The sequence below is a fragment of the Pinus tabuliformis genome, chromosome J (assembly GCF_031772625.1).
Source record: "Pinus tabuliformis cultivar Carrire ecotype Pingquan chromosome J, CPIR1, whole genome shotgun sequence".
NCBI lineage: Eukaryota > Viridiplantae > Streptophyta > Pinopsida > Pinales > Pinaceae > Pinus > Pinus tabuliformis.
Genome location: NC_142295.1, coordinates 273,364,224 through 273,436,312, shown reverse-complemented (window position 1 = coordinate 273,436,312; position 72,089 = coordinate 273,364,224). Strand labels below are relative to the sequence as shown.

General features: G+C 37.2%; 1 pseudogene; it reads right to left on the bottom strand.

The window, feature by feature from the left end:
- Positions 1-27,011: 27,011 nt before the first annotated feature.
- On the bottom strand, positions 27,012-62,995 carry LOC149226836 (chaperonin 60 subunit beta 2, chloroplastic-like; annotated as a pseudogene).
- Positions 62,996-72,089: the final 9,094 nt, after the last annotated feature.

Below are 72,089 nucleotides of genomic sequence, written 5' to 3'. Positions count from 1 at the left end.
CAAATTAGAGTCTATGAAATCATGACTAACATTTATTTTATTCTCATCATCAGTTTCCTTTACTACCCTATCGCCATTAGTAAGCATTTCTTATAGAAACTTTGTTAAATACATCTTCAAATTTGTCTTCAAATCTTCCATGCCTTTCTTTAAATCATCCATATTAGCTTCCACGCCATCCATCTTAGCTTCCACATCATCCATCTTAGCTTCCATGTCATTCATCTTCTACACCTTTTTTTAAACCATCCATATTATTTTCTATGCCTTTATTTAAACCATCCATCTTAGCTTCCATGCCATAGATCTTAGCTTCTATGTCTTTCTTTAAACCATCCATCTTAGCTTATGTTTCTTTTTGTGCAAGTGAAATTTGTTGCACCTGGTCTCGTAATTTTGATATATCATGTTGCATTTTTTCCTCTTCTTCATGAGTCATGCTAGAGCTTTCAGGTTGCTTACTAGGTGTTTCCATTTTCTTTATTCGGGGAATCAATTACCGATAATAATGCTTCACTATGCCTTTGAATTCCTTCAAACTAATTTTTCAAACCAAACTTATGCAAAAATTTAAAAAAAACTACACACCTTTTTTCACTTTGTAGGAGCTCGATATTGAATCTGATGTATCTCTGTAATTTTGGATCTCCAAGGTCTGAAATTTCTTCTTGCAGTAACCCTTTGAGTAATATTTCTAACCCTGCAAGTCTGATCAAAATCGGATTCTCTAATGAATAGTTATGCCAAGTCTCCCATGATTACCTGATTATAGACTGGTTCAGTAGAGCGAACTTGTACGACGTGCCTTAGGTCGTTGTTTCAACCTTAGGTTCTGAAAATAATACTCAAAAAACTACAGTCCATCCTCTTTCTGTAACTTCTTATGAAAATTCATTTGATGCTCAGAGCGAAAGTGATGACTATTTCCCAAGGTCACCTATTTGGAATGTAATTTGAGGGTATGAAAAAACCCTAACTTCCTCATATTATATCTTTGAACATATAGAGAGATAAGATCTAAAATTTGGGCACGAGGTTCAGAATGATTCCTTCTCAAATGGGGTTTTTTTAAACTTCTGAAACTTTGTAGCGAAAACGTTATAGCCAAAATGCCACAATGACTTGTTTGGAGCAGCAAAACCCTAGAATCCAAAGCTTGCATACCAAATGTTATGAAACCATCTCACAAAAATATAGAAAAGACAGATTAATGCCTTAGAAATAAGCCTCTTCGAGGGGGTAACCTCCTTTACATTACACAAATGAATAATTATTAGATGATTCAAATGAAAAAACCTCCTTTCTATATATATGATTCTAAGGGGTCACAATATAACCAAAGCTGACCTATCAATAATAATATAAAGGCACAAAAATAACAATAGTGGGATTCTATGAGGCATAATAATAACAATATGGAGACAATAAGGGCACAACAATAACAATAAGGGATACAACGACAATATTAATGGGGGAATCACTAGTATTATAGGGACCTAATATATACATAATTAATTTCCATGTTTATTCTTTTATTTAAAAAGATTTTAGAACCACCTTAATGGAAACTTTTGATTGAAAATCTTGGTCTTCTATGATTTTTTTATGACTATGATTCTTTCAATTTTACGAGAAATTCATTGTCAATTATTTAGAGTTTCTTGAACCAAACTTTGATTCTTGGCACGCTATTTGTATTCTTAAAGCCTTATTTTATACACTGTATTGAGACTATAACTTTGACTATTTGTAATATCTTAAACCAGTCTTCGATTACTAGCACACCATTTGTAACTTAGAACTTTCTATGTTACAGTACATTGAAATGGATATATCCATCAAACTACACATCAACAAGAATTTTGTTCTTACACCCATGCACCAAGTATACTTGAAAGTTCATATATAAGAGGATTTGTAATCCTCAGGAACTGCTTCACCAAATATCAACAAAAGTTGAAATTAAAGGATCCTCTTTAGTGGAAAGAGTTCCAATTCCTTTTATGATTAAACTTATGCCTTATGTTGCTATAATTACTACATAATCTACTTGGCTTTGCTAATATTATGCAAAAAATATATCTCTTCCTTTGTTTCCCATTTAAGTGACCAACATTTCCACTCATTACTCTTGGTATTGTTATCTTGACAATTACATTGTTTATAATTATAGTTGAACCATTTCAAAATCTGCTTGTTTCTATTAATAGCCTACAAAAAATACATCTCATCCTTTGTTGGGCCTTTATAAATGCCAAACATTTCCACTGTTGTTATTCTCAGGATTATTAATCTGAAAATTTATTGCAATGAACAATCAGATTTGTCACTAGAATTCAACTTAGATTATAAAATGAATAGCCAAACATAAAGATGATATACAATTTACAAGGCCTTAAAAATATGCTACAAAAAAGAAGATCTTATTGTAGTTGAACATTGATACAAATCATATGAAACTTGGGTAATCAACCTTTTTTCCTCATAATGGTGATGTTTCCTTTGCCCTCTACTTAAATTTTTAGTGAGAGCAACTACTTCTTTGGCGGAGAGTCCAAATCCTAAGGATGTGGTCGAGGGAGATTTTGCATGACACCCACACAGTGTTGAATAGGCCTTGTTGGGGGCATCAAAATACTTTGGTCGATATCATTGAGATTCACACAGACTTCTACTATGTTAGGATTCATAATTGCAAATGGGTATTTCACTAGAGTAGCCAGCTTAGGCTTGCCTTCATGTGTAGATAATGGAATGAAACATATAATAGAAAGTACATCAGAACTTCTCATTTATTTATCACAAAAAATGAAAATAATTGAGTATTAACATAGGTGCTTGAATCGTAAAGTTTTACTGATGAAATGGTGGAGATGTTTTGGTAGATGTAAGAAAACCAGGTACAACAATTTCCTTTTCTGTATTAACCTATATCAACTATATCAAGCATGTTCATATGATTTTCTTAATGATGGGGAACTCTGAAAACATTAATCTCATTCGTTATATTTTGATTAAATTTCACATTTTTTTGGGGGAAAATAGGTTTTATAGACCCATTTAAGTCACAAGAACCCTTTAAAAGATAAGAACTAGAGAGAAGCATACCAATGGAGACTCAAACCTCTAATTATATTTTTGATTAAATTCAACTTTTTATTCTAGGAGCGTAGATTCTATGACCAAGTTCTATCACAAATGGCCTTAAAGGACGAGCATCAACAGAAGAATACCATATTTTGTAATGCTACAAATTCATAGAGCCACCATACCTGAAATTTGTGTCAGAGGTAGAAGCGCATTTCTAAATCAAGTTGAACATAAAAAAAATCAGGATTGAAGGAACCCATAATTCCATGGAAAAATGAGATCATTATATTAGGATATTCTAATTCAAGGCAGCTATTTCTTCCCTGTTGGGAACAGGTCCCCTGGGGGTCAATTTTGTGGTTAAAAACTTGAGTTTTGGGGTATAAGACCCAAAGTTTGCATAAAGAAATGTAAAGTCTCTGCATTTTGTGCTCGTGGATCACGAAGATATCTAAAGTCAAAAAGGGTTTTTTTGCTTAGTCTAGATAGGTTGTATCATATTTAGAGATCCGCCCTTGGTCTGTGGACCATGGGATTGTATAAAAAGGAGGTCTTAGAGGAGTCTAAAGAAGGAAGGAGAAGTACTTGATGAGTCTGTAAGAGCTAAGAGCAAGAGTCTTAGTGTAAGAAGAGGCTCTACAGCTAAGTGCGTAGAGGCCTAGGGTAGAATTCAGTAGCTGAGTGCACAGACCCCTGTAGCTATGTGCTCGGGGGAGATAGAGTCTGTATTGAGAATCTAAATCATCAATAAAGAGAAGTATTTTGAAATTACTGTGTAGTTTTCATCTGTGTGTGCATTACTTTACTTCTTCTATGGATGTTGTTATTATGCTATGTTGAATACCGGGGTTATGAATTAATACTATATTGATGCGCGAATCTATGTATTTTACTTTGTCATATGAACGCAAGTAAGAATATGTGTTTATGCGAAGATAACTGTAATGCATGTTAAAGTTAACCAATACTTGAGCTAATTTGGGTGGACACATTGGTAAGGATAATTATAGAGGCACGTAAGCACCTAACCTATCTATTTAGGGTCCGCGAAGGATGATCGAGGACTTTCATGGATGTTACAAGGAAAATAAAAGAAGTACATTGATAATCCCCAAAGGGCTTATCGATATGTATGAAGGTAGAATGAAGGACTAAAAATCGACATAAAAACCATCTCAGGGTGCAGAAACTTGGTTCTTGCATCCCCCCATACTGCTTCGAGTTAGACTTCAGTCTGCACTTTGCGGATTGATGTCAAAGGGGCCAGTACTGTAGGGTTTTGCTTGGGTTCTTAACGGTGAACCTGGGTTAGGGCCCATCAAGCAAACAAATGGTTTTGTTTCCAAGACTGGGATCTGCATAACGAGATGTGTGATGTCGCACCATTGGAATCGAACTAAGAAGTAGATTGAAGACTGGTTAGATTGAAAGATCCAGGAATTTGCGGTGCACGAGAACAAGAATTTGAAATTGATGAAAGAATAGTGGTTGGACAGATATCTATACACAGAAATACATCAAATCTTCTTTTGTTCCTTCCCAGTTGAGCTATACAAGTGGATAGTGAAGTTGGAAGATGACCAAGGGAGGTGGAGGCTTGATAATCTGATTGTCTGGACAGCAGAGTTAGTGCGAATATTGGAAGCCTCTGAAGATAATATTATGCACGCTATCGACCATTGGCTTGACCACATCATAGGAGGATTTGTGACAGAGTTCACAGTCGACACTTCTGTCAGTTACAGCGAAGGAGAGTTCCTCTTCTTCAAAGGATCACGAGGTAAGTATTTGAAGTCACTAAATAATTAGATTAATATGCTCTTGTGTGAAAATCAGGTCATTCAGTCACCTTGATGTTTGGGGCTATGCGAAGTGGAAGGTATTTCAGGGATGGAGGAAGAAAAGGTCCTAAGTACATCACACTGATTGAGCCTCCTTCGAGTGACAACGAAGGAGCAGTGCAATCTTCTCCACTGAGCGTTATTTAGCTGATAAGACAAGGGTTCTCGTGAATACCTACACTGCCTCCATCTTCATCCCATCCATCCACACCGCTTGCATCCTCACCTCCCCCACTCACCCCATCGCCCACACCACTGCGACCTCCACCACTATTCAATATAGAAAACTCTGTAAAGATACCTGTATTCAAGGGCATAGGAAATGAAGATCTGGACCAGTTTTGGTTTGTCGCAAAGGTTGTATGGGAAGCTAAGTGTATCACGAACAACCAAATGAAGAAAGCCATGCTAGTTAGTGCTTTGCAAGACCACACACTAACGTGGTATATTATTTACAGTACTGATAACCCAACGTCCACGTTGGTAGATATCCAGACAGTGTTGAATAGAGAATTCAGTAGACCTAAGTCTCAAGCACAATCAATTGTGGGATTCAAGGAGATCATGATGAAGCCTAGGGAGATGCCCTGGGATTTGGATCAAAGATTGAAGTGTATGATCCATCAAGCCAACATGAACCTAACTTATTGTCATCACCGCAAATGGTTCGTGGCCTCGCTCCTGTCCCACCTAAGGGTTACGCTATCACATAAAAGATTGGGACCCGAGGATAAGCTCTGGAAACTGCAATGAGACTGCATGAGACAACAACGCAGCATGCTAATTTGGGGGTTTGGCAGATTCACGCGTAGTTGTAGAACCTTTGCCTTGAAATGCAAAGTTTGAAGAAAGATAGAACAACTTGGCCGGAGGCATGCGAAGAAGTTTTGTGCCTAAAATGAAAAGGTGAGGGGAATGACAAGGATCACTGTCCAGTCTTTACAAACTATGTTGTAGTAGGGGGACCAATGCCTCTAAGGCTGGAAGCTGTGGTAGGACCAAGTGTAGGGCCCATGCTATGATGTGATATATGACAAGTAGCTAGGAAACATGCGACCAAAAATTTCCATTTGCTACAAAAATTCGTACAGGCATCACAACAGCTCTTCTGCAACTTTTTTCAATGAGTAGGTCATGACAATAGAAATTATCATAGTTATGAATTAATGATGGACATGACACTTGCATACAGGGTGTAGGCAGAAACATGACCTCTAGAACAAGGCGTTGGGGGAGTGTGAGGTGAGTATTAGGGGCGTGGCGGAGGCTGAGGTGGAGGGGGGCCTCATAGAGGCTGAGGGTAGCTGATTTGTTATAATTGTGGAGGACCAAGAAACTACACGAGAGACTGTCTAAATCTAACATGATTGTCATGTTGCTATTGTACTCATTTTGACCATGAAAATGAGGATTGCTTTATATTATTGGCTAAGATTCATGAAAAGGGGGCACACCCTCCGCAACCGATGCAAAACCTCCAAATGATGAGGGTTGAGCCTCGCGAGGAAGACCCTAAGGTAAACATTATGCTGCAGAGCGGAACGACGACTGGGGAGGATAAAGGGAAGCAGCCTGCAGAAGGTGAATGGGTCCGCAAATCACCTCAAAAGGAGATTGGATTTGATTTGGAGTGTGCAAAAGAAAAATTTATGGAAGTGAAGAAAAGATTCACTGAGGCCTCTACTCTAGGGAGTTAGGAGAAACTAGTTGAAAACATCGACACATCCATGATTACCACGTTCTTAGAGACTTGCATGAAATTGCTCCGCAATAGTAAGGTTGTGAAGGGACTGTAGGAATTGATCAATCTGCGCACCTACAAGGACAACTCTACTAGCGAACCATGCATAGTCAGAAAGCTTGGTAATCATAAGGAAAGGACTGGACGTGAGATGAGACTCACCACATAGATAGGGGAATATGAAATGGACCAACTTATCTTGGATCTAGGGTCCCATGTGAATGTTTTGCCAAAACAAACATGGAAATAATGGGGAGACCTGTGCTCCAGTGGTCTCTGATGCAGTTAAGGATGGCGAATCAATAGAAAATTATCCCTATGTGGAGGCTTTAGGGAGTAATGGTTGACATTGAAGGTGCGAGCACACTGGCAGATTTTTAAGTAATGGAGATTTTGGATGATAGCAATCCCTACCTTACGTTCCTTGGGGTTGATTGGGCCACTAACATGAATGCAGTAATCAACATGAAGAAGTGAAATATGATATTTGAAAAGAAATTGCTTCGCGCACTGGTGCCACTAGATCCTGCAGAAGGACCACGCTATATAGAACCGGTCCGTGATTATGAAAGTGTTGACTATTTGGACCAAATTTACAAGATAACAGCACAAGACCAGGATTGGGTAAATATGACAGCAGATGGACGTATTGCATGGGACTACGAGAGCTCCTAGACATCAGATTCGGACGAAGAACTAAAGTACTAGTATAACCTATTGCATGAAGTATCTACATTGCGTTGTAATATGATGACCAATTCATTACATTGTGTATCATCAGAGGTAAGGAATATTCCTCACTATGATGGCTAACTGATTTTGATCACTTTTTGGATGCATTTGAGAGAAGTACCAAAGAAGCATCATTTCCAGGCCTTGGATTGGGCAAGCATGATACGCTCGCAAGATGGTGGGGTACACACAAGGATAATTTCAGTGATTGGCATGAATATAGGAGGATGATGAGAATATGTTTTGGACAGCCGAAAGTATGGATGACAAACATGTATGATGGAAGAGATGATCCATGTGATCACTTCGCCAAATGGACTAAGGCTTATGGAGCAGAGCCCCAGCCTAAATGGGTGCATCTGTTTTTTCATACCCTGGATGTCATACCAATGAATTGGTACTTGGAAACAGAGCTCTGTCATGGCATTGAAGAATGGGAAGTCTTTCTCTAGGGGTTTATAATGACATTCAGCTTTGAGGATGGGTTTGACTTGTATTGATACGGTGCTACAAGAGGTTAAAGCAGCGATCTTTAGGATACCATAGGATCCTTTGGACCTGATTCAACCTGATTGGACTACCCAGCTGAGCCATGTGTCAGAATGGTATAATGTGACCGCTGAAGAAGAAGACAAGGATCTTAGAAAGATCAATATTCTTGAAACCGAGGGTCAGCATGAGAATGAAGGACCACAGATAGAGGATCCAGACATAACCACACCACTAAAAACTAGATAGGTCAACTTTGGCACAGAGGCAGAGCCTAAATTTGGGAATATTGAGGACTATTGGGATGATGCGGAAGTAGATAAGGTCACATATATCCTCCTTGAATATTAGGATTTGTTCCCCACAATTTTTTCTGATATGAAGGGAATAATAGGAGACTTGGGTGTCATGAAGATCACCCGAGAACCGGACACGAAACCTAAGAAACAAAGATCTTGCCACCTTAATCTAAAGTATAAGGAAAGAGTCAGCACTGAGTTAGATAACATGCTTGTAGAATGTATTATTGAGTCGGTCGAAGAATATGATTGGGTAAGCCTAATAGTGGTTCGGGAAAAGAAATAGAAAGAATAAATAAGGATATGCGTAGATCTCTGAAAATTGAGTGACTCTTGTGTGCATGATCCTTTCTCAACCCCATTCACTAATGAGCTCCTGGATAATGTAGGCGGCCAAGAAACATACTCTTTCACTGATGGGTTCTCTAGGTAGCATCAGATCAAAATTGTGCCTCAGGATAGAAGAAATATGACCTTCATGACTAAATGGGGATGTTTTCAGTACATCATGATACCTTTTGCGGTGAAGAATGCACCAACGATATTTTCCACGTAGTCATTGCAGCATTCAAAGACTTCATTCATAAGATTTTGGAGGTATACTTTGACGATTAGACATTGTTTGGATTGCTCAAGCGCCATGTGGTGAGTTTGTGATTAATACTAGACACATGTATGAGATACCAGATCATGCTCAATCTGAAGAGGTGTCTATTTTCTGTCCCTTTTGGGATCTTACTGGGTCATGCGGTATGCAGACAAGGATTGATGGTAGATCCTGTGAAGATCCTAGTGATAATCAACTTGGAGGCATCGAGGAATGTGAAACAACTGTGTGCAACTCTAGGGCATACAAGATACTATAGGAAATTTATCAAGAGCTATGCCTAGATCACCACACCTATGGCGAAATTGTTGAAAAAGGATGCTACGTTCTATTGGAATGATGACTGTTAAAAGAGCTTTGATGTGTTGAAAGAGAAAATGGTCACCACACCAATCCTAGTCTTCCCAATCTGGAAGAAGGAATTTCATGGGCATGTGGACCTATCATGTATTGCATTGGGGGCCATGCTGACACAGGCCGGTGTTACAGATCCATTTGGGCACATCACTCCCAACATTCAGATCAGTACTATTAGGGCTCATCAAACCCTAATCCAGTTGCTACATGCCCTAGACAGGTCATCACATTGAATGCCTCCTTCCCTAGAAGTTTCCTAGCCTGAAGCCCTCTAGAAATGCCTCCTTGAGGGACCAAGGAAACCTTAGTCAGGGGTAAATGCGCTTTAGTTCAGGTATGCCCATGTAAGGGTGTATTTTAGTGCATTTAGGCCCACTTTGACCTGCGTTGGGCGAGATTGAGTGAATTCTTCATAGGGTTCTGGGAATATTCTTATCTCCTGGAGCATTCTAGAATATTCTCACACTTATTGTCTCTTATGAGCTTGAAATTGGATAGGGAATGAGTTTAGTAACCTCCTATCCTCTCATCCCTGCCTCCATGGAAACTAACTCTAAGTTTAGAAGACCATTCAATACCCTCATTTATGACCAAACCACCTCCATTTTCTATAAATTGAGCACTCATCTAAGTGATCAGGGTCTAGACTTTGAGAACTTGTAAGGAGATACTCTTGGTGTGAGGATTGATATTGTAAGCAAGTATTTTTATGTATTGAAGTGTTGTGCTTTTGATGTGACGTTGGATGGAACTCAAGTTGGAGGAGTGACATTGGATCGGATGTCATAGTTGTAACTCTTCCTTCTACTTAATAAAGTTGTTTACACTTTTTCCCATATTCTTATCTCTATGTATGATGATTATATGTGTAAATTCTTTCGATTCCATTTTCTTATGGTAGATAGGTATCTTGCTTTGATTGGATTTTGTCCTATGTTTATGATTGCAGGTGCTCATCATGGATTAAGTTTGATATGGAGTGCCAGGAGCCATACAAAGGAGACAAAGGGAAAGAAAAAGATAACAAGTAGGTCCCTTATCTTATTTATCTTCTATAGAAAATGGTTAAATGCTTTAATTATGTTGTTCTAGGTGTAGCTACCCACCTAGGAAAATTGTGTTTATCCCGAGATGCAAAATTCCACATAACAAATTGGCGATTCCACTGGGGAATGATCATCATTCCAGGTATTTTACCTTCATCCTAGTAGACCCTAGTAGACTTTACTTACTTCCATTGATCTTGTTTCAGCCTTTTTGAAGTGTATTTTGGTAAGAATTGTGCTTGAAAGCCCCTAGAATGGCCTCTCTGGCACTAGCACAGGTTTGGTCAGGACACACAGCACTACAGAGAATGCTTGGCTTGAGGAAAGTGCTCTGAAGTGCACTATCTCCCATCCAGGGCTGCGCTGATCCTCTTTAGGTCAAAAATCCCACCTTTGACTTGATTTTTCCTAAATTTCCTTTTGTTCTTGTTTGCTGAAAGATCAATGATTTTTGTGTCTCTGAAATAAATTTGTATTTCTCTTCTTAACCATACTTTGGCCTTGATTGTTTAATGTTCCTTAAATGATTTCTTTATCATTATCAATTCATTGTCAAAGTTGGTTTATAGTAAATTAATCTTTGCTCAAAAGAAAGTGTCGTAAAAGTCTTCATTTCTTTCAAAAATGAACTGTTGTAAAGTATTCGTTCTTGCAAAAAGATTGATTGATTGTATGTGAATTTGTTTCCTTTTGTTCATCTCAACATTGAGGGAATTGAAAAGAAAAACTTGCATTATGCATTGAAAAAAAAATTGTGTGCTCATAGGAATAGCTAGGGAAATTTCATTAGGTGTGCTCTTTGGTCTTTATCAAAGATCTGAGTACTCTATCCCTTACTAGCTACAATTTTCATTGTTAATTTAATAAAATAATGTTTATGATAATATTTGCATTCTAGGAATTTCAAAGACATCATGTGGTGAACCTTCAAAGGAAATTTCTTCAGAAAATCAACTTAAAAGTTATCTCAATTAACCTAATGGAGCATTGTAACTTAATGCATAGCATTTAGAGGTCTAGGATAGAGACATGTTCCAACATCATTAAACATAGAATCTATCACTAACTTTTCTGCAATACATTCCAAGTGTGATACCTCATTCCATGTATGTAAGTATATCGTACCTCGTCCATGTACCCTTCTGTATATATGGTAGTGTTACAGTACGTAAAGTGTAAAGGAATTCTCTCAGTGTGCAGTTTCACATTAGACAACACTAACACAAATTCAGCCTCCACGTACTTTCGAGTATATATGGGAGGACTACATTGGGTTGCTATACATACTTAGGTAACAGAGTTGACCACCTTGTAAATTGTGATACACCGAACACAACATTCGTGGAAATTTCCTGCACGTATGTTAAGTCCTTGGTTTACTGAGGCAGTATATTGCAGTTCACAGTTGCTTGGTAATCCTTTTGCCTAGATTATCCCTCTTTTGTTTTGTTACATTATTTTGATTAAAATAAAATTAATTGACTATGTATAACGTCCTCCATGCTCACTCCTAAGTTGATATTAGGTTGACACATATGGACTCTGGAGTCCACCGATGAAGGAATTTATTTTGATGGGAATCTTAGTCCTTTTCCTCCTTTTGGAAATATTAGTGCTCCTTATATGGATGCATTGTCCCTTTTGGGATTTACCATTGGCTTTATAGTATGGTTGTTTTCAACCTCCTTGGTTCAAAATGTCATGATCTCTCTGCAATCGAGTACTTCTCCAACTGGACAAAATCAACCTCTAGTTGATCCTAAACTTGACCCTTTGCCTTCTTCCTCGGTTTTTTATTCCTACCCTTCTTCCTCTTTGCCTGGTGAAAGTATTGACACTAGTAACTAGGTGGCTAAGAAGAAGAAGAAAGGGAAGAATAAGAAGAAGAAGAAGAAAATTCAGCAGGGAGCAACCAAGCAACCTTTGCTTTGAATGCAACTTCTGATGAGAAACCATCAATAAGCCTCACAAAGTTTGATATCCTTGCAAAATTTGTATGGGAGACCATCTTCTTTGAAATTGTTCTGGTATTCCTCAGATCTTAAAAGAATGGTCTACTCGTTCGCATCATCCTGTGCCATCAGCTTCTGTAGATCATGCTCGTGACACACCATCAACTAGTGGTAGTAAAGTTCTTGGAAAGAAGGGTAAAGTTAAGTTTCCTTGTAGGTTATGTGAAGGGAATCAACCCATTCAACTTTGTCCCTATTTGGATGAAGCCAAAAAAGTGTTGGATAACCGTCTTGCTTCTCCGTAGTGAATTCCATCTGGTTATAAGAGACTCTCCCTTAATCCTTTGCGAGTTGAAGAAGTTGCTCACCCAAATCAAACGTCAGTCAAACCCACTCTCTCTGAATGTGAATCCCATGAGTTTAAACCTGACCAATCACAGGTCAAGGAAATAGTTGAGCTGATTTCACCTTCATTTAATTGTACCTTTCTCGTAGAGAGTGAATATGATAAGTTCTTTTCATTTCTTCAGGTTCCACTGAGCATGGGGACAGTCCTCCTGTTCCATCAAGACAGGAGGAAAATCATCCCACTCTCATAACTCAAGGGGGTAATTCTCCCATTCTTATGGTACCCCATCCAAGTAGTCTAGTCACTTCCTTTGATTGGAATGGACTGGAAGCATGTCGTCTTCCTTCTTATGTGCCTTACCAGATCATAGTACAGGTTTCTAATATGATTATACCTGGCACTATTATAGATGAAGGTGCATCTATGAGTATCCTTTCTTCCACTGCTTGGCAAGCACTTGGTTCACCGCCAATTGTGCCTATTACCTAGAATCTATTGGCTTTTAACAGAGGAACCAGTCAACCATTAGGGATCATTACTTAGTTGCATATTACTTTGGGCGGAAAAAATGTTTATCTCAATGTGATGGTAGTCCCAGGCCCTTTAGATTACAATTTACTTCTTGGGCGCGACTATGCTTATGACATGGGAGCTGTTGTTTCAACACTCTTTCATGTGATGTGTTTCCTGCATGAAGGCATAATTATCACCATTGACCAGCTTTCATTTCCCGGTCCAAGTATGGCTTCCAGTCAACCATATTCCCTAAATGGTCCTTTTGTTGAAATGGTATCTTCCTCACCACAGGTAAATTAAGTGGCAACTCGTTCCATGCCTACATCAACTGACAGTAAATTCTATGATGTTGTGCATTATGTATTGGGGGAATTGGAACCAGAACTCTGTAATGGATTCCTTGCTATGTATCCCTTCCAGAGCATTGTTATCCCATTTGATGACAACCTCTTGGAATCCATGACCTCTTATGGTTCATGAACAAGGAATATGAGGATAGTTCCTTGTCTTGTGTAAACCTCATTAAAAATGAAACAAGGAATGCGAGGATAGTTCCTTGTCTTGTGTCAGTATCGTTAAAAAATGAAACAAAGGGTATGATGTGAGTTCCTTGTCTTGTGTCAACCTCATTAAAAAATGAAACAAATGGTATGAGGATAGTTCCTGGCCTTGTGTCAACCTCGTTAAAAAATGGAACAAGGATATGGGGATAGTTCTTTTACTATGTCAACCTCATTAAAAAAATGAAACAGGTCCTAGAGCAGAGTTCCTTGTCTTGTGTAAAGCTCATTAAAAAAGAAACAAGGAATCTGAGCAGAGTTCCTTGTCTTGTGTCAATCTCATTTAAAAAAGGAAACAACGACCCCTGGAGAAAAGTTCCAAATCAAGTCTTTGATTAGATATCGTAAAATCCCAGTTGAGTCTTTCACTTGATCTCATAAATGAACCTTCATTCCATCCACTTGATAGCCACGAGTAGTCTACTTAGGTGAATGCAATGAAGCTTGGGGGACATGCACCTAGAATCGAGTCATCATGTTGGGGGCATGTAAACCAATCTCAAGCATAGTTTTTCATTTCAAGCTTGTGTAAAAATGAAACTAAATCCAAGCATAGTTTTTCCTTTCAAACTTGTGTAAAAATGAAACTAAATGCAAGCATAGTTTTTCATTTCAAGCTTTTGTAAAAAGGAAACTGAATCCAAGCATAGTTTTTCGTTTCAAGCTTGTGTAAACATGAACTGAATCCAAGCATAGTTCCTTATGGTTCAAGATTGTGTAAATATGAACCCATCTCCATTTTAACCCTCGTGATTGCCATTTTATCAACCTCTTCCATCGGATGAGCCTTGTTTTTTCTCCTTCCATCGTCACTATCTGCTTGGCCGATCATACATTTTTACTTTGTTGTTTTACCCTTTTTGAGGAAAAATTGCGATGAGTGGTCTTATTAGCCAGACTCTTCACATAAATAAACATGTTTTGAGAAGTTCCAACATCACCAAAACCAGTTGCTATCCTAGACACCACTCATTCCTAAAAATTGAGTCCTCTTTAAGATCTTTTCAGACTTTGTAAATATGAAAAGATTACCGAGTGCTTGTCCTTTTCAGCTCGTTAAGGGATTGGAAATGACATATACTCTGTATAAGTTTAACCATTTTCTGCACTGAGATAGATTATTTACAAAAAAATAATACATTGATTGAACATGGTCAATAGATTCTCTCTCGTATTATTTTATGCTTTTCCAGACTTGAGAGACAAACTTACGAAAAATAACTTGTCTAGTTTTCTTTTTGTCCCTTCTCAAACTCTATAAACATGAAAAGGATCGAGTTATCATTGTCGTTAAGCTCATTAAACCATCAAATAGCGACAAACTTGTCCATCATGACAAGACCAAGTTTCACCTTTGCTAGACTCATTAAAACATCACATAGCGATGGATTCACTCGAAGGGTGGAATTATACAACAATCATATGTTATCGTCCTCAAGCTTGATAAAAAATAAAGAGGTATTGGTCAGCAATGACTGGGGAAAATAATAAAAGGGGTAAACCACTTTATGGCAGTAGGTCGCCCTTGAACATGACACTTTCACTTCATCACTTTGACTACCTGGGTTGGGTTATCTACCTGATGGTTATCATACCTATGGTCTATCATATCATCCATTACTTTGATTTTGTGTCAGTGCTGCCAATTCATTCAGAGTCGCGGACATGCTCAAGAGAAGTCATTCAGTCAAATTAATCCTTTGCAATACTCATAAGCCTTCATTTTCATGACTGCCATTCTTAAACCTTATGTCATTAGTCACATTCTGTCTTGAAAAATCATTACACTTGTTTCGTGTCATTGATGTGGGATACATCAAGGCCCTCCTGCGATGAGTCACTTCTTGTTGAAATCAACACATTATCCAAGAACTTGACATAGAAACACCCTTTCAGTACCTTGGGGCTTGCATACATCAATGGCAAGTTTCTCGCTTCCAGTTGTTGGCAATAATACTAAGAGCAGGGTGAATTAGTATTATCCAATCACTAACTTTTTCATTTCCATAATTTGATTCATATACGCTACTTCAGTTAAGGGAAATAGCATGTACATGCAATTGTGTTTAATGCGAGTAGCGTATATCCAGTAAATTTGTGATTCAGTTAATTCATCATATGTTGATCTCTAATCAGTGCATGTGAACTTCATTAACCATATACATAGTAAAAAAGTGCAGTAAAACATAACATATCATCACACATAAGAAACACACATGAACACCATGATATAAGGTGGAAACCCAATGCGGGACAAAAACCACCTGTTGTTGTCTTCCTTTTAATATAAAAAAACATGTTTACAATGTTGTACTGGCGCATACTAATACCAGTATGCAGGCACCCACCTGTAGAAGGCTATAACCTTCTCTCGTTCTCCAACTTCTATTGGAAGGGTGCTACAACCCCCTGACTCTTGGACTAGTAGATATATTTACTAGTACATAGGCACTGGCCTACAGAAGGCTACAACCCTCTCTCGTTTTCCAGCTACTACTGGAAGGGAGCTCCAACACCCTGGCTCTTGTACTGGCTGATATGTTTACCAGTACATAGGTGTCGGCCTACTGAAGGATTCAACCTTCACTTTTCTTCCGAGGACCATGTTTCATAAAATTTTAGATTGGATACACCTAGATCACAACACCATAATATGAAGGCCACATTTCATCCAATTTTCATATTGGACCCATCAACAACATTGAAGCTCAAAATCAATCACCACTGCAACACAACCATTGCACTCAATCATCAATATTTGAATCACCCAACAACTGAATCACTGAAGCTCTGTCATCAAAACACAGTCACTAGAACATAGAGCAGAACCAAAAACTCTCCAACAACCACTAGAACCAACTGCAAATTTATATATCATATTTCATCATGTATACACTACTCTAACGAATCGAACCAGCGTGTATACGCACTTTTACCAAAGTGAACCCGCGTATAGATATTTCAAGCCTTATGAACCTGATCCATCATCCATCATCATCGACATAGTTGCATCCTTAGTTCAAATCAAGCAAAGCATCACTAACCCATAACCCACATACTGAATCTCACACTTCATCAGATATTCAATACTTGCACACCTGGCCTAACGATCTTCTCCTCCTTTTATAGTTTTAGGCCTTTCTCAATACCATAGTCCAAAACCACTTAGCACCAATACCTTGGACCAAATACCAAGGGTCAGTACCTCGGACCCGATACCTTGGACCAATACCATGGATCAAAATACCATGGACTAAATACCTTAGACCAAAACTTATTTTTCCAAGATATACATGCCTTTCCTTCTGTGAAAGTGCATGTGTATGTTATACTCTCCTTTTGGTCTATTAACCCGCATGTATACACAGCTTTGTCAAGGTGAACCTATGTATGCCTCTCTTTGATCATTAAATATTTGCTATTGACCTGTTGCACTATGATCTGTCATCTGAGTGAGTTTCCATCAAAGACAACACCTGTATCATAATGCCAACAATCTCCCCCTTTGGACTTGATGGCAACAACAACACCAAGTCACTCTCCCCCTTTGACATCAAGGGCAAAGGGTGGATTAAGATATTCTTTCCCTTGATGTACATTATGTTGTCCATACCCCCCTTGAGTACATGCTGAAATCTCTAATTGAGCTCCCCCGTTGTACATGCTGAGATGCACTAATCCATCCATGTTAACCCTGAGCACATGTTGAATTCTCTGATCGAACTCCCCCTGTGTACATGTTAAGATATACTAAACCATCCTTGCTCCCCCTAAGCACATTCAGAGTCTGCAAAAATATTTTTCAAAAGAATAACATGACTCTATAGCTCAACTAAGTGAACATGACCTTCCTATCACCAATGACTCTTACAAATGTCAATCTCACAACCAAGTGGGGATACACCACTTTTGACTCATCCATCCAACCATGTGGGGATATACCAAATGTTTAGACATGACTGAAATAGAAATTATTACATCATCCTTCCCATGCAAAGTGGGGTCACAAATTAGGTCTTTTCATGATCTTTACATCAAATGATATACATGACTTTTATAACAAAGACCAACAATCTAAACAAGACCATGATAGTCATCAGCAACTATCATACACCATATATGATCTGCACCATAATTATCTGTCAACGGCATCAAGACCTGTAACCTGCAATACCATTCTCTTGACCAACCAACAATAGCCAGATGTATCATTTAGCTACACAAGCATCATCACCAAGGACTTCTAACCATAATGCCAACAATGCATTATTCGAATCATATGCTCCCCTGAACCTATTCCATCTGTTCACTGTCAAATCTGATCATGCACATATCAGCAAGAAGTATCAAGGCATCATCATCAATTAGATATACATCAAGTTAACTTGTGAGGATCAAAAGCTCCTCTATATAGAATCTTATGAGTACCAACACATTTACACACATCATCAGTAGATTGTAACCATGTTCAAACAGAGCAGACACTTGACTGAACCATATCAGACCACTTTTCCTGAGTCCGTCCCACTGCTTTTCCTCAAACTAACATATACGTGACTGTGAAACTTCAAACTCATGTATATACACAACTTTTCTTCATGAAACTTGCATATGAGATTTAGGACACTGAAGTTTCACACTTTTAGCTCCCTCTAAGTCTGTCATGTCTATATACTCTACTATGCCACATATTTTTTACTGTACTTCCTTCTTCTTCCATATGTTTGACTGAGATGATGTTTCATCCTTTTGGTATGGTGCCCAAAATCTTCTTCTGCATTCCTTTGCTATATGTCCAAGCTTATTACATGCATAACATCTCATATGTTTCATATTCCTTCTATAGCAGTCAATGGCTTTGTGACCAAACATATTGCAAGCAAAACAATATCCCTTAAAGTACCTAGAGCTTGATGATCTTTCTGTGTGACGGTCTTGAATTATTCTACTTCTGCATCTAGCTGCAACATGTCCAATATTATGACATACATAACACTCAATATTATTCATCTGAGAAAATAACCGACTATCACTTCAATAGTTTGGAATAAAAGATTTTCTTTGAGGGATTTCTTTCCTTGGTTGTTGATGGGGTTGACCTCTTATCTCCTTGTTGAGCATTTCAGGTTTTACATTAGAGTTCCTTGCCTCACCCTGTGAGCTAGATTCACCTTCAACAGATTCATAAAAACCAATACCAGTTTTGATAGCAGGAGATCTTTGACTACTAAGAATATCATCCAGAATCTTAGTACTGTCTTGAAATCATAACAGTTTATCCTTTTCTTCTAATTTACCTCTTAATATATTTATCTCAATCTGATGTTTCTCTTCCTTTTCCAGATGTTGCTTCTTCAAGATTTCTACAACCTTTCTTCCTTCTTCCACTTGTTGCCTTAATTTGAGAATCTCATTTTTTTGTTCTTTATCTACTTTATTCTGCATATTTTTTAATGATATCACTTCATCCTGCAACATTTGACGTACTTTGAAGGCACACTCTAGCTGAGCTTTTAATCTGGCAAATTCTTCTTTGAGGGCACACTCCCTTTTGTTAAATATATCTTGTTGATCTATGATTTTACCTAATGCTTCATTTGCTTGTTCATCTTGAGGTGATTTGGAATCTAAATCCTTGCTTCCATCTTATGGTTGATTGTCTCTCCTGCTGTCACTGTTCCTTTGAGCTATGTTCTTCTTTTGAGGTGATTTCTTCTTTAGCTTCTTTCCCATTGCTTCTACGGATCTCCTTCATGTGATCAAGCTTCTACTAAAGGACCTGCTCTGATACCAATTGTTGGAAATAATACTGAGAGGGGGGGTGAATCATTATTAGCAAATCACTAACTTTTTCATTTCCATAATCTAATTCATATATGCTACTTCAGTTAAGGGAACTCGTATGTAAACACAACTATGTTTAATGCAACTAGCGTATATCCAATAAACTTATGATTCAGTTAAATCATCATATGTTGATATTTAATCAGTGCATCAGAACTTCATTAACCATATAAACAGTAAACAGGTGCAGTAAAACAAAATAGATCATCGCACATAAGAAACACACATGAACACCATGATATAAGGTGGAAACCCAATGTGGGACAAAAACCACATGCTACTGCCTTCCTTTTAATATAGAAAAATATGTTTACAATCTTGTACTGGCACAGACTCATACCAGTACATAGGCACCCACCTACAGAAGGCTACAACCTTCTCTCGTTTTCCATATTCTACTGGAAGGGAGCTACAACCCCCTAGCTCTTGTACTAGCCAATATATTTACTAGTATGTAGGCACTGGCCTATAGAAGGCTACAACCGTCTCTCGTTTTCCAGTTGCTACTGGAAGGGAGCTCCAACCCCCTGACTCTTGTACTGGCTCATATGTTTACCAATATGTAGGCGCCGACCTACTAAAGGCTCCAACCTTCACTTTTCTTCCAGGGACCACGTTTCATAAATTTTCAGACTGGATACACCTGGATCACAACACCATAATATGAAGGCCACGTTTCATCCAATTTTCATACTGGACCCATCAACAACATTGAAGCTCAAAATCAATCACCCTGCAACACAACCATTGCATTCAATCATCAATCTCTGAATCACCCAACAACTGAATCACTAAAGCCCTGTCATCAAAACAAAGTCACCAGAACACAAAGCAGAACCCAAAACTCTACAACAACCACTAGAACCAACTGCAAATTCAGATATCATATTTCATCATGTATACGCTACTCTGATGAACTGAACCAGCGTGTATACGCGCTTTTACCAAAGTGAACCTATGTATAGATATGTCAAGCCTTATGATCTTGATCCATCATCTGTCATCATCCACATAGGTGCATCCCTAGCTCAGATCAAGCAAAGCATCACTAACCCATAACCTACATACTAGATCTCACACTTCATTTGATATTCAATACTTGCACACCTAGCCTAATGATCTTGTCCTCCTTTTATAATTTTGGGCCTTTCTCAATACCATGGTCCAAAACCACTTAGGACCAATACCTTGTACCAAATACCTGGGGTCAATACCTCAAACCCGATTCCTTGGACCAATACCATGGATCAAAATACCATGGAACAAATACCTTGGACCAAAACTTAGTTTTCCAAGATATATGTGCCTTTCCTTCTGTGAAAGTGCATGTGTGCATTATACACTCCTTTTGGTCTATTAACTCGCATGTATACGCAACTTTGTCAAGGTGAACTTGCGTATACCTCTCTTTGATCATTAAATATTTGCTATTGACCTACTACACTATGATCTCTCATTTGAGTGAGTTTCCATCAAGGAGAACACCTGTATCATAATGCCAACATCGTTGATCGGTTGACATCACTAGCCTTCGACTGAAAAACCTTGTGTGGTGTTCGACATCAAAACATCCATTCACACCATGCAGAATGTACTGCAGGACCTTGAGAATCATTATCATTATTAGTGATTTCTTTTGTGTTTGTTAACAACTTACATCATTGGTTGGTAATCAGATGGTGTCTTCGCATGTTCGACTTTAGATCACATATTCACATGGTTAGACTCGTACTTGAGAGAATGATTGAACGATATAGAAGACCCCCGATCTAGTTTCATCCACCCAGGTTGCCATTTCATGAAAGTACTAAATCATTTGTACAATGGCTTTACACAGATGGTCATCCTGTCATGGGTCTATATCTATAGATGACTATCTATGTACATGTAATGAAACATTTATATGATGAGCATGGGTACACCTTCCCTCAAAAATTCATGAAAATTCCAAAATATCATGATATTATGTATTGTAATTGATGCATGTCACCATCCGCATTGGAACCTCCTCATCACATCGTAAATCATATCACTCGACATTATCATTTTTGACTTCATGCTTTAGGGGGAAGTTGTTACAGATCCATTTGGGCACATCACTCCCAACATTCAAATCGATACTATTAGGGCTCATCAATCCCTAATCTAGTTGCTACGTGCCCTAGACAAGTCATCACTTTGAATGCCTCCTTCCCTGAAATTTTCCTGGCTTGAATCCCTCCAGAAATTCCTCCTTGGGGCACTGTCGTAGCCTTAGTTAGGGGTAAATGCGCTTCAGTGTAGGTAGGCCTATGTAAGGGTTCATTTCAGTGCACTTAGGCCCACTTTGACCTGCACTGGGCGAGATTAAGTGAATTCTTCATAGGGTTCTGGGAATATTCTTATCTTCTGGAGCATTCTAGAATATTCCCACACTTATCATCTCCTATGAGCTTGAATTTAGATAGGAAATGAGTTAAGTAACCTCCTATCCTCTCATCCCTTCCTCCATGGAAACTAACTCTAAGTTTCGAAGGCCATTCAATACCCTTATTTATGACCAAACCATCTCCATTTTCCTATAAATTGAGCACTCATCCAAGTGATCAAGGGCTGTACTTTAAGAATTTGTAAGGAGATACTGTTGGTGTGAGGTTTCATATTGTAAGCAAGTATTGTTATGTTGTTGTAGTGTTGTGCTTCTGATGTGATTTTGGATGGAACTCAAGCTGGAGGAGTGACATTGGATCAGACTTCATGACTGTAACTCTTCCTTCTACTTAATAAAGTTGTTTACACCTTTTCCCATATTCTTGTCTTTATGTATGATGATTATAGTTATAAATTATTTCGATTCCATTTGCTTATAGTAGATAGATCTCTTGCTTTGATTGGTGTTTGTCCTCTATTTAGGATTGCATGTACTTATCGAGCAAATTAAGTTCGAGAAGGAGGTACGAGATCCATATAATGGAGACAAAGGGAAAGTGAAAGATAACAAGTAGGTCCCTTGTCTTATTTATCTTCTATACAAGAAGGTTAACACTTCAATTTTGTTGTTCTAGGTGTAGCTACCCACCTAGGGAAATTGTGTTTATCTATAGATGCAAAATTCCACATAACAGCCGACAAGGGAGAACTGGATCATCCTATAGCATTCTCAAGTAGGAAGTTTTCTAAAGTGGATAGAAACTATTCCACGATAGAGCACGAAGGATTAGCTATGGTGTACATGCTGTAGAAGTTCAGGCACTATTTGTTGGGCGGATAATTTAAGATGTATACGGATCCTTCCACATTGAAGTACCTGGTCAACAATCCTGTGATAGGGGGAAAAATATGTAGGTGGCTGTTGTTGTTCCATGAGTATGAATTTGAAGTTATTGTGAAGCTAGGATGACTAAATGTAGGACTTGATTATCTGTCACGCATTGAAACTGAAGAGGAACCTGCTAATTTGGAAGAAGGACTAATTGACTCACAACTCTTTAAGGTGCATGTCGTAGGCAGCCACTTTGAAGATATTATCCACTTCCTGATGATAGGATAAACTTCGGAAGGTTATACTAGTCAATAGAAGAAGGAACTAGTAGTGCACACAACAAACATTTCTATCATTGTTGGGCACTTGTACAAAATGGGGTCAGATGAAATATTGCAACAATATGTGCCTGACTTTAAATGAAGAAGCATCCTTGCTCAAGCTCATGGAGGAGTTGCATGAGGACATTATGCAGGGAAAGCAACAACGCAGAAGATTCTATGCAATGGGTTGTGTTGTCCAACCCTGCATAAGGATTCAAAAGAATATTGTAGGGCATGTGATGCATGTCAAAGGGCTGGTAGGCTGTTGTTGAGGGATGAACTACCTCTCATCTTGCAGGTGACATTACAACCATTCGAGAAATGGATGATTGACTTTGTGGGTCCAATTCAGCCTCAAGAAAATAAGACAGGTGGGCAGTACATCATCAAAGTGACTGAGTACTTGACTAGGTGGGCAGAGGCATAGCTTGTGAAGGACTGTACAGGTGCGACAAAAACAAAATTTATTTTGAATATGTGATGACAAGATTTGGTTGTCCAAAAATCTTGATGAGCGATCATGATACATACTTTCTTAACGAAATAATCAATGCATTGACAAAATAATTTCAGGTTTACCATTAGAAAAGTACACCTTATCATCTGGAGGCTAATGGGATAGTGGAAGCATAAGATACTAGAGAGCGTGCTGACGAAGGTCTACAATGCTCTGAGAAATGACTCGGATGTGCACATACCCATAGTGCTATGGGCATATAGAACAACTTGCAAGAACTTGTCTAGGCAAACGCCTTTCAGACCCGTGTACGACATAGAAGTTGTGATGCCCATGGAATAAATTGTACCTAGCCTATGCATAGCAGCACTCACAGGAATGGCGGATCGCAGAGCCCTAGAAGAGAGGCTCATGTAGCTAGCAAAGCTTGAGGAGGACCAATTTCTAGCTGGATTCCGTCAACAAGTTCAAAAGGAGTGCGAAAAGGCATGGCACGATCGGCACATCAAACTACACACCTTCAAGGTAAATGATCTAGTCTTGTTATAAGACAATAAATTTGATAAATTTCTAGTGAAATATAGGATGCACTGGCTAGGCCCATATGTCATGAAGGAGATTATTGATGGTGGATTAGTCCAGCTGGTCAAATTGAATGAAGAACCCTTCCCAGGGAAGGTGAATGGCATTTGATTAAAGCCATACATTGGTGATCCGGGTAGGTGACTATATGAGGGAAGCCTAGTCTTAGCACTCCAGGAGCTGAAAGGAAGCATGGGACTATAAACTACACTGCTGGGATCGAAGAGCTGCATGATTAGGGAACTGTGAGGAACAAAGAAATATCACAGAACCCACAGAAGCACGCAGGAAGCTACGCGACCAAAGGAAAAACCATGCAAGATAGCCGAAAACTGACCATTAAAGTCATTGTTCATGATTTGACAATACAGAAACAACCAAAGGGAGTGGGGGGTGGAATTTAAGTCGGAATTTATGGACCAGATCTTTGAAAATCTGCCGCCAATCTACCATTAATGTACCAATTTTGGGGGGAATGGTAGGATTTGAACTTGAAAGTGCTATAAATCACAGGTGGCTTCCTAGCAAAAAACACTTGGCATTTTGAGAATTGAGTTGTTGAGCTCTCAGGTGCACATGAACCGTGAAAACTTTGAAGTTTTGCTAGCAAGTTCAGTATTTGAGACATTGTCGTAGGAGACACAAGAGTTGTTCCATAGCATCATGTCGACATCCACAAAAGATATGAGCAATGAAGCAGTGAAAATTGAGGGAGTTGTTCTAGAGATGGCTATGGCAGTAGAGGGAGCTGCCCCAGAAGTTGTGCCTGCGGAGGTACCGAGAGAAGTGCCTAAATCCCCCAGGACACCCCAACTAAGGCCTACGCTGACCCAGGAGGGTCCAAAACCCAGGAAGGACAAGAATAAAATGCATCCACCAGTGTGTGGATCATCTAGGAAGCACCCACAGTCAGGAAAACACACCGCGCAAGAAAAGGCCAAAATTATTGACCTAGAGCCAGAAAATGAGGCCAAAGAAATCCCCATTAATGATGAGGATATTGTAGTGGAAATAGAGGTCATTGAAATTGAGGGTCAAACCCCATATCTAAGTTGCCTGAATACATTCCTCTTTGCAAGGATAAGACGAAGGTGCCCAAAGATATTGATGAGAGTAAGGTCACCCTACACACACCCCTCCTGCCATACCAAATTGTCTTTAAGGGACCATGCTTGGGTCGTGTCCCTATTTTGAAGTTGGAGGACTAGGACTTAGCTGACACGGAGTGCTTCCCTCATTTAGCGATAGACCAACTTATGCATCAGGTCTTCCACAAAAATACTGGACTAACTGTGTTGGAGCTGAGCAAGTTGGTGAAAGGCATGAACAAGGTAGGCCTGCTAAACCTGCTATGGGTGCGCATTACAACCATGCACCTATCATGCTGGTAGTGATCAAGCAGCTGATGTTCTTGGTGTATGATAGGTGTGTGTGGCTGGAGGATTTGATACCCATCATGGACATGCTACTCCAAAGGATCACGTAGCTGCAATACACAAGATAAAATCTGGCCATGGTGTTTCGTGGAAAGGCTGGCGAGCATGCACTTACCGAGGCGATGAAGTAAAAATTCAAGATCATAAAGAAGCTGCGTGGCTATGCCATTTCGAGTATCTATGACCCCGTAGTCAAAGTGGTGATGCAAATCTTTGCATGGAAGGTCATGCGGAAGTGTCGTGCAGATGAAGGACTACACTAGTGATAACTTTGGTAGCCCAGTTCGAGGAGGGAGTTCAATTCAACTGGGTGTGATACCTCTGTAGTGAGTTCCTCGCGAACTACCGCGAGGCACAGGATCACAATAGGAATTTCCACTATCCATGGATATTCCTATCCATAGTGTTGGTTGTGTGGGAGCTACCAAAAGACAACCAATTTCCTCTCATCGTGTCGGACATACCATAGGCAACGAAGTTCGCTTCGCTGTGGGTGATGAAGGAGCCTCAGCGAATAAAGGACAACAAGATCTTTTGGATCTTGATGGAAATGAGCATACATATGGCCATAAACCACAAGCCGTGGTTGACACCTACAAATTTTGAGAAGTTGTAGGAATACGTGGAATTGAAGGCTGACTTCCACCATGTCTCAATACGGGCGCGGAAGGACCCTGAGAAAAAATGGCATGACCTGCCATACTTGGCCACAGATAATACAATTGTAGCATTCCTCGATTTCTGGCCGATAGATTGGCGCAATGCCACTGAATCGACAGCAGGATCTAGCAATACTGCCGTGTAGTTGAAGAAGGAAGAAGCCAAGTTGAATATCGAACAGTTGGCCGTGAAGAGGAAAAAGGAGGCCGATGCCAAGGCCAAGGAAGAGCACGTTGCTGTGCAACAGTCGGGTGGACAGGCAGGTGAAGAGGAGCATGACTCTCATTGGAGTCAAAAGTCACCTTCCCTGGAGACCGAGGAAGAAGATGATCAGATGGAGTAAGGAGGAGTGGACCTAGAGATGTCTCTGTCCCGCACCAAGTGCAATAGAGATATAGAGAAACTAGGGCTGCGAAAGAAGTCCAATGCTAGCAAGACATCTCTGGACCTGATCACCCTGACATAGGGGGACTTAAATGATATAGGTGATATGGTGTGAGATGCCACTGTGGAACTATTGTATTATTTCGAGCAAAAAAAACAACAGGTATTAGGTGTTATAAAAATGAGTCTGTGCGTGATGCACATCCACACATCAAAGATATAGACTAGAATGGTGTCGGCTAGCTTGACACTTGACACCTCCGAAACCACAGGGATGTTATGCGGAAGGGATCCCTGAGCAATAATGTTGTCGGATGGAGCACTGACAACAAAGAATGAAGTCAACAGACCTACTATCAATGCCCTCAAGAGAGCTGGACTCAACCTAACCACGCTTCCCAATGAGGCACTTCACCTTTTGTAGGATGATGTAATCGTGGAACATTGGGCCCATGAACAACATGCCTTACAGGTGATCATCGAACAGAAGGTCAACAACACCCAGCTAATCGTGTAGAGAGACTCCTCCCTTAACCTTGTCAAAGACAATACAGACAAGAACCAGTGCATTTCCACAGTCGTGGCTGAGGCGTGCAGGAATGTCCCAGAGCTGGGCATTCCTGAGGCTGAGCCGATAGATGTGATAGTTTGAAAGCTCGCTACTAGAGTGCGCGATGCATGAACTAAATTGGCCAAGGTTTAGCTGTAGTTGAACCTAAAAATTGTAGAGTTGCAGTTGAAGGCCTAGCCTTCAACTCCACAAGAGATCAGAGAGTAGCACAAGACTGATCTGAAAGACACGGTAGCAGCAGTAGAGAGCACAGTGAAAGGACTGTACCACACTCTTCGAGAAGTCGCTTGAAGTAGTCACCTACCTGCAAGAAGATTGTACTATACAGTAGCTAGAAACAAAAGCGCAGGCACTGCAGTAGCGCTATGATGAAGTCAAAGTGACAGCGTGCTTTGTCACCATCACATAGAGGTTAGCTAAGTTGTAGGAGGCTGAGGTGTTGAAAGAGAAGGTAGATGCATCTCAGCACAAGGAAGCTATGCTAAAGGCTCGCTTAAAGCCTTGGCTAGATGAGGCCTACCTGATCATGGCCACTATTGAAGGCAAGCTGGCTAGTCTGCAGGAGACTCAGAAGAAGATTAAGTCAGACAGCGTAGGGTCAACAACAAAGAAGTTAGTCAAGGAGATGAAGTAGGCAGTAACACAGTGCACCACTGAGGTAGTAGTTTTCCAAGTCGAACTGGGAGGTCTCCATGATAAAATCTCTGCACCATTTGAGTGACTCGAGGGTGAGTAACCATGTTTGTGTTGGGGACCTGTTGGGAATGGGTCCCCTAGGGGTCAATTTTCGAGTTAAAAACCCAATTTTTGGGGAAAAGGCCTAAATTTTGTATAAAGAAATGTAAATTCTCCTCATTTTGTGGTCGTGGAGTGCGAATATATCTAATGTCAAGAAGGGTTTTTTTTCCCTTAGTATAGATAGGTGGTGTTGGTTTTAGAGATCCGCCCTTGGTCCACAGACCATGGAATATAAAAAGGAGGACTTAGAGGATTCTAAAGAAGGAATGACAAGTACTTGATGAGTCTATAAGAGCTAAGAGCAAGAGTATTAGCATAGGAAGAGGTTATGCAGCTAAATACATAGAGGCCTAGGGTAGAAGTCTGTACCTAAGTCCACGGACCCCTGTAGCTCTGTGCACAGGGCAGATAGAGTTTGTATTGAGAATCTGAATCATTAATAAAGACAAGTATTATGAAATTACTGTGTACTTTTCATTTGTGTGTGCGTTACTTTACTTTTTCTATGAATGTTGCGATTATGCTATGTTGAATAATGGGGTTAAGAATTAATGCTATATCGATATGAGAATCTATGTATTTTACCTTGTCATATGAATTCAAGTAAGAATATATGTTTACGCGAAGATAATTGTAATGCATGTTAAATTTAACCAATAGTTAAGCTAATCTGAGTAGACACAGAGGTAAGGATAATTACAAAGGTGCGTAAGCACCTGATCTCTCTATTTAGGGTTCGCGAAGCACAATCGAGGAATTTTGGAGAGGCTCCAAGGACGAATAAGAGAACAACATTGATAAGCCCCAAAGGACTTACTGATCTGCATGAAGGCAGAGTAAAGGTCTAAAAACCGACATCACAACCATCTCATGGTGCAGAAACTTGGTTCCTGCATCCCCCCATACTGCTTCGGGTGAGCCTTTAGTCTGCGTTCCACAGATTGATGCTGAAAGGGCTAGTAGTGTAGGGATTTTCTTGGTTGCTTAACACTGAAACTGGGTTAGGGCCCATCAAGCAAACATTTCCATATATTATTTTTATATCCATTGGTTTGAAAACCAAACCTAAATACCAATTCTACTTAGAATTCTTCATCACTAAGGATATGGCCTTCACGCTCATTAATGCATCCAAGCATCCATTTTTCTGCAGTTTCATTTTCAAGACAAAATCGATCTTTTGTTCGCAAAACTCAAATAATCATTATCCCAATAACATAGACCCATATTAATGAAAGCAAACAATTTTCAATACATACCATTAGCAGAGAACCAGAGTGAAGTGGCCACCAAATCATAGATGTGCATGCCTTGATATCCACCGAATAGAACAGATGAATATCACTATTATTCTGTCAGCAACCATAATGGGTATAGTTAAATTAAAAGGTATAATTAAATTCATAGATGATCATTAAAGTTTTTTCTTATTTTTATGGCTCATGAGTCCTATGTCTCCTTCACATTGTTGACTTGTGTTCGAATAATAGATAACAAACTTAGATTGATATCCTGGAAACAAAAGCATCTACCTTCTTTTACACTTGGGACTTCCCTTTGAAGTCTGATGGGTTGGAGTGACTACGCTATTGAGGACACCATTGTGATAAATTGATCTTACTGGACCAAAGACTTGGGCATTTTATTGTGAATGAAAAATCCCTACGCAATAAATGGATCACAATTCCAAGTGATAGGAGAGAGAATATCATGAATATAAACCAAAGTATACCCATATAAATGTCAAAACTGAGGTGCCAAATTCTCAAAGTCATAAGACAAAGAACTTACTGTTGTAAAAGTGAAGCTAACAAGAAATGTCCATAATGTACGAAACCATCTTATAGCTACAAAGAAACAAATATGAAACCTATGAAGCCTAAACAAAGCACAAACCTGCCAAATCCATGGAGGAGAAATAGGGAAAAATATAATTTCATGACTGAAAGGCCAATGTCTGACTCCATCACTCCTCTACTTTCATGCATATCATAAAAACCTAGAGAGTGTTTCTCAACACTCATTGGGAAGAATCAATCTATTACGAAGTTTCTTTTTATTTTAGATACACATTTATACAAGAGAATCAAACTATATATGCAAGAAAACACATAAAATTTGGTGTGAATTCAACCCTATCTTTGATTACTAGGAATGGTAGAGGGTAAGATATCCCCTAAATAGTGCCATTCATGGAAGTTAGAGGTGATTGGAAGCAAATCTTACCTGAAAACAAGGAGAAACAATGGTTGGAATGTTTATCGGGTTTATTTTTCATGGATAGAATACAATAATTTTTTAGTGAACTATAGAAAAGGGGTGTAATATAAAAAATTAGTGCTTCCAAAATATAAAACCCCTTAAGTTTCTCCCATGGGCTAAGGTTTTCCTCTAAACGATTCTATGTTGATAATAACCCTTTAACTCTAACCCTAGAATCTGAGTCATTCGATTAGCTAACACTTGAAGTGAGGGGGGTAGTCCAAGTACTATATATGTCAAATTGGATAGTGAGGCTTCAACAGGATTCAGAGAATCCATATAATAGAGTGGGTGTAAGGCTAGGTCTCATGAAAAATAATGAGTATGTAATATATTCATGTATTAATATTGCAATCCCCTACCCCTTACATAATCCCACATTGTAGACTAATCCAAACAACGGATACTATTTGAAGCTAACCATATAGAGATATAAATAAATATAAACTAAGAGCTCCATGCTCACATTTTATATTTTGATAAGTTTATAACCTCAGATGTGGATGCCATGTAAAATGAAATCGGCCATGTGAAGAGTTTTGGCAATCCTTAAAATTACATATATGAGCATTGATTTTAAAAAAAATGTTTGAAACATGATCTATAGTCTTTATAAAAACTATAATCATGTAGACCTTATTTTTAACTTAATAAAATAACTCAATGGAGTTACGTGAATGTCCCATCCTGCAACATGACCCACAAAACTTGTGGAGTCCATTCAATGTATTGCTACAGAGGCATATTATCAGCACAAGAATGAGTCTGAGGACGGAAGGACCAATAATATCAATCTTTGACAAAACATTCCAACAACCTTGTTGCCATATTGCCAACATACTATATGTTCCAAGTGAATGAAAATTTCCTAATCATCCAATATATTGATTTAAATTTCCCATCTTACATAATAGTTGCATCCTAAATTTCAACCCATTTACATTGAAGTATCTGTACGAAAACAAATCTAACATAGTCCATCTGGACATTGATTTAAAATGCCCATTTCAAATAATAATTCAACCCCTTTACCATGCAACATCTATACAAAAACATATCCAAAATAGTCCATAATTTCTTCATGTGTAAAGATAAATTTGTACTTCCCTTGGTCCACTATAACTGTTCCAAATCAAATAAAGGCATTCTAACTGAGGGCGTAAAAATTTCAAAATCTCAAGATGATGGAGAACAAGAGGTTCCCTAGATTCCAATTATAAATGCTTGTATCTTCCAAGAATCAAATGGGCATTCTTCATCATCGATAACACCAAATTATGCAACTAAAATAAATGTCGAGTCGTACATCCACGAGGAAAAAACTTAGTGAGCTTATGAAATGAATTGGAAACATAAATGTATTGGTAAACAAATCAACTTTAACTTTGCAGTTAGACAATACTAACCTTCAGAATCAAGGGGAACACCAAAATGAAGACCCTGATCTTTAGGAACCTAGAAATGACCATCAATAGCCTACCTCAAGCACATATAAGATATCTCATTAATAAAAAAACACCTCAAACATTAGCTATAATTCAATGAAAAATATACGTAATGCTAAGGGAGTTGATTATGGCTAATTGAATTGTAGCAAATTGATAACATAACACAATATTTGACAAGATTTTTTCAATGCATTTATAGACACCACAGTTAGATCACATCGATTGACAACTAATGCCTATAAAGGTGGTGGCCCAACTTTGAGTAAATGTGGCTCCAGTCTCAAGGGGTTACTATGAGTGAATGATTATTGAGGGCTATATTAATAATGCAATTTATCATTTTTTTCAATAAGAGTGCAATTGTAATAAAGATACAGATTCATGCACATGGAAAATTTTAAGGATGGAAATTATCTTGAAGTTTAAAACATTGGCAATTCTCACTAATCCCTAATATGAAAACTATAAAATGTTTATTGATGTATTTGTAAAATTATTCAAATTTATAATGATTTTATGTATACTCTCTATATAATGTTGGTGATTTTTAGGGTAAAATAATTTTATATTTTAAAATTTGGGCAAATCATTTTTATAAAAAATCGAATTTGGTGAATCTTTCTTTGGAAAAATCATGGAAAATTAGCCTACTTGTGAATATTAACCCCTAAAATTTTCCTTGTTCATGCATTAGATGCACTGTAATGATAAAGTTCTCACTTCAAGAATCTAATATCTGGGTTGGATATTAAATAGTTGTGATATTCGAGCATTGACAAGTTCAACCAGTTTGTGAGGTGAGACATACAATATTTTCACAAATAAAACTTATCCTTGAAAGCATAGTGGTTTTGAAGTTACTCAGCCTTAAATTTCTAAGAGCACCCACATGCTCCCCATATAACCCCATATCCTTTGCATAACCCTGAGAAATAAAACAACAAAACCTCCTACAATCAAACAAACAGAGTATGCATTTATATCAAGGCTTCCACTTCCATAACATATATGGATTACAATGCGTTGAGTTAATTTGGACTTATAAATAAATCTATTTTGATATTATTTTTTGTGATCTCTCAATGTATTTCCTTCTTTTAAGCAAGGAAATTTAATGGTGTTTTATACATTAGAAACAAAAGAAAGGTGTATAGATGATCCATGATAACAAAATGGATAGGTCATATTTTTCCCATTTATAACCATATGGTATTACATCAAGTTTTATATATATGTTGAAGAAGGTGTTATAGGAATATCCTTCAAGATGGACAAACTCGAAGAGTTGAAAAACTTCAATAGGAAGATCCAAGATGAAATTGTTGAGGTATTTTAATTGATGACATTGGGTCAACTATGCTATGTTCGAGAAAGATTTAAGGAGTCATTATATTGACCATCCTTTAGTACTTGTGAAAGGGAAAAGAGAACATGAAATCAAGGAACTCAACATGAATTTGTTTAGGAATTTGAGATTGTTAAGAAATGTTTGATAGATGATAAGATAAGATCTCTATACATAATATTGTTCTTGTGTGAGGATCTAATTTACAACAATTGTTGCAGAATTTTTTCAAAGGAAAATGAGCTCTATAAAAGTATCAATCAAAAAATAGTACCAATATGACCATCCTCATTATCCCCCAATACAAGTCTCTTGAGCTGAGCTTAGCAATGAATTATTTCTTAGAAACAAGGTTCATGAGCTTGAGTTGAGCTTAGAAATGACTTATTTCTTGGAAACAAGGCTCATGAGCTCCTTCTCTTCCTTCACATCATCATCATCATTATTCCTAGAGATGAAATTTTGGACATAATCGATGCCAAAGAATCCCACCAAATATTTGAATGAAGTGACCTGAATGAAAATTGCCACTAAATCCTCAAATCTAAGCACATGAGAGGGTGTTGAACTAATGATCTTCCCTCTCCATCTACTCAATAGAAAATATGTGGAAGAAAAAAAGGGAAGAAAATGAACACCTTGTTGATTAGTCCCACAGGAAGTAGCAAAAGCATCAGATGCCAATGCCTTTAAATTCTTATAACTACTGTCTCCCTGGGATATTGAGAATAATTTGAATTATCATTATGTTCATGTTGGCCTCCTTGTGTTCAAGTTTTCTCTACTCGAAAGACGTGTATGTTAAGTTGAAATCACATATATAAAAGCGATGCCTCCTCCATTTCTAGTAGAGGAGTTTGGTGAGAGAGAAGCAACTAAGGAACTTGTGGGTCATATAAGCTAAAAAATAGTCCAAGGTATGAAATAGTCCAAGAATAATTTAGTGAAGAAATGAAATTGGTGAATAAAAAGATCAAAGAGCTCATGGAAGGAAAGATAAGTTTATTTCTATGGATTTGAGGTAGCAATAATTCAAATTGAATTTTTTGTAGAATAGAATTTGTGGTCTTGTCCAAATTATGTCGTTTGTCTTTGTACAAGAAGAATGAACCTTTCTATTTAAATAAGGATGAAAATTTTGAAGTATAACCTCCATGAAAATAACCTTAATATGTGATATTTCTTTTACAGAAGTTAACGAAACTCTGTAGTATATCTCTGTGGAATCGAGTGAAAATACAAGGCTCAGATCTAAGGATATATTTTTGACAATGGAACAAATCTCTGAAGCATATAGTTGTGATAGAGGATTGAAGTTCCGAAGCATATATTTGTGATAAGGGAATGAAGATCTAAGGTATATTATTTGTGGTTAAGGTGTGGGCTGACTAAAATTCAGGCTCTCCTCATTATTCATCCATAACTCTGTAGGGGCCAATGCACTAGTGGATAATATCTTCGAGGGAGTGACCAAAGGGAACAATGCAGTGGAAGATGATGAAAATAACCTATGGGGAGTGGCGAAGATAGAGTGATCAAGCATAATATATGTAATATAAATTGGGAGTGCAAGAGTAGCTCCCCCCAAAAAATTTGAGATAAATAGAAAAGATCTAAGATGTAGGTACAAGAATAAAGAGGTGATTTTCAAGAATTTAGAAAATAACTAAATTGAACCCCATACTTTTTCTTGGCCCTTTTTTAGCTCTATACAATGATGAAGACATGAAATTGGAAAAATCAGAAGATAATTAAATCATAAAAATTAGGATGTCCTCTTCTTCTCATGGTCAATGAGTGTAATTTTTGTGAGGGTGCTAAGATAGATTATGTTCACCTTCCTCCATGAAAAAATAATATTCAATTAAGAGGTTCACCTATTTCATTAGCTATGCCAAAAATATAGCCATAACAATAAGTTCCAAAGTTATTCACCTGTGTGCTCTTGCTTACCCCGAACTCAAACGTGATTGCATCACTTTCCTTAGTAAAATTATCTTTATTTCGTAAGTTTTCTAGGTAATCCAAGGTTTCCAATCCTTCTACTCATACTTCACTATAAAAATAGAGGAAGAGAATGAACTTAACATAAGCAAAAGTAGTAATCTCAAATAGTATGACACATAGAAGCATTGTTCGTAATAATTTCGAACAAAAATTGCCATCGGCCATAATAAAATACATATAAAATTACATTCCCAACCCTATAACAAGTTACTAAAGTCTAAGGAACTCAAGAACTATAGCTTTACATTTTTTGGAGTCCAATTACCTTTGAATTAGTCTCTACATTGGGTGACTGATAAAGTTATGGACAAAATCTAATAGGTGACCATAAAAATTCAACATTAACAAGTCCACTTTATTGCTTACATTTCAGCCAAGACAACTATAGATATAGCCATTATATTATTCCCTTGTTTAAGGGGGGCTATTTTTACAACTGTAACATCTCCAATTGGTTTTATCTCATTCCAAACAACCTAGTTATTCTATTGAAATGCATCATGTAAAATTATAGATGATGTCATAATCTAATGTTGGAAAACACTGTCAGATTGTTGTTACAAATTTATTAACATTGCTAGGTCCATTAGGAATTGAAACTTTTTGGAGACATTTTGCATCACTAGCTGAATTCAACTCTCCCATTTTTTATAGTCTTCCATGTCTAGTGAACTTGAAAACGATTTTTTTAAAGTGGCACATTGTTGACAATATGTTTACAATTGCTTCTTTTTCTCAAGCAACCAGAAATGACATTGTTGAGAAACACAATAAAGTTCAAGTATTGGCATGCAGTTGATTAAAAACTTGTTGTCATTCATATTTAATATTTAATCATTGGGGATTCACTTTACAGGAATTCAAATATCTCCTTTTGAAATCTTGAAAATAAGGGAGTACTAAGAAAAATATCTTTAACCCAAATTGAAACCATTCTGTCTCAAGTTCTATTATCATATTATGAAATTATTATTTTTATTACTTGCCATATTTTGTGTTCTCTTTTGTACTTCTTGGATGTACTCTACAAAATGTATTTGATAGTCACATTGACTATTTTATCAAAATGGATTTCTTTAATGATGTGTTTCATCAAACTCTTCCTTCATGACATGGAAACCTAGGCCATGTGTGAAGAAACAATAATAAAAAAGTAAACAGTTGTATGCACTCCCAAAACTAACCTCCCTTTAGTCAAAAGTTGATATTGTTAGAGTAGACAACTATATTGTGATTGATAAACAATGTGTAAATCCATATTTGATTGTATGACCACTCTTTTGCATTCAGTTAAAGCATAAAGACAACGAGGGCTTGAATTACTCTTACAAATGATTGATCTAATATTTAATGAATGGAAACCTTGCTCCACTGAGAAGAAAAGGTCGAGGTGTAACTATCCATGTTGTAATCAATGTTCATTTAATGGATTTTGTTCTTATTCCATTTCTTGTTCATGGTTACATGTTATATATGTTTATTTCATAATTATTGTGAGGGTCCTTTGGAAGGGCCCTTCTATTAATTTCTACATTTGAAAAGACTTATGTGGTTGGCTAGAGAATATTGTTAATATCTTAGCCATGCCTCTCCATAACATTTGAACCCTATTCTTCATTGGTCTTAACTCCACAACCCAATTCAATAAGTATTAGTCTCAGTAAATTCCAACATCCATCTTATTCTTAAGAAAATATAAAAAACAATATTTTCTAGGGGTTCCCCCCTTGTGCTAGAAAAGAATTGTCCTAAAGAAAGTGGAAGGGTTGCTAAGGATACAATGGAAAACCTTCCTAAGTACCCCTAGCATTCAAATTTGTTAAAATAATTTGTAACATTTGAAGTCTCATCGAAAAGAATATTAAAATATACTATTAATTTGACAGCATAAACTATCATTACAAATTGCACAGATAAAATTTGTAGCGGAGATTTAACTCAAAGTGATAGAAAGTAGCTATCAACTTGGAATATTAAACGAATATCTCAAAATCAAGGCGTTATAAATCAAGAACAGTTCAGGAGAATCGATCCTCCCAAAATAACCCATAAAGTAGTGATATTAGCAAGTGGATCTATAGTCAAAGGATGTATGCATTATCATTCATTGGCCTCGAAAGGTAACTAGGGCCTCTCAAGATCCCAAAGAGTCATATATGTTGCAAAGGTACAAACATTGTTGAAATATTCATGGAATATTAGTGAAACAGAAAATAATATGGAAGAATCATCAACTCTTATAAAAGGAGTGCTATTATTGAGAAATATTACTTCAAAAAAATTGCAATGGTAGGGACTCATCAAATTATAATCTCCCATCTCACTAGTTTCTCTCAAGCTTCCAGTATCCAAATTGAAATAGATGTGAGTAGAGCGAAATCTATTATTCAAGTCATTTGACAGTTGGGAGGAGACCAATCACGTCTTAAAAATGAATGATACATAGACTCAAATGGCCAATCAAGGAATTCAAGCCACCCATTATAATTAAATTGTAAGTGGATTTAATAATAAAATTAAGAAAAATAAAATGAAATATTGTATTGGCCCTAACTTCCCAAAAAACCACCCAACTATAGTTATAAAATGGCCCCCAAGTTATAGAAATATATATAGATTAGATAAAGGAGGAGGATAGAGAAAAGATAATAGGGAGTCAATTATAGATAATGGGTGGAGAATGAAGGATGCTATCACATGAGGATGCAAAACAAAACAATGATCTTTCTACCAAAACTAGGGTACATTACATAATTTCTCATATGTACTTAACATCTTTAAGCTCTTTTTATTATCCTTCTCTCAATTTATACTCGAGAGAAAATCGAACCACTAAATTGCCTGTCTACTTATATCATGAGCCCAAAAGTGATACAACTACCCTGTCCTCCAACTTCAAATAAGGAATATCACCAAATCACAACCTTCTCTACTCACATCCGTGTTCCATCTAAACAAGATGACTATCATAAAAACACTTTTGAAGATAAATAACAAGACAGCTGTAATAGGTGGGAGGAAGAATGACTACGAACACCTTGCCAACATGCTACACTAAATAAAATTGATGTTTTAATAGCCCCTACAAGGGCATTCCCCTCCAAACAATTTCATAGCAAGGATACACTTCCAAGTTCCAAGTAGCCAAATCAATCAAGGCAAGCATTCTCTCATTATTTGGAAATCGACCCTCCCTCCACCATACTTTGACCATAGATAGGAATGCGAGGTCTATGCCAAAGACTAACACTATGATTAACTAGGAAAACTAACGTGAAACATAATTCATCCTCATAACCACTATTAATTACTAGAAAATTAGATCCTTATGTTATTGGAAATGATGCTTAGCTTAAAACTGTTGCAAACACTAATCCCACATAGAAACAATTGAAAGCCTCACCCCAAATAAGTCCAAGCTCTAAGAACTTATTTGATATACCCCTCTGATATAATAGCAAATTCATGCATGACAACATTCAATTACCATTCATTATTCACCTTTATTTCAGATCACAACATGTTTTTTGCAAATATGAATAAGATTTTGTAATTTATTATGCATGTTGTTCTGCATGCATACCTTTGTTCCATTCAAGGCATATTCCACTCTTAAACTATTTTCCTTCAACTTTGTCTCTGTTTGTACTCCCGCCTATCAAAAATTATGAACATTATAATCCCAATAATAGGAAATTGTTACAAATGGCTACCATCAATTCAACCATGCCAAAATTTTCCTAGATAACAACTCCACCAGAAATCTTGGTAATTCTTTCATTCAATTTTGCCTTTTCATAGACTTGTTTTTCAACCTGCAAAGAAAGTGAAAATGATATAATTGGTGAAAATATTTCATAAAATATGTTGATAGGGAATTTAACTATCAAGTCAAACATATTATGATATTAAAAGAAACCTTAAGTTATTTAAGTTTATGTCTACAATTATTGTTGCATGTTCCTTCAGAGGCACGTATATTCAAATTATAAACCATGCATCAAAATTATTTCTTTCTACACTCTTTTCTTGACAACTCACGAGTCAAATTTGAGATTAATACCATCATCATGAATGATATTAATGAGGAGATCCCTCCCCACAAGGTGATGGCCAATTTACAGTATATGGTGGCTATACATAGAAAGGAAGACAATAATTTGAAACCTCCATTTGGATAAAGAAACCTATTTTTAAGTTATAGAGAAATAGCACACCTCAATCAAGCTTCTAATTTGATACACACTTGTATTAACAACTTCCTAAGTGCTCCCATCACCAACTATCGTTGTTGAATCCTTGGTAAGTACCACCTTGGAAGTAGTACCCAAAACCTTACTTCTAGCTTTATCTAAGGGAAAATCCAACTTCACCCCTAACAACCATGCTTGCACAGAGAAAGAATAAACAAAACAATGTATACATGAGATTTAGAAACCCATTAGTATAGAAATGGAAGATAGATTTGTTTCTTAGTACCTCTCACTCAGTGAGAATTTATCCTATTAACATGAAAAGTTGAACTTGTAGAGCAAACCAATTGCCAGATAAAGATTGTTTCCACGAAAAATGATATAATATTGCTTGTATACACAGTGAGCTTTGTACTTAATATTTTAGTGCGTGTAAGTCCTTAATATAGCTAAACTTGAAAAATACCTCCAGTCAATATAGCAATGTCATCCAAATATTCACTTTTCCACTCTCCAAATCTAGGAGGTTTCAAAGTGCCAACCTTCAATGCAACACAAAGCTTGTTCACAACAAGAGTAGCCAAGGCTTCATTTTCAATTCCCTAAGCAACGATCAAGATAGGATAGCCCCCAAAGATGGCCTATTCAAATATTGTGATCAAGTCTCTTGCAGATGTGATATTTTTGTCAACCAATAATAGCTTCAAATTATAAGAAAATATAAGGATGCAAGTTCATTTCCAAATTCATAATCAATGAATTTTAGAAATGAAGTTAAAATAAATATAAATTTAGAAACCCTCTTCCAACGCTCAGTAGTGGTCATATTTCTTTCTGATCAGTATTCTAAATCCAATATTGTACAGATTCGAGAAATAATAGAAGGTTCATAATGCACATATTTTAAAATTTTGTAGAGAACCAACACCAACCCAAATTGAACTAGGAGGATGTGCCATGAATATATGGAAGATGGAGGTAATTGGGAAACAATTCCATAACTCATATGATATTTTATTCTAAAAATGTTACACATGATTCATATCCATTCTCTTTTCATCAGAAGGAGGACTAACAAATAGCAGCACAACAATAAAAAACAATAAGCTTTCAATTCACATCAATTAGGTTGCAATTTTCATACTCCACAAACATCTTCTCACTGTTTGTCACAAAGTTTAGATAAATATATCCATGATTAAATTTCATTCCCTCAATCACATATATATTTTTTCCTACACTTTTCCCCTCTTCAAGTGTCACAACACCTTTCCTTGCAACTTTACTCATAGCCTCTGCTATCATGTTTCCTATTTCATAATTATTCCTAACACTTACTATAGAAACATCTGCTAATTCACTATCTTCAGCCTGGAGAATAATTCCAATTGCAGGGCCTTAACTTTTAGTATGTACATTCCCTTACAAATAACATCTATCCTAGATGTTTCACAAGTGACTCCTCAACATTCTACCCTTAAGTCTTCAAGAAACTCTAGCTGACAGTTTTGGATCAACTATTCCCCTAATGAAAGTTCACCTAAGCCATAGACTAAGTGAAGAAGAAACAAGAATAGAAAGAGAAAAGTGACTCAAATTGTGAGTATTTACGTCCTCTGACAAATTTCTTAGTTCAAAAACAAGAGCCTTTACTGTCTTGCCAATGCCCATTGTAATTTGAATAGGATTTTCTCCAGTTGCAACAATGTGCATAGGTTTATGATTCAGATTCTTGTTTACAAATCTTAAAAATACCAAGAAGATTTATCTTTTGGGTTTTTTTCGAACTAGCTCAAACCAATTGACAACACGATAAAAATATCATCGTCAACAAGGCTATTTTCACACTCAGATACTATCTTGGTCCTACTGAAGCATTGAAAATTCATCAAATAAATAAATAAACAGTAGCCACCATAAGGACCTATAAAAATGAATAAATGCTTAAGTGAGTACTAGGGACAAATAAATTACCTTTACACCCCTTCAACTATTAAACCTTTCACATGTACAATAGATCTAGTAGTTAAATCACCAGCTGAATCATTTGTCTTTGTTGCATCATTTTTTACCAACTTGGCCAAAATATTTTCAACTAAGTCCTCTAATTCAACCTTTCAGAAGTAGGGTGCAACATTGAAATGCATTAACTATACTAGTAATAAGAATTTACCTTGACTCATCAACATTTGGAACACAAGTCCTTGTTTTAAACTTTTTAAAGCTTGATTCATTACTCTACTATGGCTACTCCATAGACAAGGTAGATCATCAAAAGAGAAATGTTGGGTCCCTATAATACTAGTAATTACCCCATTACTATTGTAGTTGCATCCCTTATTAATATTTTTGTGCCCCTATTATCCCCATATTGTTATTACTGTGCCCCATAGAATCCCTCTATTGTTATTTTTGTGGCTTTATATTATTATTGTTAGGTCGGTTGGGTTATATTGTGACTCCTTAGAATCCTATATATAGAAAGGAGGTTTTGTCATTTGAATCATCCAAGAATTTTTCATTTATGTAATGTAAAGGAGGTTTCCCGATATATAATAATATGCCATCTCGGGTTTTGCGCAGGAATCGAACCCGCGGCATGGCGTTCGTCGAAGGTGGCGTGGAAGGGAAGGTCGCCGTCCCTGTTTCTTACAGATCTGACAGTATGGCCGCGGCTCTGGCATGGTTCGGTCCGTCCAAAGTATCTGAAGAACCCCTGGAAGCTGTGGGTACAGCATTTTTTCTCTGTCCAAATCACCATTTGCACGCTGGGCCAAAAGGAATCAGTGACGATCTGAAGGAGAGGCCAGCAACCTTGCTCGAGACCAGAGATCTGCAGACCCTTTTCGTCTTTGGGTTTGGATCTCTCTTGGAGAGCGGAAAGTTGGCAGAAATCTTTCTGATATGTACAAGATCGGTGAGAAAAGGGTTTTTCTGGCTCACCCCTATACAGTTTCTTCAAGCAGGCAACGATGAAGGGTTGCATGGGATAGATCCGCCCATATACCCTATTGCATGGCCTAAAACCAGCGGATCTAGGCCAGATCTCACAAAAAAGGAAAAGATCCAAGATCTCCAAGAGTTCGGGCATCAGATCGGTGGGTATAGGCACCGATCAAACAGAAGGAATATTGCCCATCTCCTCAGGAAGTCTACATGCAAGGATGGGGGACTGCGGGTTGCAGATCCGATCCACCCCAAAACCGTAAGACCTAATCTCGGCAGATCTGGGTCGGATCTACCAGATCTGAGGCCCAATCAATGCAGATCTTGGTCAGATCTAACCTTTTGGAAAAAAGACATCAATCCTAGATCGGGCAGAGTTTATGCAGATCCAGGCAAGCAAAAGGAAAAAGGAACCAAAACGGAGCCAGATCTGGATTTTCGCCATCAGTCAAAGCAGGTAACTAATTTTTGTTTTCAGATCCTGATTAAACCCCCTCAGGGGAAACCTCGATTAGTATGGGTTCATGCAGGAGATACCTCCATGCAGCTAAAACAACAAATATGGGAAGAAATGGGGTACCCAGTTCAGGCCCAGCATCTGGTCAGTGGAAGGCGGTCCCTCCAGGACTGTAGATCTCTGGAAAGTTATGAGATTGGGCCAGGATCAATCATTATTTTAAATCTCAAATTGAGAGGAGGGGCTCTGCCTCAGGGACAGCCAAGCTCCTCAGGGGGAGACAAGGGGAAAAAAGCTGCAGCCCAGCACCAACCAAAATCCTATAAAAACATCTTACAGGGCAGCAGAAATTCAGGGCCATCCCCAGATCAAGGAGGACACCTGCCCAGGCCATACATAGTAGATCAGTCAGAGCAAACCCCAGCTTTAAAATTAGATTCCTCAGGGCTCGATGATTTCGTCAAGTCCTATGAAACGTGAGCTTTAATCTGCCGTTTCAACAGCTTTTGGCCTAAACCTATGGATCTTTTCCACTAGATCTTCACCAGTTGGACCATGGAGTGCGACATTCATTTATGTGCAAAGGGTTTTTTCATAGTGAGATTCACATCCAAGGAAGTCAGAGATACAGTTATCAGTACCGGGCCATGGTTTTGGGGAACAGCAGGGCTGTTTGTGACTCCATGGTTCCCAGATTTTGATCCAAATACAATGACGGTAACCAAAATGCCAGTTTGGGTTAGACTACACAATCTTCCATTGCACTTTTGGGATGAACGGGTGCTGGAAGGCATTGGAAATAGCATAGGGAAATATATCAAAACAGACATGGACAGGATCGATGAAAGGATCTACACTTACGCACGTATCTGTGTGGAAGTAGACTTAAGTAAAGGACTGCCGGAAAATATAAGGCTGATCTACAAACAACAGAACTGGTTGCAGGTACTAGATTATGAAAACACCGCTTTCAGATGTAGGATCTGTAGGCAGACAGGTCACTTACAAAGCACATGTCCAGAAGCCAAGAATAAAAAGAAGCAGAAAGGGAAGCAGAGGAAAGGTTGGAACTTTTCTCCCCCAGATTCAGAGGATGAAGAATCAGAAGCAGCAGAGGAAGAACCTCCAGAAGAGAAAACTGAGGTAACCCAAGAAATGGAGAAACAGAAAGGAACCCCATCAGACAACAAGGCAGTGGAGACAAGCATGGATCTTAGTACGGGAGGCACCAAACGGCACCACCACTCAGATACTTCAGATTCAGACAAGGAACCTGGCCCGCAGAATACAGAGACACAGTTAGTCATTGCTTCGATCGAGCCCACACAAGGAGTGTGGCGCAAGGTCGAAAAGAAAAAGGGGAGAAAAACTTGAAGCGTGAGTTCTACTCACTGCCGGATTCCAGTTTTTGCTCCTTACATATTCTCTTTTCTCTTCTCTTTTCTTATTCTTTCTGCACGTTAGTCCTCTAACGTAGCGTGGGGTGCGAAAGCACTCGGGCCCTTGTGGCAGCATACGGAATGCTTAAATGCATCTGCTTGTGTAACTTTTCATTATCTTTTTAATAAAAAGTTACCGTTTTTTCCTTGGAAAAAAAAGGAGGTTTCCCCCTCGAAGAGGCTAAAATCTAAGGCGTTTATCTATCTTTTCTATCTTTTCTTGAGCTGGTTTCATAACATTTGGTATCAGAGCTTTGGATTCTAGGGTTTCGCTGCTCCAAACAGGTCATCGTGGAATTTTCGCTATAAATTTTTTTCTGCGACGTTTTAGAAGTTGAAAGAAAAAATCATTTGAGAAGAAATCGCGTTGAACCTCGGGTCCAAATTTCAAAGCTTTTTGCGCTATATTTGCGGAGATATGATCTGAGGAAGTTGGTCTTTTTGCATACTCCTGAATTACATTCTAAACAGGTGACCTGGGGAAAATCGTCATAACTTTCTCTCTGGGGATCGGATTGAAATTTCATAAGAAGGTACAGAAAGAGGACGGACTTTGGTTTCTTGTATGCATTTTTTAGATCCAAAGATCGAAACAGTCACTCGTGGCACGTCGTACAAGTTCTCTCTACTGAACTAGTCTATAATCAAGTCACTGTGGGAGATTTCGCATAACTCTTTCTTGGAGAATCCAATTTGGGTCAGACTTGTGGCATTGGAAAGAGAACATAGAGAGATACTGTAGATCAAAAATTTAGAACTAGGTGATTGGAAAGTGCAGAGATACATCAGAGGCAATATCGAGCTCCTACAAAGTGAAAACAGGTGTGTAGATTTTCTTAAATTTTTGCTTAAGCTTGGTTTGAAAATTTATTTTGAAGAAATTCAAAGGGAATAGTAGAGCATTATTATCAATAACTGATGGCCTGAGGAAAGAAAATGCAAACACCTAGTAAGAAACCTGAAAGCTCTAGCATGACTCATGAAGAAGAGGAAGAAATGCTACATGATATATCAAAATTACAAGAACAAGTGCAACAAATGTCACTGTCACAAAAGCTAACAGAAGCTAAGATAAATGGTGTGGAAGCTAAGATGAATGGCATGGAAGCTGAGATGGACAACTTGAAGATAGATTTTAACACAAATTTGAAGACAGGCATGGCAGATTTGAAGACAGATTTGACAAATTTTCTACAAGAAATACTTACCAATGGTGAAAAAGTAGTAAAGGAAACTCATGATGCGAACAAAAGAAATGTTAATCATGATTTCTTAGACTCCAATGTTGGATTGAAAACCCACCATATTCCAAAAACCGATATGAGGAAGTTTGATGGCAAGGATCCCGCAACATGGATATTACAAATGGAGCAATTTTTCGATCTCAATAATGTGCAAAACACACAAAAGGTACGTATTGCAACTTTATATTTGGAACCAAATCAGTTTGTATGGTATCAATGGCTTTGCTCTCGTAAACAAATTATCACTTGGGCAATTTTTACGGAAGAATTGATAGCACATTATGAGGATAGAAAAAGAAACACTTTTTTTAGCCAATTGATAAGTTTCAAACAAAAGGGTTCAATAATGGAGCACATTGAGGAGTTCCAAAAATTGAACATAAGGATAAAAGGTATTCCAGAGGAGCATAGGATTGATGTGTTAATAGGGACTTTAAAGGATAATATCCAACATGATGTTCGCCTTTGGGAACCTGATTCATTAGATAAGGCATTCAGGTTAGCAAGAAAAATGGAAATCAAAATTATGGCAACCAGGAAGCATACCACTCACAACAATAAAGATGGAAGTGTGGTTGCTCCTAGTCTTCCACAACCTATAAGGTTGACACCACAACAATTGGAAGAAAAAAGAGAAAAAGGGCTTTGTTACAGTTGTGATAGAAAATACACTAAGGGTCATAAGTGTGCTGAGAAGAAATTATTCTACATAGATTGTGAAGAGGAAGAAGAAAAGGAGGAAGAAAGGTCAAAAGAAGAGGATATACTCCAGGAACAAAGCCTAGATAAAGAAGAAATGAATCCGACCATATCTTGTAATGCATTGGTGGGAATTACCACTCCTCAAACCATCAAGATAGAAGGACAAATCAAGAAGAAAAAGGTACTAGTGTTGATTGATTCAGAAAGTACCCACAATTTTATTCATTGTAAGGTAGCAAAAGAATTGAATTGCTTCTTATACCCAGCACCAGAGTGTCAAGTGATGGTTGCAAATGGAGGAAAAATAAATTGCTCTGGAAAGTGCCATAATATCAAGCTATCGATGGGATAATATGTATTGACTAGCCCAATTCTTTCCATTCCAATGGGAGGTGCTGATGTTGTACTAGGAGTACAATGGCTACAATCCTTGGGTACAATAGCTTTCAATTTTCAAGAACTTTTCATGAAATTTTCCATGGAAGGAAAGGAAGTTGAATTAAGGGGTATTGCAGGGAAACCGGAAAAGATAATTAGCTCTAATGGTATGACAAAGCTTCTAAAAAAGGAACAAAGGGGTGTAATTGCACAATTATGTTTGCTAGATGTTTCCACATTGCAATCATCTATTTCTACAGATCTCCAAAAAGTCTTGGACAATCATTCCAAGGTATTTGAGACTCCCAAAGGTCTCCCACCTATTTGTGATCATGATCATGCTATTCATTTGATTCCAGGAAGTGTTCCTCCAAACATTAGGCCGTACAGATATCCCTATGCCCAAAAGAGTGAAATTGAACGTATGGTTGCAAAAATGCTAGAGGCTGGTATAATTCAACCGAGTCAAAGTTCTTTCTCTGCTCTAGTAGTATTAGTGCACAAGAAGGATGTATCATGGCGCATATGTCTGGATTATAGGGAGCTCAACAAGCTCACTATTAAAGATAAGTTTCCCATTCCCGTCATTGATGAATTACTGGATGAATTGCATGGATCAATTTACTTCACCAAGTTGGATCTTCGTCAGGATATCATCAAATCAGAATGAAGACTGAAGACATTCCAAAAATAGCATTTAGAACTCATGAGGGTCATTATGAATTTTTGGTCATGCCTTTTGGCCTTACCATTGCACCTTCAAAATTTCAAGGTTTGATGAATTCCATTTTCAAACCATTCCTTAGAAAATGTGTTAGTATTTTTTGATGAGATACTAATCTATAGCAAGTCTCGGAAGGATCATGTTGAACATGTTGACAGGGTGATACAACTATTGGAGGAGAAACAATTATATGCAAAAAGATCCAAATGTTTCTTTGGAGTACAAGAGTTGGAGTACCTGGGTCATATTGTATCTCATGAAGGAGTTAAGGTAGACCCTAGCAAAATTAAAGCCATTAAGGAATGGAAAATCCCCACATCCATAAAGCATCTGCGAGGATTTCTCGGGTTGACAGGGTATTATCGCAAGTTTGTTAAGAATTATGGGAGAATAGCAGCACCTCTAACAAAATTATTGAAGAAAGATGCATTTTCATGGACTCCAGAAGCAACAAAGGCCTTCGAACATCTTAAAGAGGCAATGTGCCAAGCACCGGTTTTAGCTACACCGGACTTCACAAAAACCTTTATTGTGGAATGCGATGCTTCAGGAAATGGAATTGGTGCTATTTTAGTGCAAGATGAAAGACCCATTGATTTTGAAAGTCGTCCAATCAAGGGAAAGTTTTTACACAAAGCTATTTATGAGAAGGAAATGTTGGCAATACTCCATGCACTTAAGAAATGGCGACCCTACCTAATGGGAAGACACTTCAAGGTAAAAACGGATCATGATAGCCTTAAATACTTTTTAGAACAAAGATTATCCTCTAAAGAGCAAAAAAAGTGGGTCACAAATATGTTGGGTTATCACTTTGAAATCATCTACAAAAAAGGGAAGAAAAATGTGGTGGCAGATGGACTCTCAAGAAAGGATGAGGATGTGGAAGCATTGGTGTGTGCCATTTCTATTATCCAACCAGATTGGATAAACGAAGCAAGGGAGGAGTGGAAGAATTATGAAGAAGTATGGGCACTTATTCGAAAGTTACAACAAGATTCAAGTACGTCTGATACATTTAGCTGGAAAAATGATTCTTTGTGGTACAAAGATCGCTTATACCTCTGTAAGAATTCCCAACTAAAACAAAATATTCTTATCGAATTGCACACTTCTCCCTTAGGAGGGCACTCGGGATTTTTAAAAACTTACCACAGGGTTAAGAAGGAATATTTTTGGGATGGCCTTAAATCAGATATTCAGACATTTGTGGCGGAATGTTTGGTTTGCCAACAAAATAAAGTTGAAACAATTAAGACACTGAGTCTATTACAACCTTTATCCACTCCAAGCCAACGTTGGGAGGAGGTTTCAATGGATTTTATCACAGGTTTACCCAAGTCTAAGGGAAAGAGTGTCATCATGGTGGTAGTTGACAGACTTACCAAGTATGCACACTTTTGTGCATTATCACATCTATTTAAAGCCGGTACAGTTTCTACTGCATTTATGGAAATAAATCAAAAGCTACATGGAAACCCAAAGATTATTGTAAGTGACAGAGATCCCATTTTCACTGGAAATTTTTGGACAGAATTATTTTCTTGTCTTGGTACTCAGTTAGCTCATAGCTCATCTTATCATCCTCAATCTGATGGGAAAATTGAGATAGTAGGCAAATGTTTGGAAGGATATCTTTGTTGCTTTGTATCTGATAAACATACACAATGGGTCAAATGGTTGCCTCTGGCTGAATGGTGGTATAACACTTCCTTCCATACAGCAACAAAAATGACCCCATTTATGGCACTTTATGGATATCAGCCACCATCCATCACATCATATTTAAGAGAAAATTCTAAGGTTCAAGCAGTGGAACATCACATCGAACATCAACAACAAGTCCTCCAACTCTTAAAGGATAACCTCGTGTTGGCACAGAATAGAATGAAACAACAGGCAGATCAACATCGCAGCGAAAGAAGTTTTTATGTAGGTGATTGGGTATTCCTATGGCTACAACCATATAAGAAAATGTCCCTCAAGAAAGCTAAGAAGGATAATAAATTATCACCAAAGTATTATGGTCCATACAAGGTGTTGCAAAAGATTGGTACTATGGCATACAAATTGGAGCTTCCTGCAGCTTCTCGATTGTACCCCGTTTTCCATGTTTCATGTTTAAAGAAGGTTATAGGTGACAAGCTCCCAATTCAAACAATATTGCCAGAACTTGACGAGGAAGGAAAAATTATATTGGAACCGGACGCAGTCACAGAAACAAGAACTCCACAGCTACAAAATCGATCAATTTCAGAGTATCTTATCAAGTGGAAGAACTTATCCACTGAAGATTCCACATGGGAGGATGAGAATTTTATACAGAAGCATCCAGAACTACTCAAGTGTTGAGGACGACACTTTTTTGGAAGGAGAGGGGCATGTTGGGTCCCTATAATACTAGTAATTACCCCATTACTATTGTAGTTGCATCCCTTATTAATATTGTTGTGCCCCTATTATCCCCATATTGTTATTACTGTGCCCCATAGAATCCTTCTATTGTTATTTTTGTGGCTTTACATTATTATTGTTAGGTCGGCTGGGTTATATTGTGACTCCTTAGACTCCTATATATAGAAAGGAGGTTTTTTCATTTGAATCATCCAATAATTGTTCATTTATGTAATGTAAAGGAGGTTGCCCCCTCGAAGAGGCTAAATTCTAAGGCGTTGATCTATCTTTTCTATCTTTTCTTGAGCTGGTTTCATAACAAGAAATATGTTGTCTATGATCAGTAAGAATTCCCCACACCCACCCCCCCCCCCCCCCAACAAGTATAATATAGTAATACATTTAAGGAAGGAAAACTAATATAGAATACAAAAAATTTACAACTAACATCTACCATTTACGTCCTTAGCTATTGTCACACCATCTTTGACAATCTTGAGAGAACCATACTTGATATCCAAAATTACATTTTTTCCCTTTGGTCCAAGGGTGACTCTGACAAGATCAATGAGCTTGTTAACACCCACCTACAAGACAATTTGAAAATATCTTCAATAGATACACAATAAAATGCTAGAATATATGTCATACCAAACCTACATACAAACCACCCATTAAAATCAAATGTATATGGACAAAGAAAGATCTTCCACGATAAAGTTTTATGTGAAAACAACCTTCCTTTAGATGGACTTTTTTTCTCTGGCCTACAATTTTATCTCCACATCACACTATGAAATCCATAACCATAACCCTAAATGTTGGACAAGTAACAAAGCATATTATTCAAGATCATTCACCACAATCCCCACCATGAAAGGTCCCTTTTGGAGAGATATAATTAAAGAAACATATGTGTAGATGTGATAATTAAAATATAGCGAATCTAAATAAGTAGGAAATAAATTAAAATAAATTTGAAAACCAAATACCCATCACTATATTTAACCATAATCACATGCATGTCATAACATTGTTATCGGGAAAACTAGTGTCCATTCAGAGCTGTTAGTCCCACTAAGATGGGTAGCTATCTTAGAAATGAACAAAACAAATTTACTTGTGTTTTCCTTTATGAGAGATAGATGAGAGAGAAGCAGAGAGTACCAACCTTAGTTTCACTAGTCTCTTTTCTTGTTTCCTCTCTCCCTTGATAGAACTTTCACCACTCTTGTCTAGCTTCAAAGAACACCTGTAGAGTCAAAGTAACAAAATACCATCAAAGCATACAGATCTATAACCATAAAAAATATAGGATCAGATGTACATTAACCATACCAAATGTAAATATAAATACAGGATTCAGAGATATACAAGTATATGGAGGAAAATTCAAATAGCTTTATTGATAGAAGTAGTAGAAGAGAGGATTACAACCAAGATGTCTGATCCAGCATCATCCTCCCAGCATGAAAGCCCTCTTCACCTCATAAAAAGCAAGATCACCCAACAATATAATGTCTCAAAGAGAAACCAACAACACTTCCTTACGAATTACAAAATTCCAGCCTTTGGATCTCTAGGATGAGGGATCCATATATAGATGTTTGCAGGAGAGTGAGTCAGCTTCTGGGTTTTTGATTAGTGTCATTTCACTGATAGTTCTTGGTTCCACTTGGATATTTCATTATCTCTTACTCATCCCTGGGCGAATTCAGAGAGGCAAGTGTAATATGAGCAGTCTCTAGAAGATTCTCTGGGTTTCCACCTAGCAAATTGCCTCTACCATTTGTCTGCTCTCGCTCATCGCACGCTATAGAAGGGATTTTCAGTATGCATCAAACCCTCCATTTGTAGTAGGTGAGATGCATCACACCCTTAGCATGGAGCAGTCTATATGGTCCAATTTTGATCAGTTCTGAGCAATTTTTCAGGGATAACTTCTGGGAAATGATGTAATCAATTGACCTTGATCCTTTAGGGTATGAAACAACACTTTTAGGGGTTTGAGAGCCCTTGTTTTATGGACATATGTGATTGGGGTTACAGTGCCCAAATATGTCTATAACAGTTGCCCCCTAAAGCATGAGTTTGTAAATCTTCTGATGTCGAGTGAAATGCTTTATCATGAGGATCCGAGGTTTTTTGAACTGGAAGGTGACCTGTAATAAGATACAATACAATACATTATCTTCATAATATTTTCACGATCTAGTTGAGGCAGGGATTCCCATGCTCAGCTTTATAAATTCATTTTCATGTACATAGGACAGACAATCGTCTATGTGGCAAACTGATGATTCTGGTAGAGTCATCATCCCTTAGTTTGGAAGATTATCTGTGCAGAGACGATGTACATTTGATGTTTTTATCTTCCTGAATATATCACAGCCCAGATGGAAGAAAATAGATCCGGGGTCTTCAAACACATTCTATCTTTGCCCGAAGTACAAGTTGATCCATGTGAAAAGATGTTCTGATGTCGAACATGGAAAGACATCACCTGATTACCAGCCAATGATGTAGGTTGTTAACAAGCATGAGAGGAATCACCGATAATGTTGATGACCCTCAAGACACTGCAGTACAATTCACGTGGTGTGAATACATGATTCAATGTCGAACACCACGCAAAATATTTCAGTCAAAGGCCATTGATGTAAACCTATTGCCGGAAGTGAGAAACTTGCCATTGAGGCATGCAAGCTTCAAAGTACTGAAAGGGTTGTTCCTAAGTCAACTTCTTGGATAAAGAGATGATGTTGACAAGAAGTGACCCATCATAGGAGGGCCTTAATGAATCCCACATCTACGACACAGAATGGAGAAAATGATTTTGTGGAGGTGAAAACAATCTGATGATACAAGGTTTAGGGTGGCAGTCATGAAAGAATGGAGCGTTAAGGTATTGCAGCAGATGAGACATTAGTTGGGTTGGTGAATTCTCTGAGCGACTTCTCTTGAACATATCAGTGACACTAGAATGGATTGGTAGCATTGACCCCAAAATGAATGGTACGGAGGACCGATGGTGATAAGACCCATGAACAGAATAACCCAACCTGACTCGATCATGGTGATGGAGAAAAAGTGTCATGTTCAAGAGCAACCTGCTACCAATGAAGTTATTCAATTTTTCTTCCCTTTTTCCCCAATCATTGCTGACCATTACCTCTTTATTTTTGTCAAGCTTGAGGAGGATAACATATGCTTGTTCTATAATTTTCCCTTCGAGCAAACCCGTCGCTATGTTTTAACGAGCCTAGAAAAACTCGTTCTTGTCTGCAAGGACAAGTTTGTCGCTATTGTTTTAACGAGTTTAACGACAAAGATAACTTGGTCCTTTTCAATTTTAGAGAGTCTGAAAAGAGATGGAAAGGAAACTCCAGTAGTCCTTTTTCATAATATAATCCCTTAAGTCCGAAAAGGTATAAAATAATATGAAAGGGATGACTTTTCGATAATTTTAACAAGCCAAACAAGACAAACGCTCGATCTTTTTATGTAATGATCCCTCAGGTCCAAAAAGATTAAAATATAGAGGAGGGATGGCACTTCCAATCACTTTAATGAGTTGGAGAGGCCAATTGCTCGGAAATCTTTTCATATTTTACGAGTCTGAAAAGAGCTTAAAGGAGACTCATTTTTTGAGGAACGAGTGATGTTTTTGGATAGCAACTAGTTCCAGGTAAGGTTTGGAACTTTTCAATCACGACAATGTAAAGAAGGTGGCTAATAGAATCACTCGTCGCAACTATTCCTCAAAAGGGTAAACAATCAAATGGAGGCATATGATCGGCTAAAAAAGAAGTAGAGGTGATGGTAAGAACACGACCAAGGTTAAAAATCTGATAGTTATGTGATCGCAAAGGTTATTTACTGAAGGTGGGTTCATTTTTTTTAATGAGCTTGAACTTTGGGGGAACATATGCTCATTGCTAGGTTTATTTTTTAACGAGCTTGAACTTCATATAAACCTGCTCGTGCTAGTCGTATAATAAGGATGTCTCTCATTGGTAGGTTCATTTTTTAGGGAGCTTGCCCCATGCGAAACATTGCTCTGAAGCCTTTCATATGCAAGCTAGGAATTACCAACTACTGTCCGAGGGGTCAAAGAGCTACTAAGGTTAGGTAGGATAGTCTCTCAGTGGGAAACAATCTCCTTTACTTTTCCGGTGCCATTTGGCCCTTGCAAAGGTGAATGGTTGATCAGACCAATCACCTAACTTAAACAGTTGAAGTTAGTAAAAACTACGGGGTTAGAGTTACGCTGGTCGCTTTTCACTTGCACAAAAAAGGTTTGCGTGCCCATAGGTATAAAGAAGAGTAAGTTTCCAGGTTACCATACAGAAGTTCTTGCATTAGCAAGATTTTTTCGTCCGCATTTGCAGACAAAACACTTCCTTGGCTCAGTCCGAAATAGACAAAGGTGAATGGTGGGAATTTCCAATCACATAACCTTCAACGAGGAAATCCTTTCCCAATATAATCCCATTTTCCTAAATGGACAGGTGTGTCAGACTAGTCATATATCCTATGAGGAAATACATCTTATATATGGGGTTTTCCTGCCGAAGCAGACCAGGGCACATGCCCCCTGGGTTTAGTCACATTCACCGAATCACTCGCACTCATCAGGTGGACGGACTGGAGGTTGATGAGACATTCCTTGTGCAAAAAGACTAGTTAGGGATGGTATTTGACTAGTAGCTATGTTTGAACTAGGGAATGAAAGCTGGTCAATGAGCTGGACCATTCTGCCTTCATACAGAAAACACATCACTCGAAAGAGTGAGGAAACAATAGCTCCCATGTTGTAAATGTAGTCATGCCCAAGGAGTAGATTGTAATCTAGAGGTCCTTAGACTACCATCACGTTTAGATGAATGATTTTCCTTCTCAAAGTTATAGGTAAATTTGGAAGGATCCCTAATGGTCGACTAGGTCCTTTGTTGAAGCCTGACAGATTTTGAATCTCAGGCAGAAGCGATGGCGAACCAAGCGCTTTCCAAGCAGTTGAGGAAAGGATACTCGTAGAAGCCCCTTCATCTATGATAGTACCAGCCATGATCATTTTGTAAGCTTGTACTATGATTTGGAATGGTACATCAGATGGTAGGCATGGTCTTCCTAGTAGATTCCAATCAAAGGAAACGACTAGATTGCTTGGAGGAGGGACTGAATAAATGGTCGGATGAATCTCTGACAAACTTCCTTCTTGTGGTAAAGGAATGGGTAGATTGCCCCCATGTTCATCAAATTGTATGTTAACAAAAATAATTTGAACGGTGTCATTCTCATTCTCTTTGGTGACTGTACCATTCGACGATGGACCTTATGAAGATAAGACTGGGTCGAATACCATCTCGACCTGTTGACTTTGGTCTGGTGTGGACTCAAAGGGTTAATCTTTAATGATAGGTGCCTCGACCAACAACAAAGGTGTGTTATTTGGATTTTCAACTAGCGATGGACTCAGCAAGAGTTTCGTGTATCCAGGAGGAAGTCACTACGGTGAAGCAGGACGGTTATCCAAGACTCTTTTAGCTTCGTCCAAGAAGGGACAACAGTGGAGGGCATGATCACCTTCACACAACCTACAAGGAAATTCAGATCTTCCTTTATGTCCATTGACTTCGTTTTCACTAGTTGATGGTGTGCTCTCAACATGAACGTCAGAGGTTGAAGACACCGGATTGTGCAAGTGGGGAGACCAGTCCCTCAGGATCTGTGGGGTGTAGGGATAATCTCGATGATAGTGGTCTCCCTTGCAAATGACACATGGAGATTTAGTTTTGGAAGGTGCAGTGTGTGGATTTTCTCCAGAAGATGCATGGTTGCCCCCTTTCATCATTGGCTTCTTTTTCTTCTTCTCCTTCTCTTTCTTCTTCTTCTTAGTTACTTGGTTTTTAGTGTTACTAGTTTCACTAAGCAAAGAGGAAGAAGGAGAGGGAGAAACAAATAAAGTAGAAAGTGGGGGAGAGACTTTAGGATCATCTGGTTGCTGATTTGATTGCTGAGGAATTGTGGTGTTTTGAATAACAGAGGTCGAGAAAAGCCATACTGGCAGGCCAATTGTGAGTCCTGGAAGGGGCAATGTAACCATGTGTGGATCACCAACATCTCCCCAAGAAGAGAAAGGACTAGGCTCCCCTCCAAGGGGAAATCCCTGATTGGTGGGCTCCATTTTCTCAACCTAAGACCAATGTGGGAACAGTGATGTTATTCTAATTAAAATAAATTTTATGATGCTTTGACACAACTTGCTTTTTCAAATTTGAAGAGTCGAGAAAAAGCTAAAGATGACTCTAGTCGCCTTCGACTTTTAATGATCCTGAAGTGATAAGTGCTCAGATGGACCTTTTTCTTAAGGAGTCTGAAAAGGAAAAAAAGTGACTACTATGGAAATCTAGACAGAGGGATTACCAAACCAATCGCAAAACTGCAGAATACTTTTTAAGGTACGGCAGTCAATCTTCCCGAATGCTGTGTTCAGTGCATTACGATCGATAGGCGGCAGACATGACTTCCTAAGGATAAAGGATATAGCCTATTGTGGTCTCCCAATATATACTCAATGGTACATGGGATCACAAGTTTGTACTAGCACTTGTCGTATCAAAGAGGAGGAATCACCCAACCTACGATGAAAATGATAGTTACCAGGCTTTACGACGCCAGAAGACGTCTCTAGCCTAGACTTCTAGATGTTGTGCGTTAGGTTCCAAAGAGTTTTTATATTCATTTAGGTTTATTTTACAGTTGATATTTCTTCAGAAGTTTGCCTTTAAGGTTCACCACGTGATGTAGATATACAATTCCTAAATATGCAATCTAAGATGATAAACAGGCATTTACTTTCTTTTGGAAATGAAAATCCTAGTTACTAAGGAAAGAGAAATAAAATTCTTTCAACATAGAGCAGAGAGCACACACTAGATGCACTTTTCCCAAATCAATTTCCACATGCAGTCTAAATGCAAATGGACATGCATGTATTTTTTTTTCATTTCCCTTAATGTGAGAATGACAAAAGGAAAACTAAGTATAGATCTGAACTATTTTCTTTCAAACAAATAGTACTAACGATTTTCTTTTTTCGAAACGAAAGGAAAAGTAAGATGACACTTTGTGATTTCGAATTTAAAACTGCTTTCGACATTTGAAATACTAATAATTTCAAAATCAAGTAAAATGGAAAAAATGTAATCGACTATCTAAAAGGGGAAGACTTTACGACACTCTTTTTCTTGACTGAAAATGACAGTTGCGACACTTTCAAATCAAAAGACGACAGTTCGATTAACCTACTATTTGCAAAGGAGAACTATAAATGATGAAAAATACATAAAAAAATTCACAATTCTTTATCAATGGAGGCTAAATAATGCAAAGGAAGAAGGTTTCAACAGTGATATACTGATCATAGACAGCAAAACTACTGATTAAAGCTGATGACAATGAAGAAAAAACCAAAATATGGAGGCAAAAACAATCTTACTCAATCATCACACCTATAACACATGGAAATAGGGATGCATCTCACCTGCAACACACGGGAGGTGCGATGCATCCAGATTTCCAATGAGAGATAGTGCGATGGTCTAGGTACAAGACTGAGCTTGGTTTTCACTCACAGTTTGCAGTTAAGTTCAAGGATTTAGGTTGAGCTTTTGATAGGCAGTAAACACAAAGTATAGGGGCTGATCTAATGAGGTTATTTGAGCTACCACCAGGGCCCTTAGGATGTTTGCAAGTCAGATGTTCAGTTCATAAACCAATCGGAGATTGACTGAAGCAGCGTTGATCTACTTTGCAATTACATAGAAAAATCAGTTCAAAGGCTAGTTGGCTTAACTTCAGGCTCCATCTACAGTTTATAAAGAAAAAATAGTAGCAAAACAAACAAACTATTCGCTCCCCAGCAGAGTCTCCATTTTGTTATCTAGAAAAATACTTTCCATTCAAAGCTACTAGTCCCACTAAGATGGGTAGCTATCTTAGAAACAAACAAACCAAAGTTACTTGTGTTTTCCTTTATGAGAGATAGATGAGAGAGAAGCAAAGAGTACCAACCTTAGTTTCACTAGTCTCTTTGCTTGTTTCCTCTCTCCCTTGATAGAACTTTCACCACTCCTTTCTCATTTGTCCCGCTTCAAATAACACCTATAGAGTCAAAGCAACAAAATACCATCAAACAATACAAATCTATAACCATAAATAATATAGGATCAGATGTACATTAACCATACCAAATGCATATATAAATACAGGATTCGGAGATATGTAAGTATATGGAGGAAAATTCAAATAGCTTTATTGATAGAAGTAGTAGAAGAGAGTATTAGAACCAAGCTGTCTGATCCAACATCATCCTTCCCACATGAAAGCCCTCTTCACCTCATAAAAAGCAAGATCACCCAACAATACAATGTCTCAAAGAGAAACCAACAACACTTCCTTACGAATTACAAAATTCCAGCCTTTGGATCTCTAGGATGAGGGATCCATATATAGATGTTTGCAGGAGAGTGAGTCAGCTTCTGGGATTTTAATCAGTGTCATTTCACTGATAGTTCTTGGTTCCACTTGTAGATTTCATGATCTCTTACTCATCCCTGGGCGAATTCAGAGAGGCAAGTGTCATATGAGCAGTTTCTAAAAGATTCTCTAGGTTTCAACCTAGCAAACTACCTCTGTCATTTGTCTTCTCTCACTCATCATACCCTACAGAAGGGTTTTTTAGTATGCATCACACCCTCTGTGTGTAGCAGGTGATATGCATCGCACCCTTAGCAAGGAGTAGTCTATATGGTCCAGTTTTGACCAGTACTGAGCAGTTTTTCAGGGAGAACTTCTAGGAAATGATGTAATCATTTGACCTTGATCCTTTACAGTATGAAACAACACTTTTAGGGGTTTGAGAGCCCTTGGTTTATGGACATATGTGATTGGGGTTGCAGTGCCCAAATACGTCTATAACAAACATGAAATATGATTAAATAATGATTTTGTAAAACAAATATAGAAAGTTATCTTTCAAAATGATATAATCCTAATTTTTCACCCAACCATAGGAATATAAGACAACTAGCACCCATGATAGTGTATGAGGTCAACAATGCAATGTATTCAAGTTGTGGGCTTCTATCTCACTCAACTCGCCCCATTTTATCTTATGTTAGAACATATATTCATTATAGAAATCTCTAGGAACCTTATCTATCCATAAAACAATCATAACACCCTCCTCCATTGGCCCACACAACACAAGGAAGATCTCTTTCTCTCCTCAATAATAACCTAGGGATGTGCATCCCTTCTAGTGCTATTAAATATAGGAAAAAGGGGGCTAATCTATTGGATTCCTTCTAGGAATATATTAAAAAGGTAACTCTTTGATCTCACTGAGCCACAAATTCATGGAGACCTTATAACTCTCAAAATCCTACAATGATAACACCAATTCGGGATTCAAAAAAAATTGGATCAAGGCAATCGAGACTCCACAGGGGGTGTATAAGAATGGTGCAAATCCCTCCTAGTTTCATATTCTTTCTACAACAATAATCAAGATATCAAACTGTATAGAAATTGAAACAGATCAAGAACATTATACTCTGGTTCATTACAATGTTAGAAATATGACTAAGGTAGTTGGGAGGATTAGGAAGTGAGGAATGATAAGAATACGCCAATTTGATCTAGAAAATAGCATATGAAATGAATTCCAACAGCAGTCAGACCAGTGCATATTCCACTTAAGATATTTGGCCAACACTCACTTATCATATCACCATCTTCTTTGAGCCAACATACACACTAGCTCGACCACTCCACTCTCAATTCGAAAATTTCTTAAGGAACCTTCATATGGTGGCAACATAATCGTTCATAATATGAAATGGAAAGACCTATAATCAAATTCCAAAATACCACATGGAACCTTGACACATGTTCCTTGCTGGCTCTTCTCTAGTATGAAATGATAGTGGCTCATACCTGTAAGGACACTGGCTCTTGTAAATGTGAACATTGCAACTCTTAAGAAACTCTCTACTCCAATGACATCTACCTTCAAATCACAACTAGGGAATGATACTCATATACTCTAATCCCATATTATAAAATGAATTGAACTAGACTTATCGATGAAACTCTAGATAGAGTACATGCACATGCCAAACAAAAAGTTTTATTATTAAAATAATTCATATAGTTACGAAAAGATTCACCTCTATTATATAGAGTTGGGAGGTGTTATTTTCCCAAAAATCTAAAAGCTTATAATAACCAAAAGGCCTATTTTTTATCCTAAGTTACTAATGTGACTTATTACACATGTAACCATTATATTCTAACACCTTCCTCAATGATATTTTGAAGGAAAAGGTTTATATGTGTCAACCTCAAGGTTTCTAGGTTCCTAGAAAGGAACATATGTCATGTAGATTAGTTAAGGCTCTTTATGGTCCCAAATAAGTACCAGGAGCTTGGTACATCAAAATTGACAAACATTTGTAGGATAACAACTTGAGAATAAGATTTTCTAATTAAAATATCTATATTAAAATTGAGGATAGTGCATAGATATATTAGTGATATATGTATATGACATCATCATCATAGGTAGTGAGGCCAGACCAATTACCAAGATAAAATTGAATCACATTCAACTTTTGACATTACAGATTTAGGCCTCCTATAACATTGCCTAGATGTTTAAGTTTGGCATAGTAACAAATGTGTTTTTACTTTACATACTAAGCATGCAAAAGGTATACTAGACAAATACAATATTGTTGATTGTAAAAATACATACATATATGGAGAAGTTGAAACTTTCAGCTAAAGTAGACTCAAAATCAGCAAATGAGTCAATTTATAGGCAACTTGTGGGAAGTTTGACTTATCTTACAATCATTGGGACAGGTCTTAGTTTTGCAATCAACTATATATCAAAGTTTATCATAGACCCTGAAGTAGAACGTTGGATAGAAATAAGAAGTTATTTGAAATATGATAAAAGTACAATATATTTTGGATTACTATATGGTGAAAGTGATGCATTTCATTTAATTTCATCACCAAGTTTTGCAATCATGTCTAAAGAAATAAATCCAGGAGCTAGGTATTGGATTGTCTATAGTTTAAACGTTTTGTAGTCATGTCTAAACCAATAAATCGAGGAGCTATGGCATTGGCTTCTCTACAATTTAAAAGGATCCATTTTTGTTTCCCATCAAAAGGATTAGTAATTACGATAAGACCTCATAACTCCAACCTAAACTCTTCATTTAGAATTATAATGCACACAGAAATTCACAAAGTTAAGAAATTCACTATGATATTTCTACTAGCAATAGTATTTGTCAACCCAATAACTCCTGCTTTGGCCACACTATAATTATCTTGCCTTGTATTGCTAGTCAAACCAACCACATAATCTATATTCATGACTCTTCCCTGGAAGATATGAAAAAATAGATCAGAGTTAACAAAAACCAACCTACAACAAAAAAAAAAAAAAAAAAAAAAAAAAAAAAAATTCTAATTTTAATCGTACTATCTTTCTTACGATAAAAATAGCGGTGAATACTATTGTCATACCCATTTGATACCCTCTTGTTTTTTGCATCGACTACACTATCACATATCAAGTAATCATTTTCCTAGATGCCAAGTCATGAGGACTTTATGCACGGAACCACATATTATACGTTTTTACATATGGAGTAAATTGTAGGATATAGTAAAGTTTCTAGTGAGACATAATTACCTCACTTAGCCTAATTTTGTTTCACCAAGCCATGAATCCACTATGTACATATGATGTAATCTCAAGATAATAAAAGTAAGAGAATTGATGCCATTGGAATGGGGGGGCTATGATATGAAAAGTGGTATGGATAAAAATGAAGAGATAGGCTAGGACATGTGGCATATACCTAACTCATTTACCACTATTAGTGAAATGTGGGATAACATAAAAGATGAAAATTAGGATGTTGGACACCTCACTTTCTAGTGTACCTATTGCACGACCAACCAATTCCATTAATAATTTAATATTATACCACATTTCGAGATTATACAATGTTCTTTCTTTTTGGATATATTCATTTTTTCTCAGTGAGTCTAGTGGTTGGTTTTTAAGATGGTTATATTGTTGGTTTTTGGGATATTTGGCCATACTCCAATGCTTCTCATTATATCTCGGCTAGGAAATGTGCAAGCTTGGGGAGAAAAAGGCTTACACTTCTCCATAGAGGCTATAATGGGAAACATTGTTGTATGACCAAATATCACAAAAACCAACAATAGAACCATATTAAGAACCAACAAAAATATTGAAAGTGACACATTCATGATTAACAATGTGAAAAATGAAAACATAATTTAAAAAAGGGGGTTTTGCAATACTTCTTCACAGAGTTTCATTTTGTGAGTGGCTTGGGTAGTGCGGGTTGTTATTGTAGGCTTATTGACCAAACACTCCCAAACCTGCAGAGGATTTGCGAGAGTCTTGCATGTTGAAACAAATTTTGTAGGTTTGTGCATTGTTCTAACTCTTGAAGAAGGGATATTATATATTCTTTGCATACTTTTTATTTTCTATTTGATGGCATCTTCACATTTGTTCAGGGAAGCAATCTCAAGCAGTTTATGGTTAAGAGCATATGATTCCTCATAAGATGTTACAGGTTCAACAAGGAGGTAGAGAATGTACACCTCCTTATAATTTAGTAATTATATCAATGAACAAGGTTGCTTCTCCTATGTCAGTAACATTACAATGATCTTCCCAAAGGCAACATCAACAATGTTAGTAACATTGCAATGCTCTACCCAAAGGTGACATCAACAATGTCATACATGGGTGGAACATGATATATTTTCAACAAATCACACATGTATTTATGTGTGCATGTTTCTCAAATCATTAAAGGTATTTTTTTTTAAATCTTTGTTTCAAAAACTAAACCTATTTCTTTATTTTCAATGACTTAATGTTGAATAGAGAGGTATGGTTAGATGGCTCAAGTTGTTGATAAGGGAGCATTGTAGGAGCGCAATTGGATGCTAGTGTAGGAACAGGTGCCAGCAAGGGCTCAAGCATTTTAAACAGTGTTGTACCTCTAAAAATTTTATTTAAAAAAGGGAATTTTTAGGATAGAAGAATGCATGCTACTTCAAATTAGGATTAACCAATCGTGAGTCTCACTAGGTCTGAAAAATAACAAGAATTCCAGCTAAGGTGGGCCATTTAAACTCGGAGCTTAGGGATAAAAAGTGAAAACTGATTTGCTAGGGCTATACAGAGGGTAGGACTTTTTTGTTGAAACTTGATTAGAAACTGTGAATGTCAATAACTTTAACCAAAGAATTTTATCCACAACAAAGTTTTGCTGAACAACGTGCACTTCAACTAAATTGGCCATGGAACTGATTTATCATATATGTAATTAATTTTAGAGACCAAAAATCTAAACATTGATGTATAATCATACATACTTGCATTTGGAGAAGATGTGGCGTCTTGAGGTTGAACTTGGGGGTTTCCACTCGAGAACTAGTGCATTGATTATTTAGCAGTATATCCTCCAATTCATCCACCTTAGCCTTAGCCTCGACGTCCATCATATCTGCATCTAAAGAAATCATATCTAGGCGGAAGCAACGTCTTCGTAAATCACCTTTAATACACACTCTCTCTCCATATCCTCCTCCTTAGAATCAATGAAGATAACGAAGCTTATAAGCATAGGAAAATACTTAAACTGCGGGGGTTTAAGTAGCATAGTTTATTTTATTTAACAATTTCCATTGATCATTTCCATCTAAAGTGTCTCCCATTGAAACCCATAAAAGACAGAGTTTAAATAAACCCCAATAGACAAACCCATGATATATATAAACCCTTACTAGACATCCATGGCTAAAATAAACATTTAAATTCAATGATTGGAGGTCAGATGAATGTTTCTACACAAAGTCCCAACATTGACCTCGTCAGCTTTCTCCATCTACTCACCCAAAACCGAATTATGGGCATCCTTCTTAGCCTCACATTTTCATCTTCTCCATGGCGATAAAAATCATTAACATAGCTATACTCAAGGTGAAAACACTCTTCCTCATTGTAAAGCATCGTAGGGATGTGCAGTTTCCATATGTGGTATCCAAATTTCATCTTCTCCATAGTGGCACCACAAGTTTCATGTCCGCCAAACTCGACTACATTGGAGGAATTGGGCTTAAATTCATCCCCTCTACCACTTAAAATCATGGAAATGATATTTCCTTTGAGATTTTTGGTCTCGTTGGTGATCTTCAATAGCTTGCACTCATTTTAGATGACTTTATCATAGATATCGACCATAAGAGAATCAATGTTGACATATGGAGGTCGAATCCCCAATCTCTCAATCATGTCGCTTAGCTTGGATACATTGAGGGTAGATCCCCAATATTTCCATCACACTACTTAGCCTAGATACATCGACAGGATATTTAGGGCTCAAATTCCACATATCTCCTCCTCTAGATGCAAAAGTAACACAAAAATCTAAGGCACGCATTGCATAGAGGTCTCGTTATGTGCGCAAGACCATTTTACTTTAAAGTAATTAAAAATATAAAAATAAAATAATTGAATGGGAATAAATGGTTAAGAAAAATGATTATTTTGTCTTAAATACTCACTTCATGTAGTACTAACATTTGTGTTCCGTGGGGAAAGATGACACCTACACTAGAGGATGTATACTAGATCATGTGCATCCCTATAGATGGTGCCATCATAGAGGGTGAGGTGTTTGATCGAGAAGAATAGCTTTCATGCAAGTTGGAGGTAATCTATTAGCTCTCTCCACCCACAGTAAATGATAGTTCTTCTCATTTCATAGCTTGCCTTGAAACCCTATGGTGACTAGGTCAAGACTTGAACAAGCCTCGAGTGTAACACCATCTCTATGGAATTTGTGAAGTTTGAGCTTATCTAAGACAAAGTCCAATCATGTTCCATGATGAAGCTAGAGCCCATTTTGAGTGTGAAGTTCAAACCTTATTTTTGATAATATCTAAGCCATTTAGAGTTGAAATAAAAGTCTATTATGTGTTGAATATGGAGCTTCTTCAGACAGTAAAGAAGGCCTAAATTTAGCCCTAGTACAAATATAAGTCAAGTCTTTGATCAAGTTCATTTTGGACAGTTGAAAGAAAATTTGTGGACAACTTTTGGAGGGCTGAATTTGCACTTGTTGGACACTTTTCTATCTCACATTAGGAGAGACAATAAAGTTATTTGTGTCTTGCATGTTATATATTTGCATGCAACATCCTATTGAATGTTTCAACATGTTTTGACACCCATAAAATGTAGATTTCTTATCAATCTCTTAAGATAAATATATGGATTCTCCTTCTGAAGCACTCTCTCCACAACACGAAGCTTCATCCATTGATCAAGATGAAACTTTGAGTGATGTGATTGACATAATTGGGAGGCTAAATCTTGATTTAGCTCCATCTCAATTAACTGAGCAGCCTGGGCCATCTTGGAAAGGTCCTCCAAAATGGCTGAAAAATATACTTGTAAGTTCTCATCTGATGAGGTTGGCAAGACAAGAACAAGAAGCTCAACCAAAAAAAATGGAGGTGATGTATACGATCTTGATTCACTTATTAATATGGATGTTTCTTATTATTGTTAACTAAATTTGTCTATTTATTTTGAACAACCTTCCTTCAAAGAAGTCGCTTCTCATGATGAATGTAAAGAAGTGATGTAGAAAGAATATGATGCTTTGATAAAGAATGGCACAAGTAAGTTGGTTGTTCCTCCATTGGAAACCAAACCAATAGCATGCAAGTGGGTCTTCAAGAACATGTATAAAGCAGATGGTTCACTTGACAAGCATAAAGCCAGGTTTGTGGAAAAAGATTTTGCGTAGAAAGAAGGGGTCGATTATGAGGATACTTTCACCCCCATAGAAAAATGGGCTACCATCTAGACACTCTTTCCCTTGGTTCCATCAAATGGATGTAAAAATTGCTTTCTTGAATGACAACACTTCAAATCCTCTTTTAATTGACAACACTTTCGTCATAAAGTTGGCTAAGAACCCAAAGTTCTATGATTGAATGAAGCACATTAAGAGAAAATACCATCTGATTTGACATCATGTTGAGGCCAAAACAATCCACCTTTGGCATTATTCCACAAATGAGTAGATTGTAGACATCTTCCCCAAAGAACTTGGAAGGGAAAAGTTTGAAATATTGGTAGTGCCACCTATTTTTGGCATCTGATTGGTGCAATAATTAGGTAAAAATATTGGCATGACATAAAAAAATTTATTAACATGTTTTTTTAACTCCTATGCTACCTTTCCACACCAAAATTTTACCTAGTTCTACACTTAATCCCACTTTGCTTGTAATAAAACTCTTAATTAATTATTTTTTAAATGACCCTTTTTTGAAATTATAAACTTAGTGCTAAGAACTGGCCCCAATGGGGTTACTATCTCCCCAAGTGGTAGTAAATAACACACTGAACATGTGCCTGATCCATTGGAACGCTCCCAACTAATAACCCTGCAACATGTAAATTGTACCACGCTGAAGTCCATATTGAAAATGCAAACTAAGAATGAAATGCTGAAAACGAAAAGCTAAAACTGGAAAGTTAAGATCCATAAATTATAGTAGCATAACTGTAAAATATTTACAATATCTGTCAGTTTAAAATTTACAAACCATAATTAAAAGCCTATACTTCGAGCTATTCGGATATCTCCTTTTCAATTAAATATTAGTCAAATCATTTTAAAATTATTATACAAATCCTCTACTATTCTTCTGGGAAAAGGATGAGTCATAGCTAAATTGTAGGACTGAAATTGTTAGCACCCTTGTAGGCTTTGTATCTAGAACTATAACTTGCATTCCTCCTTTGTAGCAAAACTAATACATGAAACTTTCAAAATATATTGAAACTGTGCACTTGTTTACACTCTTTAAGGCCCTTGTTTCTTGTATTGACTCGTATTTTATGCTCTACTTTAGCTACAAAACCTTAATGAGATGTTATCATAACATATGAAAAATAAACTAACTATAAAAGAGATAAAAAGCGGCATGCTAAAACACTGAGGTAAAATTAGGGTTTTTTCACCAAAATTAGGGTTTCATATATTTCCTTGTGAATGAAGTAACTTGATCATTATTCCAGAACTTTTGCAGCATGAACAAGAAGATTTAATGTGTATTGGCTTATTTTCATTCTTCTATTTCCCTTATGTATAATTTTTCTATATTTTAGAGCTGCTTTCCCTTTCCTACCGACATAATATATTTTCCCTTGTTCTGTAGCCTTTTTCGTACCCTTTGAACACTTCATATTCTCTTCTTCATCAATTATCACTAGTTCGTTTAACTTAGGATTAAGATTTTCGTTAAAAATCAGTCTTAATTTATTTGTAGGATGAGTATGGGGTTTCCTATGGTAAACCTTAGGCTTTGCTTCTATGTCTTCCCTATTTCCATACTCTTCTTTCAATTCTCATTTTGTATGCTTGATGCTTTACTTCCTTTTTTTTCTAAATTTGTGTGTGTTGTCTTCTTGTTCTCTTTTCATAGACCTTAATCTTTGGTTCCTTTAAAAGGTTTTTCTCAATAGGTACATGATTCGATTCAACCCCTGTTTCGAGGGCTAGGGTTTCAACATCAGTTTTAGACTTACCCTTTCGTGGTATTCTCGATGCAAAGTTTCTCCATTTCCTCTGCCTCATGGTTTGTATTTTCTTATCTAAATCATGTATATAGAATATCTTAATCAAGCCATGGTGACATATATCATGAGGTAATAGTTTTGGTTTGGCTCTAGCCTTAGTGGAAATTTTAAGGAGAATTTGATATAAGAAATAAGGTAAGCTCATCTTTCCAAAACCAACTAAATGACATAAAAACCTCATGTGGTAAAAGTAGATTTTGTAATACGAACCTTCAAAAGTAAAAAAGAGTTACACAATATTTAAAATGTTAGACCATTCGGGCTTCAACATAATCTAAGGGATTTCCATACTCCAATTAGGGTTGTCATGTTCTCCTTTTAGGAAGAAGTTGAGATCCACACTCTGCATTATTCGTTTCTTAAACCAATTCTCACCCTCTGAAGGCGATCCCATGGCTTCTGCCATTGAATATTCAGTGACTGCAAAATCCATTCCTCTTATGTGAGCTTTGTTTCAATCAAAATAGTGAATAAAATCATAACACCAACTTAGATTGTAACCATGAAACTGCTGGAAAATCGACTTCCATCCTATATTTTAGAATAAAGGTGAAACTTCATCACAAACCTTGAACCATATTCCATCTAGTTCAAATTATCTCACATGACTTGAATTTCCCATTGTTTAACTAAGAAAAAATGAACACTCTACCAAGCATTATCAAAAAATGCTAGCAATTTCACTGTGTGCTGCGAGCGAGTCACCTAGGTTTGATGTAAATGGTTGATTTGCACACAATTTTGGTTTTAACCATCCTCTCCAAACCCTTTTTAAATTTTTGAAAGCACCTCAAAACATCACATAAAGTCATATCATAGGTTAAATTTCATCAAAAACTTTTAAATCATTTCAAATGACTCGAGTGATAGTTATAAAACTTTATTTTTATTTTTATTTTTATTTTGCAGGCGCTATGAAAATATTTTGTAGTACGACCTATAGGTGCTACGAAAATATTCCATAGTGACCCCTGTTTTTTGCATCTGATTGGTGCAAGACTTGGGTAAAAAAAAATTGCATGACATAAACAACTCTCTTAACATGATTTTTAACTCTTATGCCACATTTTCACACCAAAATTTCACTTAGTCTTAACCTTAAGCCCACTTTACTCTTAACTCATTTTCAAAACATTTTGACCCTTTTTTGAAAGTATAAACTTAGTGCTAATAAAATCTCTCTGCAAACTTACCGAATACAATAACAGACAAGTTGTCTCTAATTGTATTAGCAGAGATCAAACGAACTAAAGAGGAACTGATACCTAAGAAATCTTGCCAAGAAAAGTGGTCGTGTTCTTTAGAGTTGGCTACCCCCACAAAACAAAGAGCCAAACAAATCGTTGTCTTTATATAAGATAACATGAACAGTACGCGAAATAACAACCTCGATATAGGCACGAGATAGTAGTAGCCTACAAGCTGGTGGACTTAGTGCGCACTCTAAGAGTCAATTTTTCACGTATTAGATAATATTGTCTTAAATTGGTACGTTTTTGTCTCAATTGTTGACTTTCTTAAATGAGTTTAATCTTAATTGTCATTGTATTAAGTGGCCATTTTCTTAAAATATTTTTGTCTTAATTATAAACTTTTGTTTAGAGAGAAATTTTTCCGCAGAAATCACATCAAATAATTTATTGGAGCCAACGTTTTGAACCCTCCACTATGGTTCATCATCAGGGCAAAGGTGGAGCATTTGATATAACATTAACAATATATATAGGTGGAGATGCTTCGACAAATATAAATTGATCCGTTAGAAAGTCAAAAATAAAAATTAAATAAATAAAAATTAAATGTTATAAAGTCAAAGTAGTTACAAATGTTTAAAAACATCCTCATGAAAAAAAACTTAAAAAAAAAATATAAAATCAATAAATAAGCATAAAAATGAATAATTAAGAATCATACAAATTTTCAAATAAAATAAATAAATAAATAAATAACTAATAATAATAATAGATAAATAAATAAATGTAAAATGTAAATTATATATATATATATATATATGTGTGTGTGTGTGTGTATATGTGTATATATATATGTATATGTATATGTATATGTATATATATATATATATATATATATATATATATATGTGTGTGTGTGTGTGTGTATATGTGTATATATATGTATATGTATATGTATATATATATATATATATATATATATATATATATATATATATATATATATATATATATATATAGATACATACATATATACACACACACACACACATATATATATGTGTGTATATGTATATATATACATATATATGTATATCTATATACATATATATATATATAGATATATAAATGTTCCGAGGGAAAAATCAAAATCCAGATAAACGGAGAAATTCATGGAATAAATAAAAACTAGTAATGGAGAGCATGGATTGAGTTGCTACTAATTTTCCGACCTTCATCCCTATTCAGATTGTTACCAGGATTCTCAATTTCTAATGCCTCTCTGAACTTCCTATAATGGAAGTGATCAATTTCGGCTAAAACCCGGGAATCCTCAATACATATGGGGTGTTAAGTATTAGACGCATGGTCAGCTAAGGAAGATGAGCAGGACCTATTATGCCTAATATCTGTTGCATGCTCTTGGATCCTCTGCTGGATGGAACGACCCATTTCTCCAATATAGAGTGTTCTGCATGAGCAAGGGACTAAGTAGACACCTTTCATATCTTTGGGGTCAGCATGATGCTGAACTAACCTAAGGGAGCTCTGAATAGTGTTGAGGGGCTTGAAGGAACTATGCACCCTATTCTTACTTAGAATGTGGGTGATCTTGTCAGTGGTTCTGAGAATGAACGAAATATGAATGCAGTTAGAAAAACCAAGAGGATTCTTCTTTAGCTTAGGCCCGAGGCTAGATTTTCGAAAAGATTTTAATCCAAGGTGTCTATTATAGCCATTATCATAAAAAAATAAATTATAAGATGGCACTTTTCACTTTCAAAGTGACTTTTAGCACAAATACTAAGATTTCTAGTGGCTAGGGTGTTGAGAACACCAAATTTTTGAGGAGGATAGTGATGGGAGCTTGCATGAAGGTACTACTGAGTGTGAGTATTTTTATGACAAACCTTATGAGAAAAGGTACCATATCATTTCTTAGAGATAAGAACATCAAAGAAGGGAAGACTACCATTAACCTCAGTTTCCATAGTAAACTTAATAGAATTGGATTGATTATTAAGATGACAAAGAAAAGAATCCAATGAGTGATGCTCATGCTGCCAATCAACGAAGGTATCATCGACAAATCTCTTCCAAATTTTAGGGTGAAGGGGGGCAGAGGTAAGGGATTTAGTTTCAAAGTCTTCCATGAACAAGTTCGTGACCACGAGAGGGAGGGGAGAACCCATAGCTACTCCACATGTTTGCTCATAGAATTCTCCTTGGAAACTAAAAAAATTAGAGGTAATGTTGGGTTGTGTTATATTCTTTCCACGTAGTTAACAGGGGATTTAAAGGGCACTTGTAACCCCACTTTATGGGGTCCAGGGTAGCGCCTTGGAAAATTTTGGTTTTGGACCCTATGTTAGGTTGGGCGGACCCACCTATGGTTTTGTGCATGATTTTCGCACATGTTTTTTTGGACGCAATGATTTTTCGGTCCATGGTATTGGACGCAATGGTTTTCGGTCCATGGTATTGGATGCGATGGTTTACGGTCCATGGTATTGGATGCTTCAGCATGTATAAATATGTATTGTAACATTGAAAGGAACATAATGAAAAATAAAGCTAGTAGTCACGGTTTTGGGATCCAGTGGGAAAATCTCTATGTATATGTGTTTTATGTGTTATGCTCTTGCATTGTTTATTTTTCTGTGTTTTAGAATTCGTATGCAGGTAACTTTTGTACGGGGTTAAAACCTACATTTGGTATTCGAGTAGTTTTGGCTCCAAGTGGATGCCTTTATTGCTGAGGGGTTTTGCTCAGGCCTGTGGTAGACTCTGTTCAGTGGGAGTTCCGCGAGATCAATTATGGTGGTGAAAGAAGATGGCGAGTAGTGGAAAGATAGAGATCGAGAAATTTAATGGTAAGAGTTTTGAGTTGTGGAAACTCAAGGTGGAGGATCTGTTGGTGGATAAAGACCAGTGGATCACGGTAGATCTGGGTACTAAACCAACAGGAGTGTATGATGAAGAATGGAAGAAGTTGGATCGGAAGGCAAAGAGCACAATATGATTGTGTGTCTCAGATTCAGTATTTCTGAATGTATCAGGGGAAGCTACGACGAAGGATTTGTGGGACAAGTTAGGGACTTTGTACCAATCTAAGTCTCTGGTGGATAAACTATTCTTACGGAAAAGGTTGTATAACCTGAGGATGAAAGATGGAGACTCAATGACAGAGAATTTGAATGCATTTAATACTGTGGTAAGTCAGTTAGCATCTGTTGATATGAAAATTTCAGATGACGATAAGTGCATCAGTTTGTTGTGTTCTCTACCAGATTTTTGGAATAGTCTGGTTATTGCAATAGGTAGCAATGCAACTGCTTTGCATTTTGATGAAATAGTCTCATCCTTGCTGACGGAGGAGATGAGATGGAAAAATATGGAGAGCCAAAATGGTGATGCCTTGTCTGTACGAGGGCGGACCCAAAACAGAAACAAAAATAAGTCATCGAGTGGGAGATATAAATCTAAAGGGAGATCTAAATCTCCAGGAAATCCTGTAAAGGTGATGTGCTAGAAATGTGGAAAGGAAGGGCACTACAAAAGGGACTGTGAATCTAAAGCTTCTGAAAAGGGAAAGGGATCTGATGAGGCTCCTTCTGCAGAGGTGAAAACCACCTCAGATGAAGGTGGGGATGTGTACTTGGCTTCTTCAAGTACGTATGTAGATCATGAGGCATGGTTGATTGACTCAGGTGCATCCTTTCACTTCACTCCCCATAGAGAA